The 72089-nt window shown below is 35.9% G+C and overlaps 4 protein-coding genes and 2 pseudogenes across 14 annotated transcripts; 3 read left to right on the top strand and 3 right to left on the bottom strand.

The window, feature by feature from the left end:
- The first annotated feature begins 19059 nt into the window (after nucleotides 1-19059).
- On the top strand, nucleotides 19060-33679 carry LOC137839071 (cyclin-like protein). 8 transcript variants are annotated; one of them, XM_090300030.1, is made up of 12 exons: nucleotides 19060-19589; nucleotides 19691-19733; nucleotides 20315-20734; nucleotides 23745-24052; nucleotides 24133-24330; nucleotides 24423-24608; nucleotides 24694-24768; nucleotides 24868-24934; nucleotides 30573-31698; nucleotides 31772-31828; nucleotides 33019-33093; nucleotides 33246-33679. In XM_090300030.1, exons 1-12 carry the CDS (start codon nucleotides 19251-19253, stop codon nucleotides 33289-33291), a joined length of 2940 nt encoding a protein of 979 aa, XP_090156156.1. In that variant the 5' UTR covers nucleotides 19060-19250; the 3' UTR covers nucleotides 33292-33679. The 8 variants fall into 8 exon arrangements, with proteins under 8 accessions (XP_090156156.1, XP_090156155.1, XP_090156154.1 ...); XM_090300029.1 differs by having other exon boundaries at nucleotides 30570-31698; XM_090300028.1 differs by having other exon boundaries at nucleotides 23736-24052.
- On the bottom strand, nucleotides 28711-30461 carry LOC150028681 (uncharacterized; annotated as a pseudogene). The gene has a single exon (XR_016519681.1). The product of XR_016519681.1 is annotated as an uncharacterized LOC150028681 (transcript).
- A 1515-nt stretch (nucleotides 33680-35194) lies between the features above and the next one.
- Nucleotides 35195-40333, top strand: LOC150028680 (Nucleotide-diphospho-sugar transferase family protein). 2 transcript variants are annotated; one of them, XR_016519411.1, is made up of 6 exons: nucleotides 35195-35348; nucleotides 35435-35751; nucleotides 35975-36227; nucleotides 36318-37085; nucleotides 38100-38350; nucleotides 38625-40333. XR_016519411.1 is itself a non-coding variant. In XM_090300036.1 (6 exons), exons 1-6 carry the CDS (start codon nucleotides 35292-35294, stop codon nucleotides 39107-39109), a joined length of 2127 nt encoding a protein of 708 aa, XP_090156162.1. In that variant the 5' UTR covers nucleotides 35220-35291; the 3' UTR covers nucleotides 39110-40333. The 2 variants fall into 2 exon arrangements, 1 of the variants encoding a protein (XP_090156162.1); XM_090300036.1 differs by having other exon boundaries at nucleotides 35220-35348; nucleotides 38104-38350.
- LOC137806586 (uncharacterized) lies at nucleotides 39345-40333 on the top strand. The gene has a single exon (XM_068606786.1). The coding sequence runs from the start codon at nucleotides 39345-39347 to the stop codon at nucleotides 40194-40196; it is 852 nt and encodes a 283-aa protein (XP_068462887.1). The 3' UTR covers nucleotides 40197-40333.
- Nucleotides 40334-40729: 396 nt separating this feature from the next.
- PHT2;1 (phosphate transporter 2;1) lies at nucleotides 40730-44665 on the bottom strand. 2 transcript variants are annotated; one of them, XM_068606785.1, is made up of 3 exons: nucleotides 43660-44665; nucleotides 42603-42794; nucleotides 40730-41942 (listed from the first exon to the last, which is right to left on the bottom strand). In XM_068606785.1, exons 1-3 carry the CDS (start codon nucleotides 44350-44352, stop codon nucleotides 41121-41123), a joined length of 1707 nt encoding a protein of 568 aa, XP_068462886.1. In that variant the 5' UTR covers nucleotides 44353-44665; the 3' UTR covers nucleotides 40730-41120. The 2 variants fall into 2 exon arrangements, with proteins under 2 accessions (XP_068462886.1, XP_090156163.1); XM_090300037.1 differs by having other exon boundaries at nucleotides 40899-42169; nucleotides 43660-44650.
- Nucleotides 44666-58662: 13997 nt separating this feature from the next.
- On the bottom strand, nucleotides 58663-59235 carry LOC137839070 (secreted RxLR effector protein 161 pseudogene; annotated as a pseudogene).
- Between the last annotated feature and the right edge of the window lie 12854 nt (nucleotides 59236-72089).

The raw sequence follows: 72089 nt of genomic DNA, 5'->3' as shown, positions 1-72089 counted from the left end.
AGGAGGTGCAATAACAATGAGACATAACTTAAACCAATATAAGGGGTTGATGTCACCTCTAACCCAAAACCTAAAGACAATAGGTTTATGAGTCTTATTCTTTATATGTTGCTCAACTTTCTCAATTCTACTAAATGTGGGATCTAGACTCATACAGGATTTCTATGAATATCCCCCATCAACTGTGAGTCCCTTTCACATTGGTACAATCCCTTACAGCATAAGCATTTCTAATCATGAGTACCTTAATGATGACCTTTATTTGTACATCGTTCAACCTAACGAGACACACTTGTCTGAAACTCCTACTAGAAAAACTTTCAATACAAGGACCACCATCGACTCTAGTACCACTGTTAAGTCTTTCAAGTAGGTATAAACAAAGAAGATTCAACAACAATGAGACATGAACCAAACTCGTATAAGGGATTGACACCATATCCAACCTAAACCTTAAGACAATGGATTGATGGGTCTAATTCTTTATATATTATTGAACTTTCTCATTTTTATTCAATGTGAGACTCTCACACTTGAATTCTTAATAATCTCTTCCTCAAGTATGAGTCTTTCCACGTTGGTACACTTTCCCTCCAGCGAAATAATTTCTACTCACAAGTACCTTATTGGTGACCCTTACTTCTATCGTTATTTAATATAACGGGACACACTTACCTAAAACCCCCTACCAAGAAGACTTTTGATATAGAGACAACCATAAACTTTGATCTCGTTGTTGGGTCTTTCGAGGGGAATTATTGGGAGTTTCAACAATAATGAGACATGAGTCATACCCATATAAGGGATTAACACCATCTCCAACTCAAAACCTGAAGGCAATGATTTTGTGAGTTAATGGAAAACTAACCTCGTGTAGAATCGTTTCTGACAATTATCACCAAATGATTGAGAAAATAAAAAATGCATAAGGGATAAGAGATGAAGAAACTTCAATCTTCCTTGATTGATGCCACGATCCAGAGAAATTTATTGGTAAAGGAAGATTCACCACATTGGAATGAAAATTCAAAAATGAAAACCAAAACTTCTAATGTAGAACTTAGAGAGAAATGTCACTTTAAGAAAGTATTCAAATTTTAAAATCAACCAATTCTATTCAAAACTTTCAATTAAAATCGTGGACTCCACTTCATGCCAATCACATGTTTTTCTCTAATTCACTTGTGGTGAGAAATCAATCTCAATTCGAATTGCACTATTTTGATTCAATTCACCATGTTCATATTAAATCAATCTCAATTCGAATTGCACCCCATGAATATTGTCACGAATTCAATTAATTGAACCAATAAGCACCAAATGAATAAGATTCCATATTGTGTAGTCAATCAAATTTATACCAAGTTAATGAAAACAAAAATGAGTTGCTACAATAGATTCAAATATAATTTCAATGTGCTTGATGCAATTCTCCAATAAGCTCTATTATGCTTCACTACAACGAATAACATATAAAGGCACCATTTACACAATTCCAAATCAATCATGTTTTTCATCCTCCATAATTCACATGATTAATTTGGATTTATCGAATAATGTGGGCAAGCCCTACTGCATAAAATCGTGCCAATTGATAAACAAAAATTTCAATCCTCAACTTTGAATTAAACTGCTTGCTTCAAGTCAATATGAGTTGTTTCAATCACTAGCTAAATCGTCTTAGCTTATGCTGCTTGAATCGTTGAACCAAACTTTGGAATACAAAAATGAAATGGATTCTGAGTTTTTTTTTATTCAGCTAAATAAAAATTGTAGGCTAATTAAGTTACACCAAACAACAAGGGATTTGTTTGATTCACTAAAAAAATGCATCAAACAACTGTACATACACCAATTGTTTGATAAAATGCGCGTACCAAAAGATCATCCACTTAAATAGAATCAGTGAAAACAATTTTTCGAGTATCAAGCCTCTATTTCTAAATGATCTATACAACATTTTTCATTGCATCAATTATTAACACCTCTTGCATCTTTATAATCAAGTGAGTCGCACCAAATGTGATGTGATTCCAATAGCATAGAATAGAAAGGTTCTTGACCTTATTAGGAATCAACTTGAGCTGGACATTATTGAGGCACTTTTCTTAGAGTTGGATCATTGTTCTAAGGCAAGAACTCACCAAAAACTAGTACCAAATCCCAAACTCATTTGGATGTTCCACATATTGTCAAATTGAACCAAAAGAGATGGAGGAAAGGCAAAAACACTAATTAATCAACACAAAACAGTAAGGAACCGAATCAAATTGCTGGAATTGAAGAAGAAAAGATGAAAAACAGCCAAGAACACAAATGAACCATAGCTACACAAAACAAGCTGAAATTGCCGAACCAAAACAACTAGAAAACAAGCTAAGACAAGGAAATTAACAAGAGAAGAAAGGAAGGAGAAGAGAGTGCTCATGAAGATGGATGAATGATGAATGATCTCGCCACTAGAAGTGTGGTTGCTCCTAGATGAGAGTGTTGCCGCCACTTGAGGACACCATGGATCCTTCAAGATAAGACTAGAGAAGAAGGCTCAAAAGCTCTCCAATGCTCACTCCAATTTTGAGTATAGTTTCTTTAGATAAATTCAAATCTGAAAAATACAAAGAGAGCACCTCTATTTATAGCCTAAGGTGCAGAAATATAAGCTACACAAATTCAAAAACTCCCTCCCAAAAAGCTTCTAGAATTTGCGCCTAAAACAAAGCATGAGGAAGGTGTGACCTCTTCCTTCACTTTGGCACCTCCTTTTCTACTCCTACACCTATCTACTAACACACCCCCCCTAAGACTCCTAACTAAAGACTAAAAGATGTTTTAACAATAGAGGTTTCTAATGTTTCCCTCTAAGCACCTTTCTAAACAATATTTATTTAATACTTGGCCTTGCCCTTCATGGGATGGACTTTAGGCTTTTGTGGGCTTTGGCCTTCTTGGGCTTGGGCTTGGGCTTTATCTTTTGCAAAGATTAACAAGTAAAACTTTGAATATGAAGGCGAATGATCTTGTTCTTCATTATAAAAAGCCACCTTTAGTTTATTCTCATCAAAATGGACATAAACTTAATTGCATCTTCCAATTCAATTATGCATAATTCAATTGATCCCTACATTTGTTCCAAAATTAAGTTCATGCAACCGAATTTACTCCATTACTGAAACTAATTGTATTGGTATGCGTCACCAAATGAAATGGCACTCGTTCTGATAAAAAATTATGTAATCACAAGTATTTTTTACTGTGGATTTCCCAAACACAGTGGGAAGGAATCAATACACACAATGAATCTTTTCAATTTCCCAATTGAATTGATCATTGGAATTTTTCCGATAAAAAAAATTGCATCACCGCTGAGCGATTCTAAATTCAACAATTGTTCCTGTCATCTTTTCCTATTCATCACGCAATTTCAGTTTAGTGAATTTTACCACCAGCTTCAATTGTAGAAAATCTCCAATCATCACTTTGATTATTCGATTTCAATTTCCAATCACCAAATCATTGAAATCACGTCGAATTCACTTAAATCAACATTGAATCTTAAATTTGAATACCAATAAGCTATTCACGTTGATTGCATCGTGCACCTTAAGCTTCACCAATTTGATCAAAATTGAAAATCAGAACTCATGTAGAATTAATGCAAGAACATTTGAAACACAATCAAGGAACACACAATAGAAAACATGATTCTCAAGTAGAAAAAATAATGAAAACAACAACAAAAAAAACAAATTTTCTAATTACACCATCACAAAAAATTCAAAAAAGTTGTCATGGGTTATCATTTGGGGCATTTTCTTGTAATATTCTTAATTCACTCATTATTGCAAATTTTATTCTTCAAAGCTATATGTTTTCCCTTGAAGGACCATAAAGTTTGTTTATTGTATGTGTTAGAAAGCTTAAAGATGATAAGAAAAACACACTTTTGTTTTGATAAGTTATTCAAGTTTGTTGGAATGAGCTAATTATATAAGCATTCATATACTTTATTTCATTTATTCACATTTCCCTTAGATCTTTGAATTGTATCCATTAATGCACCCTTGGACCAATAAGCACGATGAATGAAACAACATGTGCTTATGCATCAGATATGATATTCAAACAAATTTCTTTGATTCAATTTTTAGTGATTATCATTTTGATTATTTGTAAATTATAACTATTCAAACGCTTTAGACCCTAATTTATGCTTTGTATGGCTGACTCCTTAACATATTTTCAGGTTTTAGCTACACGTGTTTTAGTTCAAGATTTGGATGGGAAGAAAATTGAGTCTCAACTTCTGCCTCTGTCTAATCCTACTTTGCCTATGAGTAAACATTATGTCAGAGCATATACAGGAAAAGCTCTTGGGAGCAATGTACTCAAGTATCAGCTTACATTTCTAGTGTTTGTACCTTAGAGAAAATTGTCTATTTTTTATTTATGAACGTGTGATAAAAATCTACAACTATAACTTAGTGTTGTGATGTATCAAAATTAGTAGTTTTTTAGTAGTATATGTGTAATTACCCTGACATGTAGGGATCATAATTTTATCTTGTGTCAAATGTGGAATAATTGTTATTTTGTAAAATTTAAGTTATCATTTTTATGCCCTCTTAGTTTGATATACTTTGAAATGACATATGAATCTTGATCAATGAATGAAGTTTTCTTTTATTATAAATTTTTGTATATATTGTTGAATTATTAGTAATTTATGTTAGTTATAAATTTGTATATATATTGTTGAATTATTAGTATTCAAGAGATTACTATGTGTTACGAAATTAATATGTGAAAATAAGGTTAATTATATGAAAACATGTTTAGTTATATAGTGAAAAATGTTTAGTTAAAATATAAAAACAAGTACAATAAAATATTAAAAATTGTAATATTAAAAATTAAAATATTTAATATTCAAATTACGACAGTTGTCACTAACGTACAATAATTTATAATTTAATATAATAATGACGATTACAAACGTCACACGTATAAAGTGACATTTAAAAGCGTTGTTATTTGTGCTAAAATTGTTTTACCCAATTAGAAAATTACGACATTTATAACTAACATGAATTACATGCTTAAAACCGCCACTTTATACAAGACATTATATGACACGTGTTACGACGGTTCGCAATAAACCCTAAACCCTAAATCCTAAACCACATTATACTTTGTGGTGGTACGCGAAACCACCACATGCGTATATTATGGCGTTTATAAATGCCACTTTATACAAAAATATTTGTCACCACATACACATTTTTTTTTTGTAGTGAGTGCACTTTTTGTGTTGATAATGTAGTTTTTCTAGGTTTTATAGTCAACAAAAATGGGGTTCATGTTGACCCCGAGAAAAATCAAAGTCATTCAAAAGTGGCCAACACCACAAAATGTATGAGATGTTAGGAACTTTAGCAAACATCTATAAACACTTTGTTCTCAACTTCTCTAGTCTAGCTTCACCTCTTAATGAGTTGGTGAAGAAAAATACTCCATTTTGTTGGACTGAGAAACATGAACAAGTCTTTCAAAGGTTGAAAGCTCAACTCACCAATGCACCCATTCTAACACTTCCAAAATTTTCAAAAACTTTTGAGCTAGAGTGTGATGCATCGGGTGTAGTGTTATTGCAGGGTGGGCACCCAATTGCAAATCTTAGTGAAAAATTACATGGTGCAACCCTCAATTACCTCACCTATGATAAAGAGTTTTATGTACTTATGAGGGCCCTGCAGACTTGGGAGCACTATCTAGTTTTTAAAAAATTTGTCATTCATAGTGATCACGAGTCTTTATAGTATCTTAAGGGTCAACATAAGTTGAAAAAACTCCATGCAAAGTGGATGGAATTTCTAGAGCAATTTCCTTATGTTATCAAATACAAGAAGAGCAATACAAACATTGTGGCAGATACTCTATCTCGAAGACATGCCCTATTTTTTGAACTTGGAGCCCAAATTCTTGGATTTGAAAACATACCTGAGCTTTATGAGCAAGATCAGAATTTTGCATCCACCTTTACTAATTGCAAACATAGGGCATAATGAGGTTTCTATATTTTGGAGGGATATTTGTTTAGAGAAGAAAAACTTTGTATACCTCAAGGAACATATAGAAAGTTTCTTCTCAAAAAGTCTCATGAAGGAGATCTCATAGGCCATTTTGGAGTTGATAAAGGATGTCCAAAGACATTGTCATAGATGTATCTCATGTATAAAAGCTAAGTCTAAGACAATGTCTCATGGACTTATACTCATTTAACTCTTGCTTGTGCCCCATGAGAAGACATTAGCATAGATTTCATCTTATGGCTTCCTAGGACACAAATAGATTTTGATTCCATTGGTAGTGGATAAATTTAGCAAGATGGCCCATTTATACACTGTCATAAAGTGGATGATGCTAATAACATCTCCAAACTCTTTTGTAGAGAAGTGGCTTGACTTCATGGACTACCTAAAACCATAGTTTCGGACAAAGATCCAAAATTTGTTAGTCATTTATAGAGAACTCTCTAGGAAAGGCTAATAACTAAACTGAAATTTTCAACCTCTTGTCATCCTCAAACTGATGGACAAACAGAGGTAGTCAATAGATCTCTATCAACTATGCTTAGGTCGGTCATGAAAGAAAATTACAATTTTTGGGATGAGTACCTTCCTCATTTAGAATTTGCATATAATAGAGTGGTCCATAAGACTACTAATATTTCTCCATTTGAAGTTGAATATGGTTTTAATCCTCATACTCCTTTAGATTTGTTACCTCCACCTAATCCACATGAATTTGTGCATAAGGAAGGAGTAACAAAAGCTGAATTTGTTAAAAAAATTACAAGAGAAGATTAGAAATCAAAATCAAAAGCAAACTAAGAAATACATTAGACGTAATAATAAGGGGAAGAAAGAGATAATGTTTAATGTGTAGACTGGGTTTGGTTCACCTTAGAAAAGATAGATTTCCTACTCAGAGTAAGGCTAAACTTAGTCTCCGAGGAGATGGTCTTTTTCAGATCCTCAAAAGAATCAATAATAACACATATTAGTTAGACCTGCCTAAGGAATATGGAGTACATGCTACTTTTAATGTTATAGATCTAACACCTTTTGTAGGTAGCACAAATGATGAGGCAAAGGCTTTTTATTTAAGGACAAATCATCTTCAAGAGGGAGGGGATGATGGCAGAGCCCTCAACAAAGGACCAACCACTAGGGCAATAGCTAGAAGAATCCAAGAAGAGTGATAGACTCTACTAATCCAAGCAGAGACTTTCTTTTATACATGTTTGAAAGAGCCACAACCTACTGGTACAACCTAGAGTAGGATTTAAATTTATTGCTTAAAAGTAGTTTAAAATTTTGGCTTGTATTTTGGCCTTAAGTAGATTAAGGTTAGGGTTAGGTTTTTAAAACCTACCTATGGTATAATTAGGCTTATTTACAACCCACATTAAACCATAGATCGGTCATTAGACATAATTAGATCACAGGATGCACACACCATCATGCTTGTCGTGTGACACATTATATGCACCATTTTTAATGCTTTTAATTTTGAATTTCCCACCAATTTCTTGTAACCCTTGAATGACCCTTTCACCTATAAATGGAGGTGCTTGGCTCATGAAAATGGAGATCAATACTAATAGAGTTATGCTGCTGAATTTGCAAGCTTTTAGCTCTCCTTGTCTAGCCTCTCTAGGTTAGACACCTTGTTGATATGTTCCCTCTTTTCCAAGTGATTAGACCATATCTATCACTCTTCCTACACCTCACGGTTACTCCAAGGAATCCATGGCTTCTTAGAAGTCTCCTTGCTCCATTCATCCATTAAGTTTCTGCAAACCTCACTCAATCCTCCAAGGAATCCACACCGGAAGAAGATGGTGTTATCACTTGAGATGAAGAAACTCCAATCTACCTTGACTGAATGAGAATTGATGAACATTTTTTCATTCTTCTTGTTCTTAAGGTTATAACATGAGTAATCTTCTCCTAAGTTCTTTACCAAGGAACCTAAAAGGAACAATAATGAGTTTGATGGACTAAGAAGAAAACACGAAAAAAAGAAGATGATACAAAAATTGAGACCATATAAAAGGTTGAGACCACCTCCAAACAAAATTTTAAGAAAATAAATTTGTGGATAATTTTGTTTACTTGTTATTCAACTTTTTAATTTTCATTTAATATAAATTTTAAACTCAAACTTAAATTCCTAGCAATATATACATTAACTAACACGATACAAGAAATTTTACAACTTGTTTAAATATATATATATATTTTATTTCAATAATATTCTTTCAATTTTGTGTACTTTGTTTTTATCCACAATTAACTTTTTAAGCAAATGAAATGTCATTAACTCTTATTTAAATGAATCTTATTTATAAATGTGTTTTGTTTTTCAGGTTATGTGTTTACAATAATAAATTACAATAAAATATATTAATTATAATAATTATTAAAAATATATAAGTTTATAATTTTGAAATATTTTACTAATTTTAAATTTGTATTAATTAATTATATTAAAATTTATATTTATATATTATTGTATTAGATTTAGATTTTCTTTTGGAAATATATGTATTTGTAGCCATCGTTGTATTGAAATCGCACTGCGGAAAAAGGATTCTTGAGTGCAAAGTAAAAGGACTACCATAAATAAGTTCATTCTGACTCTATTTAAGAAAAATATTCTTGAATTGAGACTATTTTAGAAAAACAAAATCACTTACACAACTCAAATATCATTTTTATTAATTATTGTACTAGTGCGATCGGATGACTCATTGAGTCGGTCAGCACTCGACCCATGCCGCCACCTAAGTAATAAAGAGATGGTCGCGTCTCTACACGTGGCCGACCGACCCATAATGCTCAAGTCAAAGGTTGACCAGATTAGCAAGGTTAACCCATGGTTAAGGGTGGTTTAACACAACCCTAAACGTAAACCAACTCCCTTAACCCGACCCAACAGTGAAAGCCCATTAAGGTAATATAAATAGCACTCATTTCAAGGAGAAATGTACGTCATTATCTACAGTGCTCTGACAACCGTGTACCAACACCCTAACTAACTTGAGCGTTGGAGTGCCTTCTGCAGGTACCATCCCCGCCTGTGGAGCAGGACTACCGAGAGGATGGAAGTGTATCAGGAAGCGCAAATGTATATTGGAGTCTTGATAGTACTAGGCTGATCGAGCATAGGAATAGGAGCAATCGTTCTCTAGGTCCCCAAACCTGTTCGAGAACAATTGGCGCCCACCGTGGGCCGAGAGAGTAGCGTGAAGAAACAACAGTAAATGGTATCGACCCGCACTATGGCAAGCGAGAGAATGTTTGAAGTAGATCAAGCGGCAATGATGTTGGCACTCCAGAGGGAGCTGGCAGAGATGAAGAAAGCCCATGAGGAGGCTACCAAGAAGAACGAAGAGGAAATCAGGAACCTCCGAGAAGAGAACAAAGAGATGAAGAAATTAGTAGATGAAGGACCATCTCTCGTCCCAACCAACCAGGTTGGCAAGTCCTTCGCCACAACTGTCGGCCCCCAACCGGAGAGGGAGCCGAAGAATAACAACTTCACTGTAGAAATGGATGGTGAATCCCATCCCAACAAAACGGTGAACACAACAGGCACCGCTGGCCTCGACTGTCGTCATCCCTTCACCGATTTTATCATGGACACCCTCTTACCAGACAAGTGGAAGGGTTTCAACAAGGACCGATACGACGGGACAACCGATCCTGACGAGCACATGGATGCGTACACCACTCACATGAGTCTGTACACGACTGACGACGCAGTCCTATGCCTAGTCTTCCCAACCTCGCTGAAGGGATGAGCCCTAAGCTGGTTTACCAAGCTCCCCCCAATTCAGTGGATTGCTTTGAAACACTGGTGGCCAAATTCAACATTCAGTTTGTGACAAGTTGACCCCACCATCAAACATCCATAGCGCAGGTCAGCATCCGCCAAGAAAAGGGGGAGTCTCTGAGAACGTTCATTGATCGATTTGGAAAAATCGTTATGAGCATTTGAAACCTTAGCCCTGAGGTGGCAATGCACCACATGTTGACAACTCTCCGACCGGGACCCTTTGTGGATAGTTTTTGCATGCAACCTGCGGCAAGCTTGGACGAGCTTAGGCGTCGAGCGGCCAAGTTCATGCAGTTGGAAGAGCTGTGTGAGTTCAGGATCCAGGCTCGAGCCGAAGCGAGCGGGGAAAAGAAGGACGAGAAGAAACGACAAGGAAGGTTCAGGTCCGGACGGGACCCCAAACGAGATAATCGTGGGCCTCGGTTCTCACGATACACACCCCTCAATGTTGACAAAGGAAAAATATTGCAAGAAGCCCTTAGTGCATAGTTGATTCCACCACCAAGAAGGACTCTGAGTCCCGATAACGCCGACCGCAACAAGAAGTGTTGGTATCACAAGAATACCGGCCACTCCACCGAGGAATGTCAAGCCCGGAAGGATAAAATAGAGGAGTTGATCCAAGCGGGGCATCTACACCGCTTTGTGGGAAGTAGTCGCACAACCAAACGTTCCCCTTGCAAGGAGGAAACACCAAGGAGGAGAGACCGCACTCCCCCAAGAACGACGAGGGAGGAGGGATGATCCTCCCAAACACGACCGTAGAGGGGGTCGCGAGGTCATTAATACCATCGCCGGTGGGTTTGCCGAAGGTGGAAATTCAAATAGTGCACGTAAAAAACACCTGCGCGTTGTCCATCAGGTGAACTCGGTGGCCATCCAGTCTAGGATGCCACCCATAGCATTTACAGACAAAGACCTCAAGGGGATAGACCCCTCCCAAGACGACCCGATGGTGATATCGGTCGACATCGACAACTTCACTATCAAGAAGACCCTAGTGGACCAAGTGAGCTCAGTCGACATCCTCTACTGGAAGACCTTTAAAGCTATGAGGATCCCATTAGAGGGGATGATGCCTTCCGACGACCATGTGGTCAGTTTTTCCGGAGAACGAGTAGGAACGAAAGGTTACATTGAGCTGTATACAACCTTCGGTTTGGATAAGGCAAGTAAGACCTTGAAGATCAAGTATCTGGTCATTGACGCCAACACCTCGTACAATATCCTTCTAGGGCGGCCGTCCCTTAACAATCTTTGGGCGATCGTCTCCACCCCCCACCTCGAGATGAAGTTCCCTTCCCTATCAGGTGACATATTGACAATTCACATGGACTAGAAAATAGCAAGGGAGTGCTACGCAGAAAGCCTGCGAGTGGAGCCCACTTGACAGAAGGTTGCCAACAGTCGTTCACCCAAGCGCAAGATCCCCGGACGAGGGAGATCTCCACGAAGATACGCACCACCGACCGAACACGCGGTCGCCATGGTCGATCTCGACCCAAGAGAGGTCGAACCAAGACTAGAAGCAAATGACAAACTACGTCACGCCTCCCTCATCGGTGAGGAGTAGTACACGAGCATTGGCACGGCTATGGCAGCCGCCGACGCCGAACTTTGAAGAAAAATGTGGATCTCTTTGCATGGACAGCCGCTGATGTCCCAGGCGTCAATCCTGAGGTCATCACTCACCGGCTATCGGTTTACAAAGAAGCACGTCCGGTCGCGCAAAAGAAAAGAAACCACGGTGAAGAAAAGAGACTTGCAACTAGAGCCGAGGCTGAAAAGCTCCTCAAAGCAGGGTTCATCCGCGAAGCCCGATACTCAACCTGTTTGGCCAACATAGTGATGGTCACGAAGTCAAACGGGAAATGGCGAATGTGCGTCGACTATAAAGATCTAAACAAGGTGTGCCCCAAAGACTCATACCCCCTGCCTAAGATCGACCTACTCGTTGACGGTGCGGGCGGGCATAAGATATTAAGCTTCTTGGACGCTTACTCTGGCTACAACCAGATAAGCATGCACCCCAAGAACAAGGAGAAAACGATCTTCACAATCGATGGCGCAAATTACTTCTATGAAGTAATGTCGTTCAACCTAAAAAATGCAGGAGCCACCTACTAGAGGCTAATGGACAAGATTTTCAAGAAAATGATAGGCAGAAGTGTCGAAGTCTACGTGGACGACATTGTGGTGAAATCTGACTCGTGCGGTCAGCATGTCAAAGATTTGCAAGAAGTCTTTGACGCCTTTAGGAAGGTTAACATGCGCCTCAACCCCGAAAAATGTGCATTCGGCATCAAGGGTGACAAGTTCCTCAGTTTCATGTTGACTCACAGAGGAATCGAGACCAACCCCGACAAATGCAAGGCCATAACTGAGATGAGAAGCCCAAAGAACCTGAAAGAAGTCCAACAACTGCTTGGACGTTTGATAGCTTTATCAAGATTCGTTCCTCGATTAGCCGAACGAATAAGACTGATGGCACAGATGCTTCGGAAAATGTCAAAGTTTAACTGGAACGAAATATGTGAAGGCATCTTCGACCAGCTAAAAGAGTTCCTGTCATCACCGACCGTCATTCAGAAGCCAAGACTCGATCTGCCAATTGTGGTATACTTGGCTGTCTTAGAGGAGGCAATCAGCTCCGCCCTGGTCCAGGAAATCAACAACGAAGAACACCCAGTGTACTATGTTAGTCGGACGCTCCACACGACCGAAAAAAGGTACCAAATGATCGAAAAAGTCACGTTGGCGCTGGTGCTGACCACGAGGAGGATGCAGCCATACTTCTAGAATCACGCCATTACTGTAAGAACCAACTATGCTATATATAAAATAGTCTAAACCTGACCTTGTTGGACGAATGATAGGATGGTCGGTTGAGCTATCAAAATTCGACATTCAGTATGAGCCAGAGGTGCCACCAAATCTCAATGTTTGGCGGACTTCTCAGCAAAGCTAGCACCACACCCCGACACACCGACCGGGTGGGTACTCTTCGTGGATGGTTCGTCCAATAAAATTTCTTGCGGTGCAGGGGTCGTCCTAGAAGGTCCAAAGGACCTCATAATTGAACAAACGCTCCAGTTCGCTTTCAAGGCAACGAACAACTAGTTTGAGTACGAAGCCATAGTGGTCGGCCCTAACCTCACACATGACCTAGGAGCATGTGAAGTTGTATGCAAGAGAGACTCGCAACTAGTCGTCGGCCAGCTAAAGGGCGAATTCGAAGTAAAAGAACCCCTCCTCCAGCGCTATTACCACACGGTCAACAACTCTATCACCAAGTTCGACAAACTTATCATCGAGCGTATACCGCGGCAAGACAACGAACGGGCAGACGCACTGTCCCATCTCTCATCATCTAAGAAGCAAAGCAACCATCGATCGATCGTCCAGATGCGCCTACAACAACCAAGCGTAGGAGATGTCGAATGCCTAGCAATCACCGAGGCCAGTACTTGGATAAGCCCAATTATCCAATACCTAGAACATGCCAACCAGGCGAGGAAAGGAGTATCCGATGGCAATGCGCCCGATACACTATGATTAACCAAGATTTGTATCTAAGGGGACACTCGATACTTCTCCTAAAATGCCTCACCAAAGAACAATCCTAGTACGTTTTGAAAGAGATTCACGACGGAGCCTGTGGCAGCCATGCTGGGGCTCGAACTATGGCGGCCAAAGTCATCCTAGCAGGATACTACTGGCCGGCCGTCCACGGGGATTGCGCAGAATACTCCAAGAAGTGCCAAAAATTTGGCCCACTCCATCACCTGAAACCAGAAGAATTACACAGCATGACATCGTCCTGGCCGTTCGCCATATGGGCGATGGACATCATTGGCCCATTCTCGCCCGGCAAAGGCCAAACAAAACACCTTCTAGTCGTTGTGGACTACTTCACGAAGTGGATAAAGGCCGAGCCCCTAGCTACCATATCCGCCCAGAACGTCCAGAATTTTGTATGGAAGAACATAGTGTGTCGGTTTGGAGTGCCGAACACAATCGTGTCCGATAATGGTTGATAGTTTATTAACCAAGGCCTCCAAACCTTCTACGACGACCTCAGCATCAAATCCGTCACGATCTCGGTCAAGCATCCACAAACGAACGGCCAAGCAAAAGTGGCCAACAAGATCCTTCTCAACGAATTAAAAAAGAGACTCGGAACTGCAAAAGAAAGATGGACAAAGAAGCTACTAGAATTCCTATGGGCATATTGATGCACCCCACAAGAAACCCCATACAGCCTCACGTACGGCACAAAGGCGATGATACCGGTGGAGGTGGGCGAACCGTCCATCAGACGACAACTTTTTGACTTGTCTCTTAACAAGGAAAGCCTAGCGGTCAAAATCGACCTCCTTAACGAGCTCCACGACAAGAGCAAAATCCGCAAAGTAGCGTGCAAGCTTCGGGCGGCAAGAAGATACAACACGAAGGTTCGACCGAGAAGCTTCCACAATGGTGATCTCGTCTGGAGGATGCGAAGCAACGCCAAGAAGACGGACGACAAGTTCTCATCGAACTGGGAAGGACCGTTTCGAATTCGAGAAGTAAGAGAAGGGGGAGCGTACCACCTAGAATGGCTATCAGGCAAAATTGTACTGAGGACGTGGAATGCCACGCACCTCAAGTTTATTTCAGCTAAATATGAATAAAATTCACGCACTCTTTCCTCACCCAACAGCACCATCAATTAGAGAGGTTTTAACGAGGCGTTTTCTTCAAGCAATGCGCAGACTACAAACCATACACACGGCTCAGCCAAGATGTAGCCTTAACCAGCAGACCCTCCCGAGACCCAAATGTGGGTGTTGGCCAGGACGAAGCCTCACACGACATACCCTCCCAACACCCCACCCACGGTTCGGCCAGGACGAAGCCTTAACCGGCATACCCTCCCGATACCCAAACACAAGTGTCGGTCAAGATAAAACCTCAAGCGGTATATCTTCCCAACACTTCACCCATGGTTTGGCCAGGATGTAGCCTTAACCGGCATACCCTCCCGATACAAGTAAAGGCATATCAGCCTACCCCAAGCGAATAATTTAACTTGTGCAAAACAAAAGTTCACAATTTTGTTATACTTTAGAGGTCGACCGCCATCTCGATTCAGTTCGTTATTAACACACGCCAACCGGGCTCAATAATATTGATCGTCTTAACCCACATTTACACTGACCGAAAGGAAAGACTTGTGCAAGTAAAAATTAAGTAAAGACAACCGATTCCATTCATTCATTCAACAAAAAAGGTGGAGGCCACAACCCGACCCCAAGGGAACAAAATAAACAAGCTTAAAAATCTAAAGCCTAAGCTCTAGTCTTCAACATCCAAGATTGGGGTGGGTTGGTCGACTCCCTGAAGAACCTGGTCGTCCCCTGCAGGCACCAAGCAACCATCGACGACCTCCATCTCTTGGTAAAATTGACCAGAAGGTGGAGGCCCATTGTATAACACCTTGCTTGACGAACGGCTAGGTCAAAACTCTGATTTATTAAGACCATGGTATCCTCCATGGTCTTCAAAACTTCAGCATCGACCGCCTCCTTCCCTTGATGCTCTGAAGCAACCTCCTTCTCCAGTAACGTCCCCCTCTGCTCGGCCGCCTCCAACGCCTTTCGGAGCAGTGCGATCTTCGCTGCTTTGTCGGCGTCAGCCTTTTCCACCTCGACCAACCGGGCCCCACCGAGCTCCAACTCCGCAGCCTGCGAACACAACTTATTTCGCATCAATGGCTTGTTGGAGATTGTTGGACGCCTCTTGAAGATTATGCTCGAGGCACGACAAATATTCAATACGCCGCCTTCAAGCCTCGACAGGTCAGGATCAGCCCGCGACAGATCATCTCGACGCCATCGTCGAGAACGTCATCATCTGGGAGCGAGCCAATTAGCTACTCGAGGCCGGGGAGCAAGTCAAAATTTATCGCCCGGGTGAAGCACCTGTCACCTCCCAACAAGGCCAGAGACGACTCTCCGGCGGTCGCAACGGTAACGGCAACAGCGGTCGAGATAGGGCGGTTGAAGTCATCGATTGGCGGCGACCCAAAGTGGGTCACCACTCGGCTCGGGGGAGGGGTTGGCATCAACCCCGGAGCCCGCACCATTTGGGTCGTGTTCCCTCCCTCTCTAACCCGTTTCTTTGAGCTCTTAGAGCGGCCCGCCCGGGCGACATCAGCGGTAGGGGCCTTGGCACCAACGACCCCCCCTTCTCGTTCAACTTGTTCCTGAATGAGCTCAACATTCCGATGGCTTGCGGGATCTCCCTCTTGGCAATCTCTGAAACAAGAAAAAATGTTAGCCAAAGATAAAGAAATAAATCACCGAAGCGTTAAGACAACATACCCTCGAAGGCCACCGTATACAAGGACATAAGGGACTGAGCGGGGAGCTTCTTGAGGAGACTATTGAATAACACAAAAACTTCCCGCTCATACTCACTCGGGTTGACCGGCCTCAGCCAATCCTTGATCTTTGTGGGTTTCCTCGTCCAGAACAAGGGAAACCTTGACTGGCCGACCTCGTCAAAAAAGTAACGTGTGCCCGCTGGCTCCCCATACACCTTGAAGAACTTTTCTTTGAAGTTCTCATAGGAGGCCGTGAAGGCTTTGAACAACACGCTGCCAGCCCGACTAACCAAAGAATGCCAACCAACCAATTCGGCAGGATGGGAGGCGTAGAAATGCAAAAAGCAGGAAGGAAGAGAACGCACCCCAAACGTCCGACACACCACGCGAAAAGCTTGCATGGACGCCCACGTGTTAGTGTGCAACTAGGTCAATCCTTGATCTTTGTGGGTTTCCTCGTCCAGAACAAGGGAAACCTTGACTGGCCGACCTCGTCAAAAAAGTAACGTGTGCCCGCTGGCTCCACGTACACCTTGAAGAACTTTTCTTTGAAGTTCTCATAGGAGGCCGTGAAGGCTTTGAACAACACGCTGCCAGCCCGACTAACCAAAGAATGCCAACCAACCAATTCGGCAGGATGGGAGGCGTAGAAATGCAAAAAGCAGGAAGGAAGAGAACGCACCCCAAACGTCCGACACACCACGCGAAAAGCTTGCATGGACGCCCACGTGTTAGTGTGCAACTAGGTCAATCCTTGATCTTTGTGGGTTTCCTCGTCCAGAACAAGGGAAACCTTGACTGGCCGACCTCGTCAAAAAAGTAACGTGTGCCCGCTGGCTCCACGTACACCTTGAAGAACTTTTCTTTGAAGTTCTCATAGGAGGCCGTGAAGGCTTTGAACAACACGCTGCCAGCCCGACTAACCAAAGAATGCCAACCAACCAATTCGGCAGGATGGGAGGCGTAGAAATGCAAAAAGAAGGAAGGAAGAGAACGCACCCCAAACGTCCGACACACCACGCGAAAAGCTTGCATGGACGCCCACGTGTTAGTGTGCAACTAGGTCGGAGCCACATTAAGTGCCCAAAGGACACCGACCGTGAACACATCAAAAGGAAGGGACACATGGAGGTCCGAAAAAAGACAGCTATACATGAAAAAAGGGGGTTCGCTGGATGACCGCTCCTTATACACACGATCCGCCAGGGAGCAAGGACCAAATGCCAACAAAGACTCCTCGGTGGAAGCCTTCAAAACTGGGACGTTGTTCAAAAACTCGATTACTAAGGCATCCGTATGAAACACGAACGCAACCTCGCATACCTTGGGATCAACCCAGGCAGGTCTCGCATGCGGACGTGGTCACTTATGTGAGACTGACTGGTCAGACGCATTACCAGCGTCATCATTCCTAACCTTCTCCATAAGCGGGGCAGCGGCCTTAACTGCCCCGACCGTGATGACTTTGTTGGACGAAGAAGTAGAAGAAGAAGAAGAGGATGACGACGATGACGAACAAGAAGGGGGCTCAGGAAGAGGAGACCGAGTAGGAGAAGAAGAAGAAGTGGGACGGGAGTGAGTAGACATGACTAACCTTGGAACGGACGACAATAGCAACAAAGATCGCTCGGATGCACTCGGGTGTCGGAACTCAATCAATATTAAAACGCGCAAGAGGCACTACCACCCGCCCGTATTTATAGCTCGAGAATGCCTCGGAAACCCAAACGTCACAAAATTTCAACCGTTAGATTTGCTTGATCCAACGACCCACATCATTTGGCAGCCAAAACCCCCCTCATAAATGCACGTCAAATCACCCGTTTAGGCGCCACCTTCCAGTCACTTCATCCATCATTACACCACCGCCCGAGGTCCAATTTTCAGACTCTTCGACTGTACTAGCTCTCGAGCCTGGGGGGCAACTGTACTGGTGTGACCGGACGAATCAATGAGTCAGTCAGCACTCGGCCCATGCCGCCACCCAAGTAATAAAGAGACGGTCGCGTCGCTACATGTGGTCGACCGACCCATAACGCTCAAGTCAAAGGTTGACCAGATTAGCAAGGCTAACCCATGGTTAAGGGTGGCTTAACACAACCCTAAACGTTAACCAACTCCCTTAACCCGACCCAACAGTGAAGGCTCATTAATGTAATATAAATAGCACGTATTTCAAGGAGAAAAGTACGTTATTATCTACAGTGCTCTCTAACAACCGTGTACCGACACCCTAACTGACTTTAGCGTTTGAGTATCTTCTGTAGGTACCATCCCCGCTTGTGGACCAGGACAATCGAGAGGATGGAAGTGCATCAAGAAGCACAAACGTATATTAGAGTCTCGAGAGTATTAGGCCGATCGAGCATAGGAATAAGAGCAATCGTTCTGTAGGTCCCCAAACTCATTCGAGAGCAATTGACATCCACCGTGTTATTGATTATTTTTAATAAAATAAAATAAAAATAATTTACACATTTTAAATAATAAGAAGGTAAAGAAATCTTGCAGAGAGAGGGAAAGTGAAGAAAGTTAAAAAAGTGAAGTCACATAAAAAGATAAAATTTGTATCCCTTTTCTACTGATCACATAAAAAGATAAAATTTGTATCCCTTTTCTACTGATTACCTTTAACTGGATAATTGATAATATAACAAATATTTTATTGAAATTTATATATAAAATTGATTACTTTAAAAAAGTAATATATTATATCTTATATTATATCAAGCTATATTATTATTATTATTATCATCTTCATTTAAATTTCTTTGTTGTTTATTGTTTTCGTTATTTTCTCCATACAATAGAGTGGGGAAGAGTGAGTGGGAACAAGAGTTTCCTTCTTAAGCGGGTGGCCACACGGTGTCTTCCTGAACCCTCATTTCTTTCATTCTAAAATTTTTCCTTCCTTTCACTTTGCCATAAAACGAAACGCATCGCATTGAAATCCAAATCCCATACCCCTCCCTCCCTATCCATGGATTCGTTCCAGCAACATCACGGCTACATGAGACCACCGCAACCGCCACCTCCTCCGCTGCATGCGGCGGATCCCCACCTTCACCAGCACCACTTTCACCAGATACCACCTCCGCCGCCCCAGGCCCCCTGGTTGTCTTCCCAATTCCAATACCACCCTTCGCAGACCCCTTCTCCTCCGCCACAGTGGCAGCAACCACCGCCGCCGCCTCCTCCTCCTCCTCCGTCGAGCGCATATTCGTACCATCCAAGCCCGTTCCCTCCTCCTCCGCCTCGCTCTCACGCGCCTCCTCATCAGTTCACACCTCACTCCCACATTCCTCAGCCTTATCCTCATGTGAAATATCCTTCTTGCCCTTCGTCTTTTTGCCTCTTTGTTTTTTGGTTCGCTAGGGTTTCTTCTGTCATTGGTTCACTAATTGCGTGAAATTTCTGTAGGAATGGGGAAATCCAAACTTGCCACCTAACCAGGCCTATCCAGGTTAGTTGTTTTTTTTCTTTTAATGTTACGTGAGAAACGTTGTTTTCGTATACGTGCCAGAACTAAGGTTTTGTTGTTTATTATTGGGGTCTGGAATAGTTTAAAGTTATATTCACTAGAGAGGGAAGCATTTGTACAGAAAAGAAGAAAATGCGGAGTGGGAAAAAAAATCTTGCATTTTTTTTGTTAGCTTATGTTTGATAGTTGGTTTATTACCAAGTTATCTGGGTCAAATACATGGCTTTTTTCTTTGTGATTCATTTGTATTTGTATGTATTCATGAGATTATTGTGAGTCGTGACTTGACACTGAATGTTGACCGAGATAGGTACTTGCTTGTTGTGTCTGAGGAATTACTCCACTTTTCAAATGTAGTTTACAACTTGTTTAAATGGTTATTAGTCTGTTAATATGCGATGCTTTCATTGGAAAAATTACAGTCTAATTGGTTGACTTTGTGTGCTTGTGTGTGATTTTTAAGTTCTATATGACATCTTGGAAACCCCAATCCCCGAGTTTCTGTATCTCCATTCTTAATGCAGTGGATATTGTATTGTTTTGACATAATGTTGTATTGGTAGCCCATAACAATGAAGAAGATTGGGCTGCGAAGGCCAGAGCTTGGGCAGCTAAGGCTGCCTTGGAAAGTCAGCATCCACAAACACATTTTTCACCTGCTGGAAGATTGCACGAGCAAAATCAGTTTCATGATCAGTATCAGCAATCGGTTGACCCACATTATACTGATGTTCAAAACCAATCCCATCCAACCTATCAACAATTTTCCTACTTAGATACATCTGTGCAGCGACATTCAGGACATTCCCAGGATGGTGTACCTGTCAGCTTGGAGACATCTTATGCTCAAGATGGACATTCATACAGTGCTAGAGATGGGACCAGCATCAGAGATTCAAATGTTTCATTTGAACAAGGGAACTTGCCAACAAATCCATCTGTTCATCAGCAGGAGGTACCTTCTAGTTATAGTTCTGTTGCAGGTAATTGTTTATTTAGTTTATTGAAGTTGCAAGTGAAGCTTCTGTGGAAATGGATCATAAATCAATATTCTGGAATTTTCTTTTAATGTATATTTGTGATACAACTCTGTCAAAATTTGGGTAAAAAACATTGTTAGGTGGAATCACATGAATAATGATTTGATTATCGTTATCTGTTGAAAGGAAATGATTGTTTACCTAAAAGTCCTCTACAAAAATATATTGGAAGCCAGAACGGGTTATTATAGAAGCTTATTATAGAAGCATCGCAGACCAAACAAATACAATATATTCATTTAGATAAATAAAAAATGCATAAATATATTTGAAATGCAAAATAGTGTAAGACAACCATACAATTAATGATGATAGTGAAATATAATAATGGTAAGTCTATAAGTTTGAATAAAATAAAATCAAAGCAAAACTCCACCATGTTCAAATAACTAAACAACTGCGGTGTTAGATTTATATATTAGAGAATAAGTATTGAGTACAAAAGAAGAAGAAAAATTGGGCAGGGTGGGTTGTTCTGCTATTGTGGAAACAAGAACAAACAGGAAAAAGAAAAAGAAATGAGGATGGACCACGGAGGGTGGATCATGGTGGCACAGTGATGGGATGAACCAAGGTAGGTTGGTGGCACAGTGATGGGATGAACCAAGGTGGGTTGGTGCCACTGCAGAAGGAGACAAACTATGATGAACCAGGTGCTGTGGTGGGACGAACCAGGTGGTGGTGGTGGTGGCTGCAACAAAATGAGGTGCAGTTGACTACAAAGTGTGTAGGGTTGTGGTGTGATGAAGTGAGGAGCACGTAGGGCAGGGTGGGTTGTTCTGCTATTGTGGAAACAAGAACAAACAGGAAAAAGAAAAAGAAATGAGGATGGACCACGGAGGGTGGATCATGGTGGCACAGTGATGGGATGAACCAAGGTAGGTTGGTGGCACAGTGATGGGATGAACCAAGGTGGGTTGGTGCCACTGCAGAAGGAGACAAACTATGATGAACCAGGTGCTGTGGTGGGACGAACCAGGTGGTGGTGGTGGTGGCTGCAACAAAATGAGGTGCAGTTGACTACAAAGTGTGTAGGGTTGTGGTGTGATGAAGTGAGGAGCACGTATGGTCTTTTATTTTGTTTGGATTTGGTCAGGTTGTTGGTTGTATGACCCAATTCTTTTTCAAAACAAAAGTTCAATTGCACATTGATCTAGTCATGCATGTACAACCCAGAAAAGAAAGAAAAGAACTAGGGTTACACATACCTTGGGTTGGGTTGTGCTGACATGAGGGCTTCTTCTGTAAGAAGACGCACATTGCAGTGGCAACATAATTTCTGTCATGGCTGAACTGCAGGACCATACTATGATGCCCAAAGTGGGTTTGACAACCCGTGACAGAAAATCTGATTTGCCACCACCTCCTTGCTGCGGTGTGCCATCTTTGATTTTTTTATAACACTGATGATGATTGCTTAGAGCTTCATTTTATAGTTTGGAGATTCATGCTGAATCGCTAGAACTGTACAAAGTTTTAGGAGTATCTCTTGTGTTGTGTTTCCAAAAGTTTTAGGTGGGGCTTTAAAAAATAACTTCCTGTGTGGGATGAAAAACCAAGTCAGTGTTGGGTGGGTGTGGCTGGAATCTTGTGGCAGAGAGGCTTGTGAAGATGGCTTCTGAAAAATATTCAAGCGCTGTCACATGCTTCCCAGATGACTAGACACTACAGTAATTCAAACATGGGATTGTGTTGATGCTCCAGTTACGATGAGTCTCTTGTGGTAGGATGGTCTGGTACAGATGGTGAGGTTGATTGGAGGTGAACCACTTCCCAGACCAGTAGATCTGAGAGGGACAATTGACTAGGAGAGATAAGGAACAGCTGAGAAAAGAGTTTCTGTTGCAATGTTCTAGAATTAAAAAAGATAAAGTTAAGAAACCCTCCAATTATTAATATACATTTGAGGCAAATAAATTTATTATGATTAAAAAAATATATTTTTGGTAACAAATGGGGAATCCTAATACTAAAACTCAATAATTCTCATTTTGGCCTTAAGGTTTCAAATTTACAGTATCTGGATAAGAAGGGTTTCCTTTTCAGAATCAGCACTTGTCTTTTCTGGGATTATGGCAGCTAATTTTCAAGGTTGTCCTCTCTGAACAAGCATTGGGAAGAAAGACTGAGAAACCCGATGACATAATTTTTTCATGTGTTAGGTGCTGCTTGGACTCGCTGTAATTCAAAATAATAGATGTTTTATTGAAAGCTCTGTGTTCTTGTTAGAAATATAGGGAACCATTTGTGAATCTGCTTAATTTTTATCACTTCAAGCAAATTAATTCTGCTTTTCATGTAAAGCCATTGAGCTGAGAACTAGGTGGCTCAAATTGGGGATACATTTTGATTGCCACCATCCAAGTTCTTAACAATAATAAGGTGTATTTATATTTCAAATCAGAAGTCTCGATGAAGTACCCATTAGTGAGGATTGAACAATATCCTTTAATCACTTCTATGTACGTCCTTATATAGCTAATTGGTAAATCAAGTTATTTATAAGTGTTGCCCATATAGTTGTTTTTATCTCAGCCATCTGTTCATATTCTGAGTATTGTTTATTGTAATAGGATTAATTAATGAGTTATTGGAACTTATGCATTTTTTGGCACCTCGCCGCCTTACCTTTAACAGTTATTACATCTTCATAAATTTGCTCAGGACAAGGAATGATTAACCCATCTCTCATTAGTTTTGATGGTTTATTGTGGCCCATGTTATTAGTAGACATGTGATATAATACTTAATTTTGCCTATCTAAAGATGAGTTGAAGAATAACTAGTAGTTGGAACTTTGAACTATCAGACAGCGTGAAAGGGCTTTTTAAAGTTTGTAGCTTTGATGAAATGAACATATGCCTCTAGGACTACATTTTTAAATTTAATGCTTTGTATCTTGCCTTTTTATTTTTCAATGGTAATCTGAATATTGACTTGTCAGACGTGGCAGGTAAAGAGGCTGCTGATCAGATTCAACAATCATACTCAGTCTTTCCTTTGTCAAGTTCCTCATCTCAAGAACGTCATGTGCAACCATCAATGCATGCACCGCCCTTTGCACCGGGCAGCCACTCAGTTGACTCAGCTATTAGTCTTGCTGATCAACCATTAGATTTTGCACCCCGGTTTAATCGTGATAATGACTTGCAGATGCAATCAACTTACAATCATCATGATTCAAGTACTTCAATTAATAACTGGGCTGCTCAGGTGGCCCCTGGTGTTGGTTATCCACCAATTCATGCCTCTGGGCCACAGGTTTTAATTTTGAAACCCTTTGTTTTCCTAGTCAACTTATATGCTCATTTTAATGCTTTGGCTTTTGGTTAATTTACCAGCTTGACCCTTCTATCACCACTTCTGGTCATGTGGCGCCACCATTTGGAAGGTTTCCTGGACCACCCGGCCTCCCTTCAACCATTCCACCAAGTGGTGCACCACCTTTTACCCTTAGCACAGGAACTACAATTCATCCTACCGCTGCTTTCTCTGCTGATGCATATGGGGTATCTAGTGTTTCTGATCGTCCTAAGAAGGTAAGTATGTTACAAATAATTCTTGGATATATATATATATATATATATATATATATATAATAACCAAACATCATTTTGCTGTTACTTTTCAGGCTTCAGTCCCCAACTGGCTTAGAGAGGAAATAAAGAAAACAGTCATTGCTGCTCCTGCAGAGAATCTGAAGGAGGAAGCAACATTTGTATATGATGGCATTGACAAGCCATATGCGAGAGGTGATGAGGCAGATAGTAAAAGCATAGATTCATCTAGATCAGCTGAGGATGAGGAAGATGAAGAGGTTTCATTTTTTTAACATTAAAGTTTGTGTCAATAAAATAAATTCATTATCATTTTTAATTTAGTATGGATTATTTCTTGTATAGGATCAACTTGAGGTAGCTAGAACCGCAGCAATCAACCAAGAAATAAAAAGAGTTCTGACTGAAGTTCTTTTGAAGGTCAGTTTTGTTAAAATGTGAATTTTTCATCTTACTAAAATCTGTGTATGGATATAGCAGAAAAAATACATTGTAGTTCTAATTACAGCTTCTTCTTAGGTTACTGATGAATTGTTTGATGAAATTGCAACCAAAGTTCTAGCTGAAGATGATCTTACTGCTGAAGGTAAATAGTCGGCTGTTGTACTCATTTTCTCTTAAATAATCCACTTGAGGTTACAAAGAGGCAAGACACTTACCTTAAACCCTAACCCTAAGCTGGGTACATACAAAAGAAATAATAAAATAACTTTACATTTCAACATTCCCCCTCAAGCTGGAGCATGTAGATCATATGCACCATGCTTGGAACATCTTAACTGAACCGTAGGTCCTTTTAGAGATTTAGTTTGAATATCTGCTAGTTTTTCATTAGAGCTGACAAACTCAGTAATAAGATCCTTGGACGACAACTTCTCTAATAAAATGGCAATCAATCTTTATATGTTTAGTTCTCTCTTGAAACACGGATTGGAGGCAATATGAATAGCTGTCTAATTGTCACAATATAACTTCATTTGCTCATTTTCTCAAGATTTCAACTCTCGACAGAGTTGTTTAGTTACACAAGTTCACATGTAGCTAGGGCTATAGATTTATATTCAACTTTTACACTAGATTGGGCAACCACACTTTGTTTCTTACTTTTCCAAGATATAAGGTTCCTCTAAGGAGTGCACTATGTCGTGTGGTAGATCTCCTGTCAATGGGACAAATAACCCAATCTGCATCACAATCCCTTGTTCTCTCACAACATTCTAGTGATCAATGTGAGGGTTCTGCATAAATTGACTCAACTCCCACTGGATAAGAAAGACCAGGTTTTGTTATAGTGAGATAAATGAGTTTTCCCACCAACCTTTTTTTTTTTTTTTTTTTTTAAAAAAAAAAAGGTTGGTGGGAATGTCTCTCATGGTTTGAGGAAAGTTCAACTGGGCTCATTAACTTTTGATTTGAGTTCATAGGACTATTAATGGGCTTGCAATTATCTCCAAAATATCAAGAACATATTTTCTTTTTCAATGATGATACCTTCTTTTGATTGCTCCACTTTAATACTAAGAAAATATTTTAGATAACTCATCCTTGGTTTGAAAGTGGCTAAATAAATACTTTTTTAATTGAGTAATACTAATGATATTAGTTCATGAAATGACAATATCATCAACATAGACCATAAGATAAACGCACTTTCCAGGAGAAGTAAATAAAACACTAAATGATTTGCCTCACTTCGTTTCAATCCAAAAGTCTGCACAATATGATTAAATTTTCCAAACCAAGCTCGGGGTGATTGCTTTAAGCCATAAAGTGACCAATGTAATTCACAAGCCAAACTAGACTCCCTCGAGCAACAAATCCTGAAGGTTGCTCCATGTAAATCTCCTCCTCCAGATCACCATGAAGAAAGGCATTTTTTAGTGTCAAGCTAGTAAAGAGGGGCCAATGACAAATGGCAGCCATAGCAGGGAAAAGACGAACATATTGATCTTAATCTCATGAGAAAAAGTATCAAAGTTGTTGAGGCCATAAACATGAGTGTATCCCTTAACTACTAGACGTGCTTTGAGACGATCTATTTCACCAATAGGACCAACCTTAACAATGTAGACCCATCTACAACCCACATGCTTCTTACTAGAAGGAAGAAGGACAAGCTCCCAAGTGCACTATTGTCAAGTGCAAGCATTTCATCAATCATGGCTTGTTGTCGTCCAGGGTGACCAAGTGCCTTATGAACATTGTTAGGAACAATAATGGTAGAGGAGAAAACAAAAGAGGAATATGAAAGAGACAAATGATAACTTAAAAAATTATAAACAAGATATGGATTACGAGTAGATTGAATAACTTTTCTAAGAGCAATAGGCCAAGCATGACTAGAGTCAAGAGAGGGTCAGGAGCAGTGTTATCACTTATCGGCCATGGCGTCGCCATGGCGGATTTCGGTGGCGGTTTTCCTGACCACCGCCACAACAAGGCGGTGGCGAATCGGATTTTGCATGGCGGCCCATGGCGGCCGCTATGGCCATGTCGGAGTGCTAACGGATATCGGAAATATCCAAAATATCGGAAAAATATGGTGGCAGCGGCGGCGACGGCGGCTCCGCACGCTGTGACGACATGGAGAAGGGTTGCGGCTGAAGAAGGTCTGCGGAAGACCTAAACCTAGTTTTAGGAAACAAAAATTTGGGCCAAAGGCCCATTTCAGCTTTAATAGAATAAAAACCCTAAAATTTAAATACTGAGTGTGGTGTGCAGCTGGGAAACCCTAATTTAAACATGCCAGCTTAATTAACTTTAGGCTTATGGGCCTATTTTAGGCCCATGTAAAACATATATAACTATTCTCAATAGCACATCATTTTATCTATGCCACCTAAAACCCTAATTATTCAAATAAAACTTGAATGTGCTGCAGGTGCATCAACTATTAAACCTAATTAAGAGTTCAAAACCTACTTAAATCAAGTTTGGGCCTTTGGCCCATTCCAACATGAGCTGTTAAACCTAATTAAGAGTTCAAAACCTACTTAAAATTAGTTTTTTTGCCCCTATTTTTGGCCATTTAAAACATTATACTTATTGCAATCCATAATACATTTTTTTTATCTCTGCCACAACACCTTCCGCCATAACCCGTTATGCTTTCCGTTATAACTTTATAAAGGATTTATGGGGTCTCCGTTATGATCCGTTATCCGATATCGATAACACTGGTCAGGAGGTTGAAGGATTAATGGCATGGTGATCTGGAGGTGGAGGTTTGACTCATGAAGATCTTCAAGCAAGGATGAAGGAGTTATATGTGCCTAATGTTGTATCTGAGAGGAAGTGGTGGAATAATCTTTGCATTTCGACAAGAAGGACCTATTGAATACACGAACAATGTTCCATGGAGAACAAGAAAAAAGGCATGTCTCAAAGATAACATCAACAAACATATAATACCTTTTGGTTGAGGGAGAATAACATTATATCATTTTTGAAGATGAGAATATCCCAAAATTGCACACGTAATAGCCTTTGCAGAAAACTTGTCAAAGACCTGAGAGATATTATGAACAAGACAAATACACCCAAACACACAAGAGACATTATATAGAGGGTCATTGGACAAAAAATAGTGAGGAGCTTAATTTTCAAGAGAGGAAGAAGACATCATTAGGAAATAGGTAGTGAGGACTGCATCTCCCCAATGATGAACTTGAACATTAATATTCAACATTAGAGAGCGGACAATTTCAATAAGATGTCTATTCTTCCTCTATGCTATACCATTTCGTTGTGGAGTGTGAGGACATGGTAACTGATTTAAAATTCTCTAGGAAGATAAGAATAAAGAAAACACAATAGAAAATTATTCTTTTGCATTATCACTTATGATAATTTTAATTATCTTCCCAAATTGGTTCTTAATTTCATTGAAGAAACATAAATATGGATAAAATTTCAAATCTATCTTTCACTAAATAAACCCAAGTACATTGAAGGAATTCATCACTTAAGGTTAAAAAATAATTAAAGCTATAAGAAGTGACACAACTTGGTCCCCAAAATATCCGAATGAATATTAGAGAACAAAATTGCATTGTGTTTTAAACTTTTTAGGAAAAGAAGATCTAATATGTTTTCCTAACTGACACAAGATTCACAATCTAAAGCTTGAATGTGTTTGAGATTAGGAACCGTCATCTTCAACTTAGATAAACTATGGTGACCCAAATGATCATGGAAAAGTTTTGGGGCCGAAGTTGCAAAATAGTATATTGAAGGACTTGGTTGGTTTTAGATAATAAAGAACTTGTGACTCATGTCCTTCTCCAATCAGACGACCCATACCATGTTCCTGTATAGCAGAGGAATTAGCAGTAAAGGTAACAAAACAATTTAAAAAAAGAATCAATCAATTGTAAGACAATGAAGAATGAACAAGATAAAATTTAAATTTAGTGAAGCAGATAAAGAAACTTGGCCAACTCCTTGAGATGCCACTTTGGATCCATTGACCATAGTAACAAGATGAGGAATTTTTGGGAAAGAAATGGAGAAAAATGAAGAAATGTTACTAGATATATGGCCTAAGACACCTGAATCAAGAATCCGTGGATTATGACCTTCCGCAGATTGAGAAATGCATGCAGTTGACACACTTGGCATTAGAGAGGATTGACCAAGATTGATTGATTTCCTAGGTTTGTACCTAAAAAATTCTTGGTACTCTTCGTTAGAAATTTTAGATTCTGAATTTTCAGATTAGACACGAGTAGCTTTGTCTGGAAAACCATGCAAGGAATAATAGTTTTCTTGGGTATGACTTGTTCTCTTACAATATAAGCATTGAGGTCGCCCACTTCGGCCACCATGTCCTCCTTGCTTGTTATGACCTCCTCCTCTTTTCCTCTTGATGCTACCATTCCTGATGCTTCAATAACATCAGCTACATTTTCATATTTTAACAAGGTAGGCACCACCAAAAGAAGTCTAATGACTAGCTGTCCATCGAAGTAATATAATCACTAGCTAAAATTTGGTCATGTACATGTTCAAAATCTGAGTATAGGCTTCTCAGAATTAGGACCATGTATACTTATCAAGTTTTTGTTGATATCCTCCAATGAATTAGCCTCCAAAAATCTCTTCAATTCTTCTACTGTAGCCTGAGCCTTTGCTACATATGAGATCATATCATAATTGGTCTGTTTGAGAGAGGCCACTCTTTGAGTTGCATCAAAGACTCAAAGAGATGCTGAATGTCATTAGCAAAAATAACTTGCGCCTTTTTCAAAAAAGGAAGAACATGTCTTAAACAATCTGAAATTTTTTAAGACATCCTGTTCAAGTGATTGCCATAAAACAACACATAACTGGAAGTCCAGTTTCTGCCTCTAGGGTTTTTCTTCATCCAAAACAGCAGTGACATCCTTCACTAAATGGTCATGGTATCCTTGACCAAGGAACCATAACTGCACGGAAGTAGACCAAGATATATAGTTTTTCCAGTTGAGCTTTGTTGTGTTAATAGTAGGAGTAGCAAAAAAAGTAGAAGCCATTCCAAAGAAAACCTCAAACAAATTTGAGGAGGGAAGGAAAAACCCTAGCCATGAACTACTCCCAACGAACCGGAGGACAAGGGCATAAACATGCCCAGAAAGCACCAACAAGACGAGTCTGGTGTGATTTTGGCACCGGGAAGATGGAGTGTGGGAGACACATGCCTAACAAGGGGCCGGTGGTGGTGAGTGGCACATGGTGGCGTGTCGGGGAAATTTTGACAAGCGACCACTGGAGATGGGTTGTGCTCCTTGAGGCACACCTAACCTTGATTTCATTGGAAGAAAGACGCGGCGAGACTGCCAGAGATAGTGGACAGAAGCTCTTGATACCAACTTGAATAAATAAGATGGAGAAAATACAGTGTGTTCAACTTACACTGATTTACCTATTATTGATGTGTGTGTGTATGTGGTTACAAAAAGAGGGCAAGGCGCTTAAAACCCTAATCCTAAAGCTGGGTACGTACAAAAGAAATAATAATAAAATAACATTACATTTATATTGAACCCTAATCCTAAAGCTGGGTACATACAAAAGAAATAATAATAAAGCTGGGTACATACAAAAGAAATAATCCTAAATCTGGGTACATACAAAAGAAATAATAATAAAATAACATTACATTTCAATAAATCTGTATAAATTATTTTATTTTACTAATCTAGTATTAAATTATATAAGTTCTAAAAATTTGTTTTCTGCAGTAGGTCACAAGGTTGTAATCCCAAACCATAAGGCATCTGCATCTCCACCCTCAGCTACAGTTCCTAAGGCATCTGCAAAGGTTTTAGTTCCAGTCAAAGAGAAGGTAGAAAATAATGGTGCCACTGAAAAATCTAATTCTAGCTCTCCTGGAGATGTTTTAGGTCTTGGAAATTATGGTTCTGATGCTGATGATGAAGACAATGAAATTGAGAGTTCCAGTGTGCCAACTCCTGCAAAAGATGCTGCTTACCAGTCAGAGATTAAGCAACATTTGTCAGATACACATGATGTATCTGTTAATGGCATTTCACAGTTTGATGAGCATAGTAGATATGAAACTAATTTTGTGAATGCTCAGGTCAAAACCATCTCTTTACCATCCAGAAGTAGCAATGATTCTGCTTCTGATCAATTGCATGATGACAAGGTTACTAGAGCATCCGATCTTTCACATTCTTCCAAAGTGGTGTCTGTAGATCTTAGGGATAATGGGCTTGATGCCATTCAAAGAAGCCATGATAGATTTAATGGCTTTAGTTCTAAGGAGTCTTCAGGGATACCAAGATCTGAACTGCCTGGAAAGAACATTGTTGTGGAAAAATCAACAGATGATCATTCAGGTAGGGAAAGCAGAAGAAAATCTGAAAAAAATGACCTGCCTGATAGGAATACTTCAGAGAAAGACTTTGTAAAGGAGGTACACAGTAGTAAGACCAGGATAGATGAAAAAGGTTACGAGAATCATAGAAGGAAGGATGAAAGAAATCATAAAAGGGAAAAAACAGATTATGGCAGTGAGGCAAAAGAAAGGGTGAAAGAACACAATTTCAGGCATGGGGAGAAGGCAAAGGAATCAGAGTCAAGGAAAAGATCGTCTCATGTTGATGTCAAGGATGATAAAAGGGAAGCAGAAAAATCCCATAGAGGTAGTGCCACTGACGATACTAGCCGGAAAAGGGAGCATACAAAGGACAAGGGGGAACATAAATCAAGGCAGAAAGATCAAAGTAATCATGACAGGCATAGGAGAAGACGTTCATCTTCAGTTAGTAGTAGAGGTAGAACCAACAAGGATCGTACTGAGCATGCCGGTAATTCAAGTGGTGAAGGATCAGATGGCTCAAAAAGGTTTAGAGTATATTCTATTTAATTCTCATTGTCTTGTTGTTATATATAGTCTCTCATAATGTTTGTAATGCAGGAAGCTGCATTCAAGAAAGCGTGACTTATCACCGTCTCCTGTCAGATCTAAAAGAAGGTATCATTTATTAATAGATTCTTACACTGTTCAGGTTTGCAATGTTGAAGTTTGTGTTCCAGAGCATCTTGTGCTGTGTTTATAGGCTATATCAATATTTGTGTGTAATATATTTACCATCATTCTAATTCTCATACGGTTAATGTTTTATGCTATTCGATGACAGTGTCAATTGATTTGTTTTCCTTTTCTTGTTATTAAAAGAATGTTGGTGATTTACAAATAGGTTAGCTTTATGTGCTAAGTTGAATCATAGATGTTGACACTACTACCAGCTTCTCTATATTTAATTTTAATGATTTCATCTCTAGGTCAATCTTCTCATGATTTAGGTGTGAGGACTTAATTTCTTACCTCAATCTGCACTGAAGCTCTATCTTTCTGTTTAAAGGCCAGAAAGTTATAAATTTATTTCAGCATTGTTTTTGGACTTTGGCTTTTCTAACATGTTGTGTTTTATTCACTTGTTTCGGTGAAAAGAAACTTTTATTTGTGTAATTGTATTCCATTTTTTTTTTCAAATCATGACTGTTATCTAAATGTGTGTTTGTGTTGGTATTTTCGGATTCATATTTTATGTATAATTAGATTATCTATGCTGGCCATTATTTATAAGATTCGATGCATCTTAGTGCAACTTACGATATTATTATTACCAAAAGTTACAAATTTGAAAATATAACTGTTGATTTATTTTATACCGTTTCTTTGAGAAAAAAAAATATCGAGCCTATGATTTTGGCAGTTTGAGGATGCAGAAGCTGATACCATGCCACAGATTCAATCATTTGGGTCTTTATGCAGTTGAAGTTAAATTATCTTATTGCATGTTACATGGAATGTTTTTCATGTTCACGTTTTGTAGTAATAATCACATTTTCATGCACTTTTTTTGTCTACTGTGTCTATTAGAGCTATCAATTTATCTCTGCAATATAAGACATACAAGAGCAAAATACTTTTGATGAACACAAATTTTGGCACTTGTTTATCCATAATTGTAAGGATATCTATACCCTGAAGCTAGAATACAAGACTTTTTACTGTGATCGAATTCATAAGAAACAGAAAAGATTTATTGTAATAGGCCTCTTCGAATGGAGTGTTGACACTGAGTACCAGGTTGAGTTGTATTTATAAACTTTGTATACTTTAAACTCACCAAGTCAGTACGGTGGTTTCCTTTTTAGACAACTTTCGCGGTCTCCTCATAGCAAGCGTTCTCAGCGCAGGCATTCTCCCTATTCTTCTCTTGATTCTTCCAGGTTTGTTGCCATTAAGTTTTTCTGAGATTATGCTTTATGTTTTTCAGACAAACTTCCATCATATAAGATTAAGCTGAACAGGTGAATTTGTCAGGCTTCATATTTATTGATTACTTGGTGCCTTGTTTATTTACTGCTTTCTTTTTATGTAGGGGAAGGAGGTCAAGATCCAGATCACCTGTTCGGCGGCAGAGATGAACGATGGAAACAGAAACGGTTGAGTTTGCGTCGTCGAGGTTCATTCACCGAAAGATCAATTAGGAGGGGTAGGGCGAAGCTTGTGATATCTGGTCTTTGGACTGCAAAGGGAATTTTGATTCAAAAGTAATAGGTAGTCATGACTTTTTCTGTACGTTCAATATAGATGCTCTTGTTTGCTTCCTAGTTTGCTACTGTTCTTTAAGGGTAGCATAAAAACTAGGTAGAGCTGGATGTACGGTGTTATGTGGTTTGATGCATAAAAAGGCACCAAAAAATCGATAGATTTACCTTTTCATCAGAAGTCCTGTCATCAATATATAAATATTTTCTGGATGCGGTATCTTAATGATTCAGATAAACTTTAAGAAATTAATCTGCTATCCAATTTTCTTTTGTTTATTCCCTTTCTACACTACCCATGTGACCCAAATATTGATTAGATTGGTTATTTACTGTGTTAAACAGTTACAAATGTGAACGTCTTGCGTTAAAGTGAATGCGCCAATACACGTTTCTACTGTTTCCTACTACTAAAAGACATGCATATTAAAAGAGCGTTGAAATACACTCACACATGGAAAATTACATTAATTAATTTTAAAGTTCATGGAAAATTACAGTAGTTAATTTTGAAGTTTTGTAATTCATGAAAATGATATAACCTTTTTTCTATATGATGCATTGTTTTTCAAATGATTAAGGGGAGCAAATGTAATATATATACAAAATGTTCGTAAAATTTTTTTTAAACAATTTAGAGATTTGATGTGAGGATAAAGAAAATAGGAAGAATTTGTATAATTTTATGAAGCCTCGTGAGTAGGGATTATTGTACTTTACAATTTATTACTAGTAAATTGTTTGTTCATGGATCTTGGTTTCTTTTGATTTTCAAATACATGACTTTTCAAGGTGAATCTAATAAACCATATACTCCTATTCGTAGCACTTGAAATCAAAATCTGTGTTTTAGTCAAAATAGCAACCCTAAATTTTCAATTTAGGTATACACGAAACCTCAATTCGAACTAGATCAAAACTTCAACTAGTGCGTAAAATATCAAATTTAATTTATGAAAATAGAATCATATTACGATTTTACAGTTGTTATCTTTAACGACTTCAAAATAGCAAACAAAGCATTGAAACAATCATATACTTCGAGACTATTAAAAAGTCTCCAAAACCAAAACATAGTGTAATATTAATTTTGCGAAAGAATGTAAAATATATAACAAAACTAGAATGTATTAAAAAAGTAAACGAAAAAGGATACATGATATGAAAAACAACACATGCAAAAATGTAAGCCACTATAAAAGAATAGATAATTTGAAAAGGTAAAATAAATTCTAAAAACAATGAGGAAATTTAAAGAATTTGAGTTTTGAGAAGAAAAAGTAACGAGAAAATTGCAAATGATAGCTTGCAAGAAATGTAAAATAATTAATGTTTTGGGAGGAAAAAGTTAGACTAACAAGTTCATTTTGAGCAAGTCTGAACAATGTTAAAGTGGTAATATGTTTTTAAGGGTGTTAGTGATTCGTTCTTCGAGGGCCAATCATGGTTCTCAGTTATCCCTTAGTTTTGGTGAAGAAAGCAGTAACCTAAGACTAAACAATTATTGATTGTTAACTGTAATTAGCTTGGTAATTAATTAGTACGTTTCTGTCTGTCTCCTTTACGTATTCATTTGGTAACATCCACATGCCATTCATGAATTGATGGTGCAGAAACACAGGAAACGACACTGAACCTCATTATCTTCCATTTTATTCATCATACGTGTTTATATATAATTTAGTGTATGTAACGCCTTTGACTCTTGACTAGCTACTTGCTTTTCATCTCTAGCTTTCTATATTCAATTCAATTCTTGCAACTCTTACGTGCTTCTGACGTCAAACTTCACATTCTAAGTAGGGATTTAGTGGGTTTGTTAGACTTTCAGGTAAAGCATCACTCACTCACCCTCTCTCTCTCTCTCTTAACAGCCCATGAAGATGATTTCACAAAACGAGGACAGAATTTTCTCATTAGTACAAGCCATGAAGGTCCTTAATTTTTCTGTTCCTTGAATTGCATTCTTTCAAAAGCATTGTCTCAAAGCATGTAAATTAATCTTGTGTTTGATTTTCAGGGATCTCAGGTGGAGCTATGGTCGGTTTGGCTATCTGGGTTTGTCTTCATTGCTCTCTCTCTCTATGCCACTCAGAGATTACCTTCATTGAAGGATCATAGCAGAGCTTCCAAAGATGTTATATTTGGTATTACCATATTCACAGCTCCGAAACCCTTTAAGGGCTCTACTGGGGCCAAACAGACTCTTGCTGTTAGGTCATGGTTGGCTCTGTCTCCATATGTTACTGTTGTTTTGTACAGTCAAGATCCTTCCGTTGCCTCTTTTGCTGATGCTTTTGATTCCAGGGTTTTAGTTGATACTAACATTGATTTTACGTAAGTAAACAAGCTGCCTCGTGTGCTAGAGGATAGTATTCATGATTTGATATTCATTACAGAATTTGTTTGTTCTTCTTCCTGAAATTAATTCTGTTACACTGAAGGTATATTAGACACTTACAAAGATTAATTTACTTTTTATGCTTATTTTTATATATATTATCAGTGTAAAAGTTCTTGTATCTTAAGTACTGCTTTATAATTATTAATTTTTGTCCAGCTTCCTAGGTACTCCTTTTTTCCACTCCATGATTGCAAAATCACGTTCACACACATCAGAGATATCTGTTATCGTTGACCCTGATACCATTATCCTTTCTGGATTCATCTCCACCCTAAACCATGTGTATCAACTTGACCATGATTGGCTTCTTGTTGTTTCGGCTCAAAATGTTTCTTCCTTCCCATTCCATTTGGATAAGTCTGGGAAACATTGGCAGACAGGTAATGGGAAACGAATGAAGATCCAGCAGGTATGAAAAAAATGAAAATCTGGGAAAAACTACTCACTGAAAACACTGTATGCTCAAGAAAACTATATTGAATTGTCCTCTCTTCTTCAGCTGCAGAAAATACTTCAACACAATTGGCAGGGGAAACGTTGCTATACAAGAATGATCATGGTGTGGAACAGCAAGGATGTGCCTCTACATGATGGAGTTCTTCCTCCTTTCTTGTACGGTAAAGGTATACATAACAACTGGGTGATTCATGAGGCCATGTCATCTGAGTTCAGATTTGTCTTTGATGCTAGTTTGACCATCACAAGTTTCTATTTGAATGAAGAGGATGATTTTAGTCCCACGCAAGGAAATTCTAGTGCTTTAGATATTGAACATAGAAATTGGGAGTACATTGGCAATTCCCATGTAGGGGCAAACTATGGCTCCTTCTTCTACAGGGAAGCTAACTCTAACCTGGTCAAACTTTTGAAGTGCAATAAACGATACATTGTGGTTGACACCAAGAAAAATGTTGTTTATTCAATTGGACACCAGGGTGCAATAAACCTGATGAAGGAAAAATATTTTCCACCTTGGTTAAAGGAAAATAGAGTGTATTGCATTGATAGTATGAAACCACAGACTATATCATTAGATTGTTCTGAGAAGGATCAGAGGGAAATTCCAGCCACTCCGGAGCTTCCATTCTCCTTAGAATCACTCCTGTCTATCAATGCAGACAAAACTAAAACAGTTATACTTACCGTTGCTGGATATAGCTACAAGGATATGCTCATGAGTTGGGTTTGCAGATTACGAGAACTGTTTGTTGAAAATTTTGTTGTGTGTGCCATTGATCAAGAAACATATCAATTCTCCATCTTGCAGGTATCTGCTATCCTTCTCTGCATAATAGTATTTGTGCAACTACTCATTTATTATTTATTATCAAAGAAAGGTTTTCTGAAGTATATTATGTATGATCAATTAATGGGCCTTGACTATTACATAAAAATGAACACCAAGAACCTTTCTCTGAGTCGTTCCCCTAAATGCAGTGTTATTCTTTTCAGGTTTAAGATAAGTTAGATGTAGCACTGACCTTCGATGTTTGGATAATTGAGAACTCATTAACATAGTTAGAAATCAAGCGATATTTAATGTAATTAGCAGACATAATTAAAATCTAGAAAGCTAAAATCACGTAATTGTGATATCTGAAAAATGAGAAGTCTCCTGTACAAACTTTCAGATAATTTCATCTTATTATACCATCTGGAGTTGCTTATGAAAGCTGTTTTATGTTAAGCAATCTTGCTTAATAAAATCATCATTTGTGCACATGACGTGGGTTTTTCATGCAAGCACAAAACAACCGTAGCTTAAAATATTTTGCGGTAAGAAGAAACATTAATGAAGAAAATATTTCAAACAATAATATCTGAGTATAGGACTGGTAAAATTAAAAATTAAATTAAACATTCACATCAATAATTTTAGCTTCGAAGTAGATTTTTAAGTAGGGTGCTTAAAAGCATTATAACACCCACAAAATTAAGATGAATGTATTCTTTTGTTTCGAACTTATACACATTAGCCATGTTTAGTCGAATATACCACGTGAAATCTATGAAGAAGTATAAAAAACGAATCTATCATTAATGTTGTTAACGCATTATATGCTATTTTTTATGGCCAGATGTGAAAACTGTTAATGCAGATTACTAACTAGTAACGGCTTATCATTCTGTTTGTGTTCAAATAATAATAATAATTATACAAAAAAAGTTCTATTTGTGTTCATGCTGCCATTACCTAGATGCTCTCAAAGCTTAATTAACTATTTCAGTTTAGTTATCATATTTTCTTGTATCTGAATGCAATTACCCGCTTTCTGTTAAGACAGGGAATTCCAGTTTTCACAGATCCGACAGCTCCAAGTAACATCAGTTTTGATGACTGCCACTTTGGCACCAAGTGCTTCCAAAGGGTGACGAAGGTGAAGTCAAGAATTGTTCTGAAGATTCTCAAGCTGGGTTACAATGTACTTCTCAGTGATGTTGATGTATACTGGTTCAAAAACCCACTTCCCTTACTTCACTCTTTTGGCCCCGCTGTTCTTGCTGCACAGTCTGATGAATACAAAACACAAGGTGCTTATTTTACACTTAAAATTCATACTTCTTCCAATCTAGAAACATAAAACATCCATTGCTATGATTTGAGTAAGAAAAAACTATAAACCTATAGCAATTTATTTTGCATTGGAAAATCATAGTTTTGGACTGACAAGTGAGTAAAAGAAAAATAGAATAGACACGTCAAATACTAACATATAAAAGAGAAAGATATACAGACACAATGTCTCAGAGGTTGGATGCAGATTTTTCCAAGGTTTCAAATATTCTTTTGTTGTCATTTGTGCAGGACCAATAAACCTACCTAGACGCTTAAACTCTGGCTTCTATTATGCTCATTCCGACACTCAGACAATTGCTGCTATAGAGAAAGTGGTAAGACATGCAGAAACTTCTGGCTTATCAGAGCAGCCAAGCTTCTACGACACGTTATGCGGCGAAGGAGGATCTAACCGCGTCGGTGACGACAAATGTGTGGAACCTGAAACAAACCTAACGGTACATTTCTTAGACAGAGACCTTTTCCCAAACGGTGCTTACCAAGAACTATGGCGGGAAAAAAACGTGAAAGCAGCATGTTTGAAGAAGGGTAGTTACATCATCCACAACAACTGGATCAGTGGGAGGCTGAAGAAACTGGAGCGCCAAGTCTTGTCTGGTTTATGGGAGTATGATCCTGGCACAAGAATGTGTCTGTGGTGCTGGCATGGCACGGTATCAGACACTGAAGTTAATTCTGAGGAAAGGGTTGATTCCTTCTTATCCAGTCTATGAACTTGTTTTGTCCTCACTCAAATAAAAGCCATTGTTTTCCCTTTGTTTGCACATGTCCCAACCTCGGATTCATCGCTCTATAGAGAAAGCCGGCCATAGGAAACTGAGAAGCATCTATGACGAGTCTCTTTAAATAACATCTCTGTGGCTCACGCTCTTCCGCTACCCAGCTCTAGTTTCTAAAAGAGATGGTGAAACATTCAGAGAGCATAATAATAAGTTTGAGGTGCAGGCTATGCTGAAGCGTGTGGTTCATTCGTTAGGTCGGGTGGAACATAGAGAGAAAGGTTCCAGAAGGAAGAACCATCAGAGTGAAAGCGTGCCGTCGCCGGAATTGTACTCACAGTCCAAGGAGTTTGTTGTGAGGATAACTCATGCGGGTGGACATCAGGAGCTGTATAGACATGCAGTTCCTGCGTCTAAGTTGATGACAAAGTATCCGGGGATGTGTGTTGCACGGCCAGAAGTGTTCAAAGTGCCTCATCAATCGGTGTTATGGAGAGAAGAGGTTCTGGTGCCTGGTCACAAGTATATCCTGATCTCGATTAGAGACGTGGAGAAGCTGAAACGAAAACTTTTAGAGGAAGAGAACAGCAAAGAGGCTAATGGGGTGGTATTGGAAACAAAGACCAGGTCTCCTAAGGAGAGAGTGAAAGTGCCGAATGTTGTAGAAGACCATGAGACACTGGATACAATGATCAATAATAGTGGAAACAGTCACAAAGAAAATGGGAAAACGAAAGAGACAAATGGAGTTGGAGGGCAAGGGGTGTTGGAAAAAAGGATAAGTGTGTCTCCCAAAGGCCAAGGGAGCAACAGTGTTGTGAAAGAGGGAACAACGGGGCTAGGTGTAGAGAAGGTGGACACAAATATGGATGGTTCTTTAGGTGAAGGAGGTGTAGAGGACTCTTTTTTCTCTGCAAAGGACTTCTATGTCCCTAAGGAGAAGTCCATAACCCCAAGACCTTCAAGACGAAAAGGAATAAAAGGGAAGAAGCCTTTTGTGGCACCTCTTCCTAAGCCACGACCATATCGGAGCTTGGGATGGCAACCTAGCCTCCCAACTGTGAAGGAACTCTCGCCATGATTTTGTGCTGGCTTTCCTTTGTAGAACTCTTATTCTGCTATGCTACTTGTGTACCATTGAATTACTGGTTTCTCCTCATTAGATAGCTGTTACACCATTTTAATAAAATCAAAACATAATTCCCACCTTTTTTTTAATAGTATTGTTTCCTTGTGCATAAAGAACCTTGGCATGTGTATTAGACCGAAGAAGAAAAAATCTGAGCCATTTGCATAAAAATATTGCTAGCATTGGCGTAACTTCTCACAAATCCAACACCACAAATGAAATAGAGTTATCTCGTTATATTGAATTCAGGTATCTCCATCACATCTCATTTGTTTATTTTATTAAATTCATACTTTCATGTTATGTTGAGATTTATTTATTTATTTTGTAAGTGATCACATTCTAATTCAGGCTCTGTTAATATTGCTCTTGTACTATTTTCACATTACATTGCTCCATGAAATTGTGCTTGAGATTAAGAAGCCTAGTTGAATCTCACAGCTCTATTCCAAAGAATGTTTTAACAAGTGGATTTTAAGCAGAGATGAGGCAAAAAGGTTAAATGAATTCACCAAATACAGACCAATATCGCCGAATCCGTAACCTTCAAACATAACAAGGAAGCTTGTAAAAAAATACTTAGCCAGATATAATGTAAAAGTCTAAAAATGCTGGAGCTGAGGAATGCTCCACTCATTTTCTTTCTTATTAAATTTGCATCCGAGATTAAATGAACACAGTAATCACAGGCTTGACATCCGAACATAAAAGATTCATCCCTTGCCAACTGAGTTAAGAACCTTCCATCCACTATGCATGTGTGCGACACCAATCCCCTCTTCTCCAATTTGTAGTGAAGAAAAAAATGCTTTGAAAGATGGTAGTAGTAACTTGAATTAATCACCTTTATAAGCTTTCATATCTTGGAATGCACCCTCATAAAATATAGGACAAAATCCTAGTCAAGATCCAAGTGTAGATGACTGAGAGAACAGCACCAACTGGAATAGTGACTACCCATGAAGCCACAATCTCCTTCACAGTTTCTGATCTGACACTGTTAAATCCCCTTGCAAACCCAACACCCATTACTGCACCTACTAGAGTATGGGTTGCAGAGATGGGTAGTCCCAGCTTTGAAGCAAACAGAACCACAGAGGCAGCAGCAAACTCAGCTGCAAATCCTCTGGTTGGTGTAAGTTCTGTAATCTTCTTTCCTATTGTAGCAATCACTCTATAACCCCACATCATTAGCCCTGCAACTATTCCAAATCCTCCCCAAGCGAGAACATCAATTGGAATAACAATCTCGGCTCCTGCGGCACCACCTTGAAGGATAGCCAGTGCACCTGCCAGTGGGCCTATGGCGTTGGAGACATCATTTCCTCCATGAGCAAAGGACATGAAACATGCTGAAAGGACTTGCATGTAACCAAAGACTCCATAAACTATTTCCAGTTGAGCACCCTTTGGGCCTGCAACATCATCCAGGAATCCTATATTGTGGTGGACAGTGTCCTCTTTTGACTCAGGCTTTGGAGTATTTGACTTGACAAGAAGATGGCCCAGCTGCTTTCTGATGATTCTGTCAACCAGAAAAGCACCAACAGTTCCAGAGACTAAAGCTTGGGCCAGAGCTAAAGGAAAGCTCTTGCTAAGGGGGAAGGCAACAAATGAAATCCCAGTAACACCCATAAATACAGCAATTGGTGCCGCAGCAGCTGCTGCTAGTCCGGGGTTAGGTGCACTGTACACAAACTGGACGGGGGAAGGATTAAGAGCAGGAATTTAGCATATTTTCTGATTGACAACGTCAAATTTTGAAGTAATAATTTTTACCAAGCCAAAAAATGTTCGAAAATGAGTCCAAAATTTGTCAATAATAAATCTTGAGCACAAAATATTCGAGTTTAATTTTGATGTACTCCTCATATATAGTCAATTTTTACATAGTTCCAATCATCATATCCTTTATGCTCTGTTTGCTGGAGAATAGAGAAATAAGTTGAGTGAGAACAAAATGGAAGACTGAAAATAGGTAAGAAATAAATGACGGTTAAAAGTGTTTGGTTGTAGAAAAGTGATGAAGAGACTGGAGATGAGAAAAAATAAGTAAGAAATAGTATAGTAGATTAAATAAATTTTCTTTTCTGTCTTTCCTACCAAATATCCACATTAGTTTCATCCTCTCCACCCAACACACCATTAATGAGTTTGAAAGTTCATTTCATTAAACTATGAGATGTCACGTACAGTTTAAACTTTTTTCCATTGAGAGTGCATATACATTAAAATCAAATAATTTTGGGCTGAAAGAAGCTTTCTTTTGAAATTTGATTACTTTTTCCTAGACTGCTTTGAAATTGAATCCGAAAATACTAGAACACAGAGCACAGCATGTTGGATTGAAGAGTTTACCCTTCGGATGCACTTGTAGACAAGAAATGATACAGCTGCTCCCATCAGTGGTGAGACAACCCACGAAGAGATCACCCTTGCTAGAGAACCCCAGAAAACAGCTCCAGCGCCTCCATATGCTAAACCAAACCCCACCATGGCTCCTACTATACAATGTGTAGTAGATACTGGCCAACCATAATATGATGCTATCTGCATAGTGCAAAATAATAAATAGACGTTGAATGTCATTGGATTGTTTGAATATATAAACAAAACATTACTCTTGATTTATCTCTTTGAACAAAGCTAAGTTGAAGTACTAGGTCCAGATTGGTAGTACTATGTTCCGGTTGGATAACTTTCTTCATAAGTAATTGTTGACAAGAAAAGTTTACCAGTACTATACAACATCTTAAATTAACTATACAACATGCTGCATACTAAGTTATTGATAAGTAGCCATGCATTAAAGGAACACATCCTTAGTTAAGAAGCACCAAGTGATAAGTATGTAAGTCTTTGGGGAAGTCATCCTCAAAAGCTAGTTATTAAGGAGAGAATCACACACTTAAATATTTCACCCAACATTTCATACTAATCAATGTGTGATCCAGACACTCATAAACTTTGTAGGAATGTAACAACGCTCATGAACCTCTATACCGTACCTGGGAACTATGTTCAGAGAATACATTAATCAATTCTCCATCTACTTTTCAATTACAGCAACGCAACCTTAATTGTTTAGGAAGTCAAATACATCTCAGACATAATTAAACAATAAATGTAGAAATTGATAAAGATTAATTCTAATTACAGCATAAACAAAGATTAAGGTGATTGGACAAAAGGTAAGTGTACATGAATCCCAAATCCACTAAAAATAGCATAAATAGTAACTATCAAAGTATAAGACGCATTTATTATTTTACTTTTTTTAGTCATGTACCTTAGATCACACTCTTTTGAACTAACATAATTAAGAAATTACGCATTAAAATATTTAATGATATGATGTAAAAAGGGTTAAACAAGAAAGTAAAAATATGATATAGTTATTTCTTGGTTAGTTTACCTGCAACCAAGTACCAGCAGCAGCCAGAGAAGAGAGCAAGCCAGCGAAGAGCAGAGTATCCTTGCCATTGAACACATTGGCCAACAGAATCCCCTTCTGCATCGTGTTCGTCACGTGCGTCCCCATCAACAGCGCCCCGGAAAACTCCAGCACCGCCGCCGTCAGCACCGCCTGCCTCAGCGTCAGCGCCCCCGATCCCACCGAGGTCCCCATTGCGTTCGCCACGTCGTTGGCGCCAATGTTCCACGCCATGTAGAACCCAAACAGCAGCGTCGCGTACGAGAGCACCTTCGTCTTTACCGCCAGCCCCTGCCCCAGCGACTTCATCATCAGCGGGAAGCTCAGCACCGCCAACGCCATGCATATCGATATGGCCGACGCTGTTCCCGATGATATGTCAAAGGCCTTCGCAAGCCCATCCACCTCATTGCCGTTCGCCGCTTGCACTTCCTCCTCCCGCCCCCCCGCCTCCCCTTCAGCAAAAGACGACAGCGTGGCGAAGCGCTTGGCGGCGCCCAGGTGCCTGAACCTTAGAATGTTGACGGAGGATGGTTTTGGTGCTATCGTGGGCGACGGCAAGGAAAGATGAGTCTTGACGCGGTGGGAGTGTCGGAGGAAGAAAGGGGAAGTGATGTGAGAGTTTTGAAGGAAGGGAGTGTGTTTAGTGGAAGCGAAGCGACAAGAGGGATTCATGTTGGTTGAAGAATGAAGAATGATGTGAAAGAGTGTGTTTGAAATTGTGGTTGATTATTCTTTGAGATTGGTGGTCGTGGAGAGGCGAAGGTGGTGGTGGTGGTGATGGTGGTGGTGGTGGTGGTGGATGAGGACAAGGTAGGGCAATGTGGCAGAGAGCATATCGAAGTGAGGGTGTGTTTGGAAGGTTGGTTTTTTTTGGAGGGGAATGAGTGGTGGTGATTGGTGATTCTCTACCTTCTCACCAAACATATATCTGTAGCTCCCAACAAAAACTTATGGTTGAAAATAGGAAGACAAATTCCTTCACTCCATTATCCTCAACCAAACACACACTTTTACATGTGTTGTCTCAACGTGTTACACGTGTAGAGATTTGGTTGGTTTTCCACCCAATGAAAGGTGACTTTAGTAAGATTCTCCAATGCTCCATTGCATTCAAGATACTAATTCAGTTACTAGATGCCTCAACACTTGCAACTTCCACTTCTGCAAAATCACCCTTCTTCTGTAATTTTCTAAATTTTTCACTTCTTTTTGCCCCCAATCATTAGCTTCTCTATTTCTTCACGTGCTTCTTTCTTTTCAAGAAGTACTTGTGAAAAATGTGATTCCCTTTAATCATTTTTTATAATAATTATTTTATTTTATTAAATTATATGCCAAATCATTATTCCTAAAATAAAACAAGATTTATTAATTTAATTTTAATTTTGAAAATATATTTCTACTTTCATATTAACTTATTTAATTTTTACCTTTTAAAATTCGTTATGTTTACTTAATATGTAAGACGGACCTTGATACCTTTTCACTGCTTGTCTATAGTGAAAACATTTCCTTACAAATAAATAAATTAATATATATTTTAATTTTAAATATTATTATAATAAAGGATTGTTGAATAAATAGTTTTATTTACTTTGTGCAGTGTCCATCAAATCTTTATTCTATGTAAGACCGGATGAGTTCAACTTGCTAATTTGATACTTTAAAGTCTAACTTTAAGTATTCCATCCTTGGGAATATTATGAGTATAATAAATTATATTCTAAAAAAATTACGTTTGAAAAAATTTATTTGTATCAAAATGTTAATATTAGTTTGTACTAGTACGACGGACGAGACATGACTAACCTTGAGACGGACGACGAAAGCAGCAAAGATCATTCGGAAGCACTTGGGTGTCGGAACTCAACCGATATTAAAAAGGCAAAAGAGACCACTATTTCCAGCACTTATTTATAGCCCGAAGATGCCTTGGAAACACAAACGTCACAAGATCTCAACTATTAGATCTGCTTGATGCGACGACTCACAACGTTTGGCGCCCAAAAAAACCTCATAAATGCATGTCACATCATTCGCTCGGGCGCTATTCACCTCATTCATCATTACACCACCGCCCGAGACCTAACCTTCAGACTCTTCGGCTGTACCAGTTCTCGAGCATGGGGGCAACTGTACTAGTATGACCGAACGAGTCAACGAGTCGGCCAACACTTGGTTCAAGCCGCCACCTAGGTAATAAAGAGACGGTCACCTCACTACACATGGCCGACCGACCCATAACGTTCAAGTCAAAGGTTAACCAGGTTAGCAAGGTTAATTTATGCTTAAGGTGGCTTAACGCAACCATAAACACAAACCAACTCTTTTAATATGGCCCAACAGTGAAGGTCCATTAAGGTAATATAAATAACACACATTTCAAGGAGAAAGGTATGTCATTAATTACAGTACTCTAACATCTGAGCACCGACACCCCCACTAACTTGAGCGTTGGAGTGCCTTCTGCGGGTACCACCCCCGCCTGTGGAGCAAGACGATCGAGAGGAGCGAGGCACACTAGGGAGCTTGACCGTATCAAGGAACTTGGAGAGTGACAGGCTGACCGAAGATAGGAGCAATCGTTCTCTAAATCCCAAACTTGTTCGAGAACATAGTTATTTTAAGAAAGTTAAAATTATTTAATAAAAAAAATTGAACAAAGAGTAAAAGCTTAATGTAGAAAAAAATAATTATATTAGGAAAATATTTTTATTTTGCATAAATATAATATTTGTATACTTTTTAATGAGAAAAATAAGTGACTTCAGTAACAATTGAGATGTTTTTAAAATAGAAAAGTTATACTTTAACAAGGACGAGATATCTCCTACTATATTTTCTTAGTTATAATTTTGATACTTTTTAAAGCATAAAAAATGGGGTCATTAACATTTTGTTACCATTAGACTATAACGTGAGTGAATTGCTTTCGGAAAAAGTTGTTAATAAATTAATTAAATATAGTATGATATAGTGAAACATGCTTTAAAATCTTAAAATGATCACCATTAAACATTTTTTTTAGATAGTTTGAAAAAATTATCTATGATAAATTGTATGTGGAATTGGTTTTTGAATCCAAAGTTAAAGCATAAATGTATGAATATACATGTATTGGGTGAGGAGGAAGTATTTTTGTTGCATAAGTTACTTTATAGAGATGGAAATATTCACTATTTTCATAAGATTAGGAGTATTTTGAAGAAGGATGAATATGTATGATATGTTGAAGAATGAAGGATGGGAATGGATTTACTAGTCTCAACAATTTGAGAAAATGATTATGAAGTATTATTAATCATGTTTTAAAATGTTATTATTGGATTCAACATGATATTGACTCAAGATATTGTTGTCATGTCCCTCTTTAGGTTAACAATTGATTTGTTTCACATTTTTAGAGACTGCACAATTATCAAAGGAGTTTAGAATTTTATGTTGGATGGTGAATTTGAAAAGGTTGGATAATGTAGAATTTAAGAAAAAAATGTGAATAGTGCGGAAAGTGAAATGTGTGTCTTATGCTTGCTTTGGTGAAGGATGTTGGAGATCCCATATCGACTAGAGATTAGAGCCTTTCATTATATATAAGCGGGTGCAAACCTCAACCCTATGAGCCGGTTTTATAGGGTTGAGTTAGGCTTAAAGTCCACTTCGTAATATGGTATCAGAGCCATTTTGAGCCTATCCTAGCGAGTGTTTGTGTTGGGCCTATCGTGCCACCCGCTATCGGGCCGTTATCGAACCACCCAAAATATATAGTCCCACGCACGAGTTGGCAGTCTCGGCGTGAGGGGGTGTGTTGGAGATCCCACATCGACTAGAGATTAGAGCCTTTCATTGTATATAAGTGGGTGCAAACCTCAACCCTATGAGCCGGTTTTATGGGGTTGAGTTAGGCTTAAAGTCCACTTTCGTAATATGGTATCAGAGTCATTTCGAGCCTATCCTAGCGAGTGTTTGTGTTAGGCCTATCGGGCTATCGGGCCACTATCGGACCACCCATAATATATAGTCCCACGCACGAGTTGGTAGTCTCGACGTGAGGGGTGTGTGTTGGAGATCTCACATCGACTAGAGATTAGAGCCTTTCATTGTATATAAGTGGGTGCAAACCTCAACCCTATGAGCCGGTTTTATGGAGTTGAGTTAGGCTTAAAGTCCACTTCGTAATAAAGGACGAAAGAGGTTTGAGAGGGGATGTGTAGCAACTGGTGTCTAAATACCACTACACCATTTTTTTAGACAACTAAAAATTGTGGCCTAAATTAGGAAAAATCTTGTCTTAACTTTAGGTAATTGTTTGAGAATAGTTGTTAGACATGAAATATCTAGTCGTGGACTTAGGTTTAGACAAAAAAAAATTCAGTCGTTGCCTTATATTGGTAGAATAGACAATACTTATTTACATGTTTCTATACTTTTAGACAACACTTTTTTAGTGTGACAAATTATGAAATAAATTAGACAACATTTTATATATTGTTGACATACATCTTAATTTATAAAATTACACATTAGACAACATTTTCAAACTCTTTTAAAACATAATTGCACTATTGGACAATATTTATAATTTTAAATTTTGGTTATTCATTTATTCAATTTCTATAATATATGTAAATTATGTTATACATTTATATTTCATAAGATAACTTTAAAATGTGACATTTTTAACTAAGAAGAATATATATAATATTATTTTAAATGAGTAAGTTACATACTCCAATATATACTAAAATCGTAAAAGTTGTAATCATTATAATTAATTAGAGTTAGAAATCAACAAAGAAGATCTCAAAAAAAATCTACATTTTTCCAATCAATCATGAATCCATTTTGTCTCTAATATTATCTTTAGGTCCAACTTGGAACAATTAAATAAAATGTACAATTTTTTTAAAATATTATCAAGTTTGTAAATAAAATAAGATAAATGCAAAGTACCTAGCCTATAACATTGAATGCAAATGATGTGTCTATACTTAGTCCACATAAGGAACATGAGTGGAAACAAATGAACATAGAGAACTACACTGTTTTCTTTCCCAAAAACTTGTGCCATCATATGTTCTCTGTTTCTACTTTATACTTTACTTATGGAACATCTTTTTTGTGTTTTCTTTTTCTATTGCCATGCACCTGCAACAACGACATTTCTAAAAGCTCTTAATTACTGACATTATTAATATTATTTGTTTTAACTCAAGTTTATTTTTTGCTAATTTTTTTAAAAATATTATTTGTCTTGGCTTGGAGTATCACTTTTTTTGTTTATTCTCAATTGATTATCTTTGAATACCATATGATTTGAGTTGATTTTAGTATTGCACATGTTTTTAGGATTTTCACTTGAATTATGATTTTAATTAGCAATGATAGGTGAAACTCAGTGAAGATTGCCACTGGATACAAACTTAACCAAGTGGTTAAGTAAGTGTGAAGGTTCTCTTCAAAAGAGCAAAAGAAAAACACAATTAATAAGATGATAATGATGATTGCGGAAATTAAAGCAAGACAACAAATGAATAAACTGAAATGAAAAGTAAGATAAAATGGTGGAACAATTAAAGAGAAAATGAATAGTAATGGCAAAATTGAAGAGAAAAGAGTAAGGAGTAGAGGAAGCTTGGGAAGTGGAAGGAAATGAAGAGGAATCACGTCACTTAGGGGAGGAAGGTCCAAGATGAGTGAGGATGAAGTTGTAATGAAACCTTGAGAGATAGAACAACCACTAAGCTAGCCTAACCTTCCAGAAGGATGACAAGGAGCATGACACAAGACCCAGGACTAGGTCATGATCAGTCCATAGCTAGTGCATCAATGCCTATCATTCCTCAGAGGATTACCAGAAGCAGAGCCCACATGATTGGAGCTGAGCACCAGCTAGTTCCATTGTTTATAATTTTAGTAGATTAAGGTGTACTTAGTACAAATTGGGCTTGAGTCAAACCCAACTCTCCCTAGCTTCTAGTAGCACTTTGACCGCCCCCTTTGCTCACTATTTTACCCTAATTTATAAAAGTTTTCCATGGCTTGGGCAGCACACTAGGTTAACCTAGTTTCTAGAAGGCTTCTTGCCTTTTTCGCCCCTCCTAATACTCTTGCCCACCAAGGCACCCTCTCCTATAAATAAGGTGTCTTGCCTCATGTATTTACATCTTGAATTTGAATATAGAAAAGAAACTCTACTTGGGTGTTTAGTGAGCTTTGTTCTTCTAAAACTTCTTGGGTTTCATCTTGTGAGAGCATGTTCCAAGTGGTGACTCTTCACCACTCATCTTGGAACCATTCATCCTTCCAAGTGGCGTGACCATCATCTTTCCTCCATAAGCTTCTCTTATCCTTCTCTTTTGCTATCTTCCATTTCACCATTTCCATTACTCTTTTGTTTTCTGTTCTTTATCTTCATTCTATATTCGGTCTCTCTATTGTGTTCTTGCTATCCTACTTTGTTTTCCAATTACGCAATCATCATCATCTTCACATTATATTGTGTTTTCTCTTTTGCTCTCTATAAGAGAACCTTCACACTTACTTAACCACTTGGTTAAGTTCGTGTCCAGTGACAATATTCTTTGAGCTTCTCACCATATTCTGCTTATTCAAAATTCATAAAAAAATCAACTCACATCAAGTCGCCACTTGCAGCTATCTCTGCCAAGATAAAACTCAGAGAAAATATAGAAACACTCTAGACTTACTCAAGCAGAGTTTCTTTACTTCAAAATTCAATGTGATTTACAAGAGGGAAGGCACCCTGTTTATAGATATGAGTGCCTTGGAGAGGAAGAGAGAAAGGGTACAAGCTTCTAGAAACTATGTCAAATGTGAGCACATGGATGATCTTTCAGAAACTAGAGTTTGTAGAAGCGTAAGCTAGCTTATTCTTCTTTTAATTGGGCCAATGTGAGACCAATTGATTACAGATTAAACTTTTCTTAAAAGGACTAGAAGGAAAACTAATTAATACTTTGGCCCATGCTCGGTTCTTCTTTTCCTAAAGATCTTCTTATGGATGGTGGTGTCATGTGTCCTCGCTTGAGATGATTGACCTAACTTTGAATAGTTCTTTGGATTTGTGGTCAACTTCTTGTAAAGTTGGGTCATATCAGTTCAACATTGCAACTCTTGTCAATGACTTGTTAATACCTAAGATTGATTTAAGTTCTTTTGTTATTAATCTTAGTAAGAATGAAATTTGAAGAATGAAAAACCAACTTCTCTTTTGTAAAAACATAGAAAGGAGGAATTTATAAAGAGAAAAAGTAAGGGTACAAGAAATATAAAATGGAAAAATGAAAACCAACTAAGAAGTCAATTGAAGATAACATCTTAATTTATTTATGGAAATGGAAAAAGAAAAGGAAGATGGACATTGTGAAAATTCATTTGATAAGTGACAGTTTTGGTGGAAAGGCGCGTGGAATGCATTTGACAGACATGATGGGAAAGTTGTTCGAGGAAGGAGCAATTGTTAAACATTCCCAATTTCATTTTAGCTCACATCTCCAAATTCCAATCAATCATCAACCCTATTAGTATTGTATGTAGTAATAACCTAATTATAACAAAAAACAACAGACAAACTAGGGACTCAATAGAATTAAAATTGAAGCATTAAAATTCAAAGTTCAACACTCCCAGACCAAGTGACTTTATTATGAACATGTTGAAGTTGAAAAGTGCAGTAGGTTAGGAATATGATGTTCTACACTATTTGTCCTTCAATCTCGCTAAAACCTTGTTTGCCACGGATTTCAACTTCTAACAATGAGACGATGATGGTCTATAAATATCGTGAATAGAGCTAGGACAAATTGCGAATGGAGTTGGACGAAATCGTGAATGCGTTCTTGAATTTTCCAGAATGCGAGCGTTCCTAAATTTCCCAAAGTGTGAGCGTTATTGAAATTGGTGGTTTTGAGAATAAAGGTTTCTTGCGTGGTTTAGAATTAATTGATGGAATGATTATTGGAATCTGCATATATAATTTTAATGATATATTAAATAAAAGGAAACGAAAAATAAATGTGGTTCAATGTTTAGATTTTAAAATACATTGTCAGAAATGAGATTAAAAGTACCCATTTTTAAAAAAATATGGTCTAAAGTATCCACCCTTTGTTGTTCGATACCCATAATCGAATAGGCAACAATTTTGCTATAATTTTTATATGAATGTGGTGACTATTTTACGTTAAGTGTTACCATGTTAGAAGTAATAAATTTGTCCTTAAAGACAGATATCGAACCCACAATGACTTATTGGCCTAATCAAGAGGGGAGGTGAATTGCTTTCACAAGATTTTCGCAAGGTTTGAAGGTAGAGTAAAAATTTTTGAAAAATCAACCAATTGATTTTCTGTTCAACTCAATAAAAATTTTGTTTAAAAGTTATTTCCATAAAATCACTTGTTGTTTTCACGAAACAACCGGTTGTTTATACCAGCAGAATATGAAATCAAGTAAAAACAGATTAAGAGAGAAAAGATAGAGAGAATCACACAAGAGGCTTATATTGGTTCACTCTTAACCAAAAGCTACATCCAATCCTTGGCTAACTACTGAGAATTCACTATGTAATTATTTCTAGATTACAAAACACACTCCAAGAGTGTGGATCTTAAACCCCTCAAAAACACACACCGCTCATTGACAAAGCAAAAGTTTCCAGAAACACCTTTCTGAAACTTCCCTATACAAGAACACACAAAAATACAATGTTCAAAAAGAAGAGAATAGAATACACCTGGGTATACAAAGCTTATAGTTTAGAAGTACAAAAACCAATCTCATTCCACACACTTGAGATGATCCAAAGCTTTTGAATTCTTGAAAAATGATTTTAAGAAATCTCTCTTTCTTAGACTTTTTAAAAGAATGTTAAACACATTTATATAACCTCAATCAAGTGGTCAAAGCTGTTAAATCAAAAATCAAAAGTCGTTGGAAGCATTTAAAATAGTTTAAAACACATAACAAAATTTTGTTATGAAAACAACCAGTTGTTTTCCAAAACAATCGATTGAAATAAATTTCCTGTTATGGTTTTCATAAAAACAACCAGTTGTTTTATCGAAATAACCGATTGTTTCTGTTTGACAACAAAGACAAAACAAAGCAAAGTTTTTCCAAATCATTTTAAAAATCACTAAGTGTCAAATAACAGGTTGTTTCGAAATTTCAACAGGTTAAAATTTCACAACCTTTAGAAAACCCATCTTTTAAAAAATATAAAGATTCAAATGAACTTGGATCATCTTAAGGAGTGAATTAACAAGTTAAAAACTACTAGACAACACACACACACCCAGTAATGAGGTCTTCAAGCTTTCCACGTGGATTTGGAGACATCAAAACATCTTGTTCAATGCAAGGAACAGTTGAATTCTCAAGTATAAAATTCACTAAATAGAAAACATTAAGTAAAAGTTTGTTGGAAGTTGTTGTGTATGAAATTGCAAGAATGTAAATAGAGCAAAGTAAAAAGTTGTTTGATTCAATTATGAAAATTGGGATTGGGGTTCATCCTTCTCACTCTTTTGTATTTTGAAAAGCATAATAATATTATATCTTTTATTGGTATTGATGCTCATATAAAATTCATTTATATCAATTCTTTGCATATAAAATTATTAAGATAGTCTCCTAAATATCGATTTCTCACATATTTATGAAAACTTCTTATTGTTACGAGCAAATGTTGATAACAATTAACATTTCAAATATATTCCTAGCATTCAAATATGTTAGACATTATCATTTAGGTCAGATACTTATAAGTACTTTTCAGTCAAATCTAAGGATCAAAATCATGATAAAACAAGTGTTAAGAATAAAATGATAATACCAATAATCAATCAAGAACAAAATATTACGTTTAAATATAACATCAATACATAAGAGTTTGCATAGATTACTCCCAATCCCAAAGGTTAGAATTAGTCACTCACGTTGACCATTACAAGCATGGAAAGCAAGAAAAGAAGATTTAGGATGTTTCTCCTTGACGGTTGCCTCCTCTAGAATTTTCTATCACCTTTTATTCTCCCAACGATGTCTAGGGTTATGCCTTACGCCTCATATTTAACCCAGTTGGGTTTTGGATAAGTAACTTCTCGCCCAGGTGAGCTACAACTTGCTTGAGTGAGTTAGACAAGGAAAAACCCAACTTCTCTGGAGTGATCTCGCATGGGCGAGATTGGACTCGCTTGGGCAAGTTCCTCTGGAGTACTTCTAGCGTAGGTGAGTTCCAACTTTACCTCCAACTTCTTTAGCCCTTTCATCTCCATTTTCCTCCCAAATCCTGGAATTAACAAAAATTTGGGAATAAATCTTTCTTATTCATATTATAATCACAAAATATGTAAAAAAAGTTTAAATTCATAAATTAAGGGTTAATTTATAGTTATTTTATCAATAAATATTTATAAGTATTTGTCTTTTAATATGAAATATTACTGAAATATGACACTTATTAGAATGCAAATAAAGCTTACCTTTTACCCAACATCTAAAAAGTATTGCCTATTTCTATTTTAGACAATGATTTTTTACACGTTGTTATATGAGTGTGGCTTAAAGTAAAAAATGGTGTAGTGTAACGAAGATGACCATGAAATATAGTTAAATATAGTTCTCAATTAGTTTTGATTGATACTTTATAGAAAATCTCATAATTTGTTAATTCTTATGTTCATAAATTTGGAAATATTACATGTAACCTATACCTATTACTTGGTACAAATTCTTTTAAGTTGAGATTAGACAAATTCTTTTAAGTTAAATCCTATACTTTGAAGAATTATACAAATAAATATATTTTAAACTTCAAGTAGAATGTATATTTTGACTTATTAAATGATATGTCATATGTACTTAAACAATATATATTAATTTATACTTAGGCGAACTAATATTTAAATCTCAAAAAGATAAACAAAGTCTAAGTCTAGAATAGATGAAACAATATTAATACTTCGATGAAACATGAAACATAAATTTTGTTAAGTTACATGTATTTATGATTATTATTTTATATTATTTTTCATAATGTCTTATGTTATCCTCTCAACACTTACGAAGAAAAAAAAATCAAAAGTTAAGATGTTGGATAAAAGCAAATCATAGAAAAATCCATTATGAGCGTAAATTTTTCTTTTTTTTTTCTAATATATGTAAATAATATATTTTTTTCTAATACATGTCAATATATTGTGTAAACTCCTAAAGTAGTTACCAAATAAAGCAATATAACTAAATTGTGTTATCTTAACACGAAGGTTAGTTAGTGAAAAATATTAAATGTTAATTAATTATGTATGATAATCCTTATCCTTATCCTTGTCAAATCTCATATAACACTTTTAAAAAATACTTTCAATATCTTCTAACAACTATCTTTTGAAAGTTTCATATATAAAAATCCATCAATAAAAACATAACAACAATTATTTATGAATTTATTCTTTGACTAATTTGGTAGAAGTATTACGAAGTGGACTTTAAGCCTAACTCAACCCCATAAAACCGGCTCAATGAGGTGAGGTTTGCACCCACTTATATACGATGAAAGACTCTAATCTCTAGTCGATGTGGGATCTCCAACAAGAAGCAAAAGCTTAACTCCTAGATTTGTCTATTTAAGAATTTAAGACACATTGGTTTGTAATATCTTTATAAAAAAAAATTAGAACATAAAAAAGCATAAAGAGTTACTAAAAAAATACTCGGGAATTGTTTTAAAAAAAATTTACATGAGCGAGATATGCAAAAATCAGTTTTTAAAATTTAATATATTACAAATTTTCATCAAAAAAATGTTCATTCAAAGTGGTATGTATCAAATGAAAGAAGTAATTCCTGACTATAATTGAGTAGTTACTCTTTAAATCGATAGTACTTTATACATATTTAAGATTTCTAAATCAAAATCATTCTCAAACAAAGAACTAAAAATAAGGATTTCTTGAACATCAATTATATCATAATACAATTCAATTCACTCATAGTAACATTCAACACTTTTAATTCCAAACAAAACACATTCAATACTTATTCTCATAAAAAATAACATAGAGTATACAAAATATACAAAATCAAGTATTTCACATTTAATTTCACTCAATACACTACTTTACTCAAAAGCAAACAATCTTGCAAGGAGATTTTGAAATTGGTGTCATATCACCCCCACATCCAGATCTCCTAACCTATGCTTTATTACAAATTTAAATTAGCTTCCCTTACTTGAGTTTGAGCAAGTGTTCACTAAGAGTTCCAACTTCTATAAGGCCCAAGGAAAACTTGGCATGCACCACAGAGTCCTCATAAAAAAATCTATCTATATCACTAGGACTCTCTAAGCTAATAATGACTAATCCTAAAGCTAAAAGCGTCACATGCAAGTATCTAAACAGTGACCAACCTAACAAGTTAAAAATTTGACTAAAAGAGAATAACAAAAATGAAATTACTTTATCAGATATTCTAATCAGACAGTTTTGTAGTCTTTGTTGCCATGACTCCAATGGCAAACTCTTATGGTCAATCTGATGAGAGATTCGTTCAAAAAGTTAGAGAGAAGGTAGAGGAATGAAAAAGTAAAAATTTAGAGAGATGCTGATGTTGGAGATCCCACATCGACTAGAGATTAGAGCCTTTCATTGTATATAAGTGGGTGCAAACCTCAACCCTATGAGTCGGTTTTATGGGGTTGAGTTAGGCTTAAAGTCCACTTCATAATAGCTGATTCTTTTAAAATGAAAGTTGAATAACTTATTTTTCTATTTATATATTCTTTTTACTTTAATAATGAAATATTCAAGTGTCATTTTGAATATATCACTACTACTCTAAAGTTATTTTATAGGTCCTTGCATGTATCAATAAACTTAATATCAAAAATACTCTTTTGCACATAATCACTAATAAAATTATATTTGTTATCTGCAATGAATTGATACTTTATTTCTATATATTTTGTCTTGAAAGGTTGCATAAGGCTTTTAAACAGAGTGATTGCACTAATCATGTCACAATATATGTAAAGAAGCATGTATTTGACCATTACTAGCACTACAAAAAATCTTGTTTAAAATGACAATTTTTATTGTTTATAATGTGACTTATGAACATCACTATATTAGAATGTGACGGTTTTGCATATCATCATATATCTTTCCATCACAAAGTATAAGATGGTGGTCTTACTCAAACTACCACAACACCTATATTCAATATATTGTATAAAAGTGATATTTTAATCTTGTAAATAACGTTAATTAAAGTTATTGTGTTTTTTTAATTAAAAACCACTTGACATTTTAATCTTGTAAATAACGTTAATTAAAGTTATTGTGTTTTTTTAATTAAAAACCACTTTCCATGTAAATAGTCATGCATTTAGATGTCATTATATCATTATTCTTGTTATCATGTGACATTTATAATTATCCTTATTTTAATAAATTATGAAATGTAATAGATGACTTCTAATTGTTGTAATTTGAAGGGTAAATGATTTTTTTCTAATTATTCACTAGTCTTTATAATATCAAATTAATAAAATATATTTTTAAAACATTAACAATAATAATAAACATTTTATTTTTTTCTTTTTCTTTTAAACTTCCAATGTAGTTGTTTAGTCTATTCTTAGGAGTTTCTTTGTTTTTTTTTCACATGGGTTTGGTCTAGTTTTTCATGCTTTTTTTTTTTAATTTTATGTTATTTTTCATGTGATGACAAATGTTGCCTGATATGAATTTTATAAACTTAGAAAAATTAGAGATCATAAATAAAGAAGAAAATAAAAAAAAATAAATCATATTAAATATGAGCTCATTAATTTTTTTGAAATTTTATAAAAATATTATTAATAGATCTATAATTACTTATAAAGTAATTAATAAAAAATAAATAGTTTTAAATTATGATATTTTTCTATACTACGTACCATCGTGTTATAATTAAATTTAAATTAAAATAAATAATCTAAAAATTAAAAAAAAAATTGTAAACATTTTGACATTCTTATTATTACTACTAGTTGAAACAGAGGCGTTGTTGTGCTTGTGCGCATTTTCCTCTTTTACTCAACTTCTATTATGATAGAAATTTAACATATACACACAAATAATTTTTGTTGAGTCAAAATTGAAGAGAAAAAATAACATGTAAAAGAAAAATAATTAATTGATTAATCAACCTCTTTTTTTCTTCTCCAATGGTTTGAGTTTCTGTTCTTCTTCAAGTTTTTTCTCTTATTCCATTGATAATTTTGATATTAGAGAGTGTGATACTGCTCAAATTAAGGTTAGGATTCACTTTATGGTAGATATAAATGTAGGGATATCATGTGCGGAAGCGTGATAATTTCAACCAAAGATTATGAGAAATTAAAGTAACAAGGAAAATGAGAATGATACCAGAAATTTTTAGGTGGAAAACCCCATTAAATAGAGGTAAAAAACCACCGGCGAGAGAGCCAAAACTTCCACTATAATGGTATTGGGAGTACATTGAATTCCTCTCAGACAAATAGATAAATAGCCCTAAAACAAATTCTCTCTATATGGGTTAAAGACTTACACCCAAGAACAGAAATAAAGAGTATATGAAAAGAGAGAGGAAGCAAGTGTGTGTTGCTTGTTTGTTGTGTGTATTACATTGCTTGAAGGAAGCCACTACATATAGTGGTTCTAGGAGACAACAATAATAAAATCAATTGATGGTAAGTAACCTCCCATTGATGACAATTAATTGTAGTAAGAAACCTCCATTTGATGACGATTAAATGTGGCAAGTAACCTCTCAATTATGTCAAGAAAACCGAAAGGTGAGTCATAACCCACAAATCTCCACCTTGACTTGCCTTTGACTGGAACACTCTCTCGCCATGAAGCATTGATTAAGTATGGATAATACCAGCTAAGTTCAGGCAGTGATTGAACTTAGCCGGTGGAAGTGGCTCGGTCAACATGTCTGCAGGATTTTCAGCCGTAAGAATTTTTCAACAATTATATCTCCTGTATCAACAGTCTCGGATAAAATGGTGCTTAATTTCAATGTGCTTGGTCCTTGAGTGATACTTGTTGTTCCTGGTTAAGTGGACAACACTCTGACTATCACAAAATATAACAAGAACATCTTGTTGAAGACCAAGTTCACTTACCAAGCCTCGAAACCATATAGCCTTTTCATACCTTCTGTAGCAGCGATATATTCTGCTTCAGTGGTGGACAAAACCGCAATGGCTTGAAGTGAAGAATACCAACTGATAGCAGATCGACATAGGGTAAAAATGTAGGCTGAAAGTGACCTTCTCCGATCTAAATCACCACCATAGTCAGCATCAACATAGCCAACTACTCCTCCGGGATCAGCTCTATGTTGATCAAATATCAAACCAAGATCTGGAGAACCTTTCAGACAACGAAGTACCCATTTAACGGCTTCCCAGTGTGTCTTGCCTGGATTATGCATGAACCTGCTAACAATGCTAACAACATAAGCTAAATCAGGTCTAGTACATACCATAGCATACATGCGACTTTTGTCCTCGTCTGATTTTGGACATTGATCTGATGACAACTTGAAGTGGGCGGCAATTGGAGTATTAACAACTTTGCAATCTCACATTCCAAATTTGTCAAGCATCTTAAGTACATACTTCTTTTGTGATAGAAAAAGTTTTCCAGCTTGACGATCTCTGTTGATCTTAATTCCTAAATTTTTTTTGGCAGGAACTAAGTCCTTCATATCAAATTCACTACTAAGCTGAGCCTTTAACTTGTTAACTAAAAATTTATCTCTTGCAGCAATCAACATGTCATCAACACATAACAACAAGTATATAAATGACCCATCAGATGTCTTTTGAAAATAGATACAATTATCATAGCTACTTCTGGAGTAGCCATGTCCAACCATGAAAGAATCAAACCTCTTATACCATTGTCTTGGTGATTGCTTCAAGCCGTAGAGAGATTTCTTCAAACGAAATACATAGTCCTCCTTTCCAGGAACAATGAACCCCTTAGGCTGCTGGATGTAAATCTCTTCCTCAAGATTACCACGAAGAAAAGAAATTTTCACATCTAACTATTCCAGCTCCAAATCATACAAGGCAACTAAAGCAAGTAATATACGTATTGAAGTATGACGAACAACAGGAGAAAATACTTCATTAAATTCAATACCTTTCTCTTGATCAAAACCTCTTACAACAAATCTTGCTTTATTCCTTATACTCTCAACACAAGGGTCCCTTCTTTTCTCTTAAAGATCCACTTGCAACTAATGACTCGTTTTCCTTCTGGTAACTTCACCAATTCCCATGTTTCGTTTTTTAGAAGACTCTCAACATCTTCTTGCATAGCAGCAATCCACTTTGTTGAGTCATCACTTGAGATAGCTTCAGAGTAATTCTTGGGTTCACCTTCTTCACCCATCTCTTGTGCAATAGTTAAAGCATAAGCAATGTTGGCAGATTCTGCAATTAATCTTTGAGTTGGTTTTCTTGGTCTCTATTGTGGAAGTTCTTGAGCCATAGACCACGACTGTGGTAACCCTCGTCTTTTAGGTGGACATTGCTCATGTGGACTCAAATGTTCATTTGTACCATCAATAACAGTGACTTGATCATCTTGGGTACTAGAGGAATTGGGAACGTTTTCTTCATGAGCGGATGTTTTAATCTCAAACTCCACCTTCTCTCGAGCATCTTCCTGGTCATCTGTATCAATTGAGGAAATGACAGTATCTTTTACAGAAGAGAGCATAGCATTTTCATTAAAGGTCACATTCCAACTGTGAATTACTTTGTGAGATTCTTGGTCATATAAACGATAACCTTTAACCCCTGAGCCATAACCCAAGAAAATGCACTTCTTAGCACGAGGTTCTAATTTTCCCTCGTTTACATGAGAATAAGCAGGGCAACCAAATATTTTAAGATTAGAATAATTAACAGGGTTACCTGACCAAACTTCTTCTAGAATGTTGCAATCAATTGATCTGTTAGGAGAGCGATTTATCAGATAACATGTCGTTGAAGCTGCTTCAGCCCAAAAAGATTTGCTCAAACCATAATGGGAGAACATGCAACGAACTCTCTCCAGGATAGTTCTATTCATTTTTTCTGCAACCCCATTTTGTTGGGGAGTCCCTGGGATGGTGAGGTGTCTGGAAATGCCTTCTTTCTTGCAGAAGTCATTGAATTCATTCGAACAGAACTCAAGGATATTATCTGTCCTTAGCCTCTTTATCTTCTTGCCAGTCTGATTCTCAATCAATAATTTCCACTCTTTAAAAGTGGAAAATGCTTCATTCTTATGTTTGAGAAAATATACCCAAAGTTTTCGTGAGAAATCATCAATAATTGTCATCATATAACGACATTTACCTCTGGAGGGAACTTTTGACAGACCCCAAAGATCCGAATGAATATAATCCAAAGTACCTTTGGTTCTGTGTATGGCTTTAGAAAAACTAACCTTTTTCTGCTTACCAAAAATGCAATGTTCACAAAAATCAACCTTTCCACTACAGTGGTTACCAAGGTGACCCTTCTTCTTGAGGATTAGAATTCCCTTCTCACTCATGTGGCCTAATCTCATATGCCACAACTTAGTGTTATCTTTGTTGGGTGAGGCAACAGCTGCAGAACCTATAACTGTTGAACCATGCAACACATACAAACTATCACATCGAATTGCCTTTAGTAACACAAGAGCTCCTTTAGACACTTTTAAAACTCCACCTTCAGCTGAGTATCTACACCCATGAGATTCAAGGGTGCCTAAGGAAATGAGATTTTGTTTCAACTTAGGGACATATCTGACACCTGTTAAAGTTCTAACAATTCCATCATGTGTCTTGATTTTGATAGTTCCTTCACCAACAACTTTGCATTAAGCATCATTTCCCATCAAAACAAGACCATTATAAACTGGTTCATATGTGGTAAACCAATCTCTATTGTGAGACATGTAAAAAGTACAACCAGAATCAAGAATCCATTCATTTTTAGACCTTTGTTCAGTGTTGGAAGCTACAAAACAATCCCCATTAGATTCAGTTTCAACAATACTAGCTTCGGAAAATTTTTCTAGTTGTTTACCTTTTCCTTTATCTTCTCTATCTTGCTTATTTTTCAATTTATAACATTCAGAGATCTCATGTCCCTTTTTCTTGCAATAACGACAATATTTGGAATTCTTGCCTCTAGATTTTGACCTAGACTTATACTTATTGTTCCTACCTTTCTCTTGGTTTCTCCCTCTAACTACTAATCCTTCACCAGAACTTTAAAAATGAATTTGAGTATCAAATTTTTCTTTGGCTAGTAAATTAGTCTTGACATCATCACAGCTTAAGGTAAGATAATTACCGTATAACATAATTTCTTTGAATTGTCGATGCGAGGGTGGTAGAGAAACAATAAGTAGAACGACTTTATCTTCATCATCAATTTTAACATCCAAATTTTCCAAATCAATTATGATGGAATTAAATTCATCAAGGTGAGATTGGATGGGAGTACCTTCGGACATTCGGAGTGTAAATAGTCGCTCCTTTAACCGGAGTTTGTTTGCAAGACTTTTGGTCATGTATAGAGACTCCAATTTACTCCATATGCCTGCTGTAGTTTTCTCGTTGATGACCTCACGCAACACCTCACGGGACAAGCATAACTAGATTGCAGACAATGCCTTTTCATCCATCTCATCCCACTGCTCCTCCGTCATAGTGGTTGGTCTCATCATTTTACCTGTCAAAACTTTCTTTAAACCATTCTGGGTGAGAACAGCTAGCATCTGGACTCGCCAGATAGCAAAGCTGATTTTACCATCAAATTTCTCAATATCCAATTTTGACATTATGGAACAATAGATCCTGGTTGAATTATCGAAAAGCTCTGATGTCAATTTATAGGGATATCGTGTGCGGAAGCGTGATAATTTCAACCAAAGATTATGAGAAATTAAAGTAACAAGGAAAATGAGAATGATACCAGAAATTTTTAGGTGGAAAACCCTTTTAAATAGAGGTAAAAAGCCACCGGCGAGAGAGCCAAAACTTCCACTATAATGGTACTGGGAGTACAATGAATTCCTCTCAGACTAATAGATAAATAGTCCTAAAACAAATCCTCTCTATATGGGTTAAACACTTACACCCAAGAACTGCGTATTACATTGCTTGAAGGAAGCCACTACATATAGTGGTTCTAGGAGACAACAATAATAAAATCAATTAATGGTAAGTAACCTCCCATTGATGACAATTAATTGTAGTAAGAAACTTCTATTTGATGACGATTAAATGTGGCAAGTAACCTCCCAATTATGTCAAGAAAACGGAAAGGTGAGTCATAACCCACAATAAAAGAATAATGACTCTACCAAATATTAGAATGGTTCGAAATGGAGTCAAGAGAGTGATTGAAAATGAATGTTATTTTATTTGATATGTGAGATTTGGTGTGGAAACTTAGGACGAGACTATGCTCTCTCTTTCTGTTGTTGCCTTAAAATAAATAATTAAGAAAAAAGTAAGGAAGTTAATTTGCATATAAAAATTGTCCATTAATATTAATTTAAAAAATTAAAAAATAATTTTATTTTTTAAGTAATTTATATAAAATAACAAAATACTTCATTGTAATAATAAAATTGGATATATTAAATAAGAGTAGAATTAGAAAAAAAATTATTTACACCAAAAACACAGATATGTAAAGGTATAAATAATTAAGAAAATTCGATTTGATCCGTATATCCAAAAAAATTGGATAAATGTTACTCATTTTCTCTAATTGAGAATGACCTCGTTAGCAAATATGGTCCATCTTAAAAATTCAGGCATTTAAGAAATTATATATGGCATTAACTCGATTTTTTAAAACTAAGGAATTAAATTGATCTTTTCAATAATTAAAAATGTAAATAAATAAATAATGAGAAAAAACTAATTTAAATATTTATTAAAAGGAAAAAAATTATAAATTATAAAAAGAATTAATTTAAAGCAATTATCTATGTATATTGGGCTTCCTCTCCGCTTTCGATCTTAGGGTATTTCTTATTGAACTCCAATCCATTTCTCTTTCCACCCATCAATTTTGGAAAAATCTATTTTACTTCTTTTAAATATAACTTTTGAAATATTTTTTTCCGAATGTTTAAAGAAGGAAAACATCCTCCAGAACAGAATTTCGAAAATGTGTTTTTTAAAATAAATTTTTCATATTATATTTCTGAAAAAGCTTTCCATAATAATGTCAAATTTAGATAGAATATTTTAGTTATTTTACCTCATTGATGGGTGCAGAAAGAAATTTAACGGAGTGCAGAAATAAAACACCCTCAATCTTACGGTAAATGAGTTTTCAGCCTTCGGCATCCTAAACCCTACAAACTGCTTTCTGCACCTTCAAAATTTCAATTTATTCATTTTATCTTTTAATTTATAACATAAGAGATGCACTGGAAGAAAAAAAAAACTAGTTTTGCTTATGCATGTTCCAAAATAATATTATTCGGGATAAAAATTTCAGAAAATATTAAAAACAACTACAAAACATATTATTAGGAAAACAAAATGAACACATTCTGGAATTTTCAGAATACTTATTTCTCAATTCAGAATGGGTAATCTTTAAAATTAATTTTTAATTATTCCTAACTATTCAAATACCTCATTCATCATTACAAAATAAATAAATTTATAAAAAAAATTGACTAATTTATAAACATTTTATATTTTTGTTTCCAGACTACAAATATTGTTTGTAGTTTCTTATATGTAATGTTTATTTTAGATTGTTGTTTGATTCCAATTTTTTTGTTCCAGATTACTCTTTCTTCCTAGTTATCCATGTCCTCTATACCTTTAAGCACTCTTTCTTTTGTTAGATATTCACTAAGAAAAAAAAACGTGTTTCATCAATAATCATACATATTTTTAATTATTTTTTGATGAAAAAAATAATGTTTCATCATTCAATAAATTTTCATAACCAAAAATGGAACAAGATTAGTTTAAATTAGTTTTCAATTTTTATTCATTTTAAAAGTGAAATTTATTGATGGAATTTTAATTTGAAAATAAGAAAATTACATTTTTATAACCATTATTTTTTTAATTTTTATTTTAATTCAATCTATTATTTTGTAGATGAAACTATTAGCAAAGCATATCAAGCGTGATGTGTTGATTGGATAATAATTTGGTAAAGCTTGCATCTCATGATGTTTCCCTCTTTATTGTTTATTTACTTTTTAATATGATCAAAATGTAAAATATAAATTAATTTTTAAGATGATCTTGAACAAATTGAAATATAAATAATTAATTCATTAGGTTTAGTATTTCAATTATAGGAAGGTAATACCAAAGTTTTTAAAAAAAAAATCATAAAACAATTGAATATGATAAAGAATATTTGATTTACTCAGTTTTGAGTAATTTTTTATAAATACGCATATAATTGATTATGTTTAATAATAATTGATTAATTTATGTAAACATGATTTTCATATAAATTGTATATAATTGATTAAATTAAAATATAATCAATTATTTTGGATTTCATTCAAAAACTCAATCTTTAGTCAATAATTAAAGTTAGGTTATAATGGATTAAAATTGTCTTGATGTTTTCTGAATTGACGAACAAACAAATTAATAAATTATATTTCATAATAATTGATTATTCTGTTCCATTATTTCAAAATCTTTTTAAAATGAAGCTTTCAATCATTCAATAATACCATCTTCATATTTTTCTAATCAAGGAAGCTCTATTCTGATTAAGAAATATTTTTTAATAGTACGTTTCATAATTCAATTATTTTGAAAGTTGATTATGTTATAGATGGATTTTTGATACAGTCAGTCACTCACACATCAAGTGATATTTTTTTTATTTTTTTTCTTGTAATTCGAATTTGAAATTTGTACACCAATGTTTGGTGTGTACTGTAAATAATTGATAATTTCCACTACCTAATATTCTTGAATGATGTTTGAATGAGTGATTATTTATGTCTTGATCTAGTCACATATGTGTTTCTAGTAATTAGATATTTCAATATTGTAGTGAAAAATCAGCTTAGATTGTCTAGATTGACTAGATGCAGATTCAGAAAGTTGAACTAGTTTAAAAATTCATGTGCTCTTAAGTTTTTACATTTGCTTATAAACTTGAATTCTAGTGTTCTTGGTGTTCATAAATCAATGCACTTAATGTTCTTTTATTATTAATAGTTTTGAGTAAAGCTTTTGATTTGTTTAAAAAACATTTTTCAAACAATTCAATTGTTTTTTTAGCCATTCTTTGTTTTAAAAAAACTAATGATTGATTTCCCATCAAAATATGTATTTTTAAGCATTTAAATTGTAGGAAATGTACCCTTTAGAAAATTACAATACTCTTCTAAAATTCCTTCATGCAAAATTACATCGTTAATTGAATTTTCATCTCTTGTAATTGCATAATCAACATTGTTTTCGTTCATCACTGGTAAACATTTTAATCAAAGAGTCTCTATGTTCCAAAATACACATTTATGTTAAGTAAGAGTTGACAAAGCAAGTTAAGTGTAAGGATTTAGAAAATAACCTTAGAGTATAAGTGATATATTTTAAATGATACATTAATATTTTATTATTAAAATAAAAAGAGTATATAAGTAGAAAATTCAATTTTTCAGGTTTCATTTTAAAAGAACAATCATCTCTCTAAAACTTCTTTTTTCCTTTTCTCTTCCTTCTCTCTAAGATTTTGACCTCTTCTTCGCTCATCAGATTGACGATCAAAGTCCGCCATTGGACTTCTGGCAACAAAGACTACAAGATTGTCAAATCGGAAACTCTGATAGAGTAAGTTCATTTATGTTATTCTCTTTGAGTCAAATTTTGAACTTGTTAGGTTGGTGTTCTGTTTAGATCCTTGCATGTGATGCTTTTAGCTTCAGGATTAATCCTTGTTAACTTATAGTCATAGTGATATAGTTAGAATTTTTATCAAGACTCGGTGGTATAGTTAAGTTGTCCTTAGGCCCGGTAGGAGTTCAAGCTCTTAGTAAAATCCTGCTCAAACTCATGTAAGAGAAGCTATTTCAAGTTTTCAATTGAACCATAGGCTAGAAGATTTGGATGTGGGGGTAACGTGGTCACCAGTTCCAATTTTCTTATAGGATCGTTTGTTTAGAGTAAAGTAGATAATTTTGCGAATTTTGTATAGTATATTTTGATTTAGATATGAATCAGTTATTGAATGCATTTTGTTTAAGATTTTAAAGGTTTGAATGAGAGTATGGATGATTTTAATTGTATTGTGAATCCTTTGAGATATAAAGATTGATTGAGTTTTGTTTCATTTTTGAATGACTTGAGTTATAATGAATATATATATATATAGGTTGACAAGGTAGCTCATTTGGGAGTTTCTCAACCATTATGTGTAAAGAAATGTTAATTTTCATGTGATAGGTTTATGAAAATTCAAGTTTAAACGTAAATATTTTGGTTGAAAATATGAAATTATAGCATAATTATGGAGTTTTATTTCGCATATCTCACTTAAGCGAGCTATTTTCGCTTAGGTGAAATATTCTCGCTCAAGCTAGCTTAGGACAGTGAGCTCCAGACTCATTTTTGCTCAAGTGGAATGAGGTGAAAAATAGGGTGCATTCAGGTCCATTCTCGCTTAAACGAGAGGGGATCTCGCTCAAGCGAAAATAGGTCAAAAAATGAGATGCTATCGGGTTGATTTTCGCTCAAGCAAGAGGATTTTCACTCAAGCTAGCCTAAAAAAAACTAATAATTGAAATTTTTATTTTTGCTTTTAAAAGGTTGGTTGATGACTTTCTACGGCAAGTGCACCGCATTGTCACATGTAATAATTTGTCCCTAAGGATGGATATCGATCCAACAACAAGGAACAGTTGAATTATCAAGTACAATAATCATTAAATATAAAAACAGAACAATAAAAAGTGTGTTGAAAGTGGTTGTGTTGGCGATGATCAATAAGAAAACAAACAAAAAATTAGTTGCTTCAAGTTGGAAAAATAGGGATTAGTTTTCATATTTCTCACTCTCATGTATTTTGATTAACACGTTAACATTAAGTTCTTTTATTGAAATTGATGTCCATAGAAAATTCATTAATATCAATTTCTCACTTATAACTCTTAAGAATGTTTCCTAAATATCAATTTCTCGCATATTTATAAAAACAACTTAGAATCACACTCAGACATTAATAGTGATTAACATTTCAAGTTTGTTTCTAACACTCAAATATGTTAAGTATTATTGTTTAGGTCAGAACCCTAAAAATACTTTTCATTCAGAATTAAGATTCTACATAGAGAGTTAGAAACAAAACAACAATATCAATAACAAATCAAAAAAAGAATATTATATATTAAATATTACCTCAATACATAAGAGTTCTAACATAAAACTCCTAATCCCAAAGGGTAGAATTAACCACGCATACTTCTAACACCTTCCATTCTCCCAATTGGTTACAAATCACTCAATGGTATTTTCCTCTCAATCTGGAATACTAGGATTGAGCCTCTAACCCCTATTTAACCTAATTTACTAGGGTTAAGTGACTTACTGCGTCGCGTTGATGGGTTGGTTCATAAAACATAAAATTAGTCCAATTAATCTGACACATTCTCGCTCAAGCGAGAATATCTCGCTTGAGCAAGAAAGGCGTCGATTTTTTCAAACGTTGTTAGAGCTCTCTCGCTCAAGCGAGATATAGCTCGCTTGAGCGAGAACTCCGCTGCTGCGTTTGAATTTTTTTTCCTCTTTTTGTGCGTTCCGGGCCTTTCAGCTTCCTTTTTTTAACTTATATCATTCTTCTTTAGTCTAAATCTTTTCCCTATAAACCTGCAATTAACACCAAATATGGAAATAAAATGTTCTTATTCAAATAAAGATCATAAAATTGTAAAAAGGTATAAATTCATAAATTATGGTTCATTTTATATGAATTTTAGCAATTAATACTCATAAATGCCTATATTTTAATATAAAATATTACTGAAATTAGGTACTTTGGTTTATTTCTATTTTATGGTTTTTAATTATAATTTATGTAAAATTTTATTTTATATATTTAATTGAAAAATCCTTTAATTAGATATTTATGTGATTCTTTGATGATTTTTTTTTTTTGAAATTGTAAGCTTTGGTATGATTTAATGGTGTGATTTTGGATATTGTAAGATGTGGAATATGAATCTTAATCAAGACATAGTATTTTCAGAAAAGAAAATAACGTGTTGAAATTGTAACCATATTTTCATAATTTTTGTTAATGATCATAGTTATCCTATATTATCTTGCATGTACAATCAATTGAAAAATATTTACAAAAATATTGTAATGTAATCAATATTCATGATTTCAAATGTGATTTTGACTCCATTACTTACAAATTGGAACGAGGTTAAACTCTAGCATTCTAGGTAGGTCTTCAACTATTCAAATTGTCCAAACCCATATCTTAATCTTAATTGAGAGACCTTATAATCTTTTGTTATTTTTCTTGATTATGGGATAAACAAAATGACTTTATTATAAAAACATTCTAAAATGAAACAAAACTTCAATTGAGAAAAAATATATAAAAGAAATTATGAAACAAAATGAGAGATCATAACCAATAATCTGGTATGTTTTAAAAATATTGTAGAAAACTAATTAATAATAAATCTCGTTATAGGATGATACGGAATAAGTAATTCAGAATAATTAAAAAATTAATTTCAAATTATCCACCGGAAGAGAAAATGTATTTGAGAATCCTTGTTGTTAACATATTTAGTTTGTCTGTTTTAAGTTATTGGATTTTGTTTGTTTGGTTCAACTTTCCTTTTTTGTTTCAGCTAGGTCTTAGTTTTTTTCTTATATATACACTATATATTTTACTTCTAATACACAAATAAATAAGAATTTCTTTTGTATTTTTTTTTCTCTGTTTTTACTCTTTTTCATTTGCAATTAGGATTCATCATAAACTTTCTTTCTCCATTACGATTACGTGTGATTACGTGCGCTCCATTTGATGCATCATATCAGACAAGAAATATTCATTTTCATTGACTGTAATACTTTTTTTGGAGTGTACTTTTTTTTCCTAAATAAATTGAAAAATAAAATTTACTCTATCATTTTTCATTTATATATTTTTTTTATCCAGATACAGTATCTTATAGTATTATACTCCTATAAATTAGGAGTTAAATAAAGAAGTTTAAAAGTTATATTCTTATAAATTAGGAGTTAAACAAAAGAGTTTACAAAGTAAGACTAAATTAAAAAGTATAATCTTTTGTGCAACTATACAAACTTATAATTTAACTAATCAAATATCTTCACCAATTATTCAACTAATCAAATATTTTTATTTCAACAAATTACATGTTCCACAGTTGCTTTAAATACATTTATAGAATGTATATTTGGGAAAAGTTTTATTTTGGAATATGTATTCTATAATTATTACTTTATCTTCCCAATGCAGCTCCCATGCTATAAACGAAAAGAGGATAATGAGTAATTTGAAATGTTAGGGGTGCAAGAGATAATTTGCGATTGCAAGAAGTAATGGTCATCAATTTTTTCCATTTTCCAAGGCTTACAGCATGAAGGTCATCATCGTGTGGACGTATTTGAATACTTGAAGTATCCAATACTTCTTATTGAACTTATGCTTTCACGTAACAGATTTTGCTATTCACACGTTCGAATTTATTAAGCACACTGCTTTATATTTTTATTATTATTAGAAGTATCTTTTATGTATAAAAATAGTAAAATTTTCTTTTCATGTTTATTTTTATTATTCTTTAAATTTTATTATCATAAATTTCATTTTGTATACATAACTGATCCAAAAAAACTTTTTCTCTCACATTAACTAACTAGACATCCACACGTATAACTAATTTTAAAAAGTTGAAAAGAACCTTTTTATATACTGGAAATCTTCTAGAATCATCACCACCAAATAAAATCACCCAAATAAATATAGATATGAAGAAATTACTTTAATCAGAAGTTGGTCCCATTAGAGTGAACCTTAAATCTGTTTGTCATGGAATGCACCTTATAAAGAGTTCTATACTCTAAAATTTCACCCCTACGGTATAGTGTATGCACATAAAATGGCTTTGATGGAGGACAATTTTTTCAAATTCTCATGAATAATAATGTACTTGAGTGGGTTTTTAGTAGAAATTGTGCCAGCAACATTAATCACATAATTCACCTAATTAAAATTGTGTACTTAATGGGACCTTTACTATGAATAAGAGCTAAAGATATCTAGTGCACTCAAGAACATTACTAATAATTGATTTTTCATTTTCATTTATGAGTTGTTTGGTGGTTAGGCTACTAATTTCAGCATGAGGGAACAAGCTTTTCAATAAAAAAAACTCATAACATCCTAATCCTAATCCTAAATATGTAAACACCTCATTTATAATAAACAAAATATAAAATTTCATTTATAAAGTACATTATATATAAATTTAAAATTATTTTCTTTTAAATATAATACAAGAGAATATTAAGAAGTAAGTCAACTTTATATTCATAAGATGATGAGATTTACATCCACTTATATATCATAAAATGTTATTATCTCTAGTCAATGTGGTGTCTTCAACACACATTCACATTGAGATTGTCAAATCGTACGTGAGACTATATATTGTTGGGTGGTTTGATAGTGATCCGATAATGATTGACTTGGTAAGCCCAACAAACTCTCAATAGAATAGACTCTAAATGACTCTCATGTAAGAAGTGAACTTTAACCCTAATTCAATCTTACAAAACTAGCTATCATAATTTAGCTATATATAATATGAGATGTCATTAATCTTCAATAGAAAAATTTTCACATCACTAATATTAGTTTATTAAAAAATTATTTTATTTAATTTTAATTGGATAAAGTTTAGCCAATTATGTTAAATAACACATTTTTTCTAAATATGGATACTCATAATTCATAAATAATATTTGTTTGCTGATAAAAGAAACACTTCAGCATCTTCACCTATAAATAGACCAGTAATTGAAGTGCAATTAAATCAAAGGAGTTAACACGTGCAATTCTCCCACTTGGATGGGGAAGAAGTCAAGTAATTTTTTAAAAACCTTTCTTGGTAGAGAGGGTTTCTTTTCTCTTTATTTTTTTTTATCTCAGTTAACACTCATTATTTTTATTTATTGAAATGGTTTCATGATAAGATTTTGAAATAAAAAATTAGAATCTCATTTCGAGATCATTATTTTTATTGGTTGAGGATATAAAGTTGCAATATTTTCCTGATTTTTATTCTCTAAATTTACAT

Source organism: Phaseolus vulgaris, chromosome 3 (genome assembly GCF_051622355.1).
Source record: "Phaseolus vulgaris cultivar YP4 chromosome 3, ASM5162235v1, whole genome shotgun sequence".
Taxonomy (NCBI): domain Eukaryota; kingdom Viridiplantae; phylum Streptophyta; class Magnoliopsida; order Fabales; family Fabaceae; genus Phaseolus; species Phaseolus vulgaris.
This window is presented reverse-complemented; position numbering and strand designations above follow the sequence as displayed.

Excerpts from the sequence above, each read along its gene's own strand:
- LOC150028680 (XM_090300036.1), top strand. The coding sequence starts at position 35,292 with ATGAAGATGATTTCACAAAACGAGGACAGAATTTTCTCATTAGTACAA. Across the intron at positions 35,752-35,974 it reads GATACTAACATTGATTTTAC|CTTCCTAGGTACTCCTTTTT; the intron begins GTAAGTAAACAA and ends ATTTTTGTCCAG. Across the intron at positions 38,351-38,624 it reads TGATGAATACAAAACACAAG|GACCAATAAACCTACCTAGA; the intron begins GTGCTTATTTTA and ends TCATTTGTGCAG.
- LOC137839071 (XM_090300027.1), top strand. The coding sequence starts at position 19,251 with ATGGATTCGTTCCAGCAACATCACGGCTACATGAGACCACCGCAACCG. Across the intron at positions 20,735-23,735 it reads TAGTTATAGTTCTGTTGCAG|ACGTGGCAGGTAAAGAGGCT; the intron begins GTAATTGTTTAT and ends TTGACTTGTCAG. Across the intron at positions 24,609-24,693 it reads AGGATGAGGAAGATGAAGAG|GATCAACTTGAGGTAGCTAG; the intron begins GTTTCATTTTTT and ends TTTCTTGTATAG.
- LOC137806586 (XM_068606786.1), top strand. The coding sequence starts at position 39,345 with ATGCTGAAGCGTGTGGTTCATTCGTTAGGTCGGGTGGAACATAGAGAG.